Raw genomic sequence first — 72089 nt, 5'->3', positions numbered from 1 at the left:
CAGATACGACATTATATGCCATGGGGACAAAATATCACACAAAGCATGTCTGTGCAAAAAGCTTAAATCTTTTGGCTGAGAGGTTATCAGTTATATGGGTAGTTATATTCATGCAATGTTGAAACGTCGTATATGCATTTTCTGTCTCATCTGATGTACATATGCTGTCTTATCATGAGGAACTATCGCTCATGGAACATAAACGTGTATTACTGTGCGCTAAAATCAGATTGTGTACACCCACATACAATAACACCGTTGCAATGTAACGTTATGGCTTGTCTTGATGACGTATAGTATTCCTGAAAATTCGATTATCACTAGAAACATTAAGCTTACTGCCATTAACACGTGTGGATATGCTGATGATAAGGGACAAATTTACATTTCTTGCCTGACGTAAAATCTACAGTATATCTACACATGCATATGCAGTGAACAACAAGAGTATATTGATATATTATAGGATAGCGGCCTGTCTCTGTTTACTGAAATAAGCCTGCATGTACTTGTAAGACATGCGGTCCTGGTGCACCGTATTCACGGTACACATCACCACCCAAACATAACCTCCAACTGTTAAGTCATGAGAGCCGGACGCACCGTATTCATGGTACACATCACCACCCAAATAAAACCTCCAACTGCTAAGCCATGAGAACCGAGCGCACCGTATTCATGGTACACACATCACCACCCAAATAAAACCTCCAATTGCTAAGCCATGAGAACCGAGCACACCGTATTCACGGTACACATCACCACCCAAATATAACCTCCAACTGTTAAGTCATGAGAACCGAGCGCACCGTATTCATGGTACACATCACCACCCAAATATAACCGCCAACTGTTAAGTCATGAGAACCGAGCGCACCGTATTCATGGTACACATCATCTACAGACAGCCGCCTATATTCATGATTTATTCACCAAAACAGACATTCCTATGTCAGCCGTCAACCATAATGGACGTTCCGGGTGAATAATAGCAAGAGTAATTTCCAAAGCAGAATTCGAAACAAACCATCAAAGGGTTGCAAAAGTATACAAAGTAAGAAGTTTAGAAGGATTCATGACAAGGGAAGCAGTCAACATTTTTCAGTGATGACGGAGAGGAAAAAGGAATATTCTAGGCAAATGAATTAATATCTAATCTACATAAATCTACATACAGCCAAAGTAGTTTTACATATCACGCATACTGTGCCTCATCAGGTAACCATCTCAACAACGTTGTGGTGCGATTGTGTGTACAGTTTGTATCTCAGCACATTACAGTGTGATCAACGTGTAGGAGTTTCATGTATTGTATTATATGCCTGACACAGACGCTCTCGGGAAGAGTTGTGTTCATATATAGATCCCGATATACATGCTCCCATATCCCATATTAGCAGCCCAAAATAGAACATCCTCAAAAACGAGATAAGCCCAATGTATTTTATATCGATGAATGTTATTTGTGGAAAAAAGAGGTTTCTATTCAGGTATGATATACGGAATGCCAAGACAATGCCAAGCTGTTCACAGAACACCTGCCACACTGAGAGGTCAAAGACACTATCTGATCAAAAACCAATCACCATAAATGTGGAGCATTTTACCTGTAGTAACTGACCATTTAATGATCGATTTTGATCCAGAAACTATTTATATTCCATTGTTTTCTGTCACGGATTGACATTGTCTGAAGGGCGCAAAATGTCTTATCTCTATTACTGTTGATTAGTCGAAAATACCCTGGATGTCTATACCGTGTTTATACAGAAACGTGCCCACTTGTGATATGGCCCCATGAATCATTCATTGTTATTCGTATAATGCATGCATAGAAGCGACATTGGCGCGAGTCAGGCATGCATGTTGGCGCCAGGATTCCCCTGTCAAGGCTCAAACAAGTTAACGGTTTGTGCAATCCAACTTGTCACATAACTGCAATATCCTTTCATCGCCTGGTGATATATCTATGTTGGTGACATGATGGCCCATCTAAACAACTAGCCCGTTACCAACGGGGAAAGCAGGAAATGGTGTGATGGCATTCAGCGTATCCTAGTGCCGTGTAGGTAAGGCTTCGGTATTCGAGGTGTCGCCATCCCATGCTTTCTCGTCATTGACAGGAGCAATGTTCGAGTGTGTTGATAGATCGACTGCAGACACAAAAAAGTAATTAACAATGCCAGGTTCATAGGCATTACCGTTGGCTTGACCTTTGACTTCTCTCACTGGTGACGTCACAGTGGGGAGGACAAATTTGGCAGACGATTGGCTGTTGGCTGGGATATGGTCCATCAATTTCCCATATATCAGCAATTTGTCAGCCATGCGTATACACGGAATCACTCAACACGTCCATCGTTCAGCTCTGAGCCACTTTAATCAGCTAAAGCCTGAGGGACGTGCCTACCGCAGGGTCTGCAGTTTACATGTCCATCTAACATGTAGTCCGGAACACACGTGCCTACAAAGATGGCAACTGTCTGCATGTCTATCCCATGAATGTACCGGATATCTTACCGTAAACTGCTAAAGATGCCGAGAGTTGTGAACAGGAGCAATTTGTCTACCTGAGCCAGGTGTGTGAGATCAGGAATTGGTCCGAGGATTGATAGGTGTAGTTTTGCCGACCCCGGCTTATAGTTTTGGACCTACTGATCACAACGTACTGACCAGATGGTTGTGAGGCATCGGATGCTCGGTGGAGCGAGTGCTTTCATGATCCAACGTAAGCTCGGGATCGTCTAACTCCTGTCAAGTCTAGTCCTCTAGCCCTGCAATCTTGCTACGCCTGGGCGTGCCTTGTACACGCAGCTGCTTACAATCAGAACATAACTAGGTAAGTTCCAGTACTAATACATTTTAAATGAGCAGAGGCACTTAGTTTTATAGTTTATGTCTTTCATTATGGAAATCTGTTCCACTAGTGCTACTGATGGTCTATAGTTCGTACATGCAGGTTGGCATCTGGCGCATGGAAGTTCACCTGTATTATACAGTATTTGGTAATCTGAAATGTACCTGTTAAGACAGGCCAGGATGCCTAAGTAATAATTAGACAATTTACTGCCTAACAGCCTGCTTGGAATTTCACGAAAGTTGTCGATGGGGAAAGAACACTGCATGGTTATGAGTTACACGACCAAAGTCATTCTCTGTTTGTACTTATGAGGTCTGTAAAACTTCTAGAAGGCTCTACAAACATGCTGTGATGGACCCTGGCCATTAGGTACCACATTATAATGACTTCGGTGATACAATTTAGTACTTTTCATAACATTTTGCTTGTGAAATCTCATTTGCTCCCGGCAAACAGTGCATACTAGTATTCAGGAAACCGCTCATATTGCAATTCAGATTCCGAAAACATATGCAATGCAAAAAAACGAAGAATAATGAAAAAAAGGTTTACTTTAGATAAGATTTTTATGTTCTGTTATGCCACCTCAGGATTCAACTCAATGTATATTAGAAGTAATCTCAGTTTAAACAATATTCTCAGATTGAAAATAAATGACGAACAAATGAAATTTGTCTACATAAAAGTTAGTTTTATGTAAAAATCGTGGTCTCGTGAGAATACAAGAACATGGTATAAACCCATGTGTTACATGCCAATGGGATGATTACTGTACATGGGTGACTCTGTGCTTCCGCTCTTCGATGGTCTTTTTCGCCTTAAGTGGGATTAAGCAAAATGATTTCTCCGTCTACGTCTTGCCATTCAGACAAGTAGTAATTTAAGGTTTGAGGATGACCGACAATGGTAATTAAGGCGTTTTTGAAAAATGACTACAATGTCGTACGTGCTTTTCAGGTTATTACATTATACAAAGTCAATTGTTGAATTAAAACCCGAATCTACTTCGGCGTACCAAATTATCCCCGTATTCGCTGACCATCTATAGCTCTGTCAAGATTAATGTCTTCGTGAATGGTTCTTGTCTTCTAATCCACATAGAGAAGAAATGGTATGGTATATGTTTGGCAACTGTTTACAAGAGATTAGATCTCAATCTCTCTTAAACCAAGAGGTCGCAAAGTAACCGCTAAAGCATTTGTAGATAAAGAAATGACTGCTACACAGACATATAGGCGTCTTATTTCCCTCAACACCCAAACTGTTAGGACTACAGCATGTTCTTGATGCCATCTGTTGTTTCTAAGTTAAACATAGATAGGCTAACATTTAGATAATGAAGAACGCCTGTAAAAGCCATTTCCCTGGCTCGAGATTAGTCATGGTGCACAGATAACCAATCCACATCCATCAATATACAGCCAGGTCGGTGCAGTCGTCTGTATAGGCCTATAAGCAGATGCGTACCTACACTCTCAATGCATAGAGAACACTTTTAATAAATTTTTGTAAATTGTACACTAATAGAGCAGTCAATATTCATCTTTGTCAAAGGTTTGTGCTGCATATTTTCTCACACCAAGTACTGATATAATGGATTTTATTTGGTTTTCCACTACTTATGTATATATCGACTCACCTCTCAAGGCTTTTAATTGGATTTATCGCGTTACAAAGGCCGTTTTCCTTTGGCAATGTAGGACAACTGTGTTTGGGTGAAGCACCTACATACACGACCCATTGACGTTATATGGCACTTGTGTATTTAAACTGGACACAATGGTCAAAAAGGCAACAAAGCAGTGAACGATATGGTGTCAGTCCAACCTGGTTAACGGCTCTACACAGTTCGTGACGTTTTGACCGATTTTAGTGTATACAGGCTGTTTTCACAACATATACACTCAATAAAGGTTAATTTGCAAAACGGGGAACGCGCCGAAAAGACAAGGAATAGTATCGGTATAGCACAATATAATGTAAATCAAAATTACGATGGATTCTAGCCCTTAAAATATGTTTGATGACGTTCCCTTTTTCAGTCGTGCTTTAGTGTAGAGTTAATGTCAAAGTCCGCCATTTGGCGTTATCCAATGTGCGCCCAAGCGACAAAGCCTTTGATGTACAACGTGTTGTGTCGTCTCTACATGCACATCTGTACAAGAGCAGCGCTTCGCCTCTGGCTCTCTGTCTGTATTCTATGTCTGGTAATCATGTAATCACGTGATAAACAATGGTCAGCCCACGCCTAGGTGAAATCTTGCATAATCATATAACATGTGGGAAATTTTCATTTCATTTAACTTATTCATTTATTTATTTGATTGTTGGTTAACTGCATAGTCAAGAATGTTTCACTTACACGATGGGTGGAGGAAACCATCAACCTTTTGGCGATATACTGAAGAACTCACCCACGCGGGAAATATGCCACATTGATGAAAGGCAAGTGGTCTTCAGTGACCTTCATGTAAACCTACACGAAAGAGCATCGCCCACTGTTTATTCCCACCAACACACTGAGTGCATCGGAAGCTGAGAAATGTTGAAAATGTCCCGTCCAAGAGTGATGTTGAATCCACTTCTTATGTGACCTCGAGCTATGTCCGAGCGAGTGGGAATCCAACAAACGTTGTCAGCAACCGTTCTGGGCAATGATGAGATTCCCAGCTCTCATGGATTGGTTAGAGTAATGAGCCCGTTTTATGACGACACCATAATCAAAGTTTACAAGAAGTTCTGTCATTGTGCCTTATTCATCATACTGTATAGCACCTTCTTATATTAATGACATGTGCATGGCTCTCGAGATTTAGTGCTTGAGCAATAATGCATGTGGGTTGTCGTATGAATGAATTAATAAATGATTGTATTACAGTATTCAACATATGATAAGTAACGAAATGTGGAGGAAACCATCGCGAGTTCCATCAAGAGCATGTTTTCCATGACACTTCGCCATTAAATATATATTTTAGATTACCATAACAAAGGAGGGATAATTACATCTTTCGTTGTTAGCTTTGGCAACCCAAAAGCCTATCATACATTTTCAAATTATTTACTGTTTTCCATTTAATTAATATAATCATCGGCTTTTAGAGGTTTTCATCCACTTTCAGCCTTTATGGTTTATCGATGTTTCCATCTACTCCCACACATTTGGATAGCTTTACCAAAAGATATAACATCTGCCCTCTGCTTTATACACTGCTATTTTCAGGCGGTATACAAAACTGTAGCTCTTTCATTATCCATGCATATAGCTAATAGCCACTCTAGATATTTACGATTTTAACCTTTACGTATAAGAAAGTGGCCTCAGTTTCCCGACTTCTTTATGAATACTTCTCATTATTTGCCTATATCATTAGATGTAAATATCAAGTTATGCTAAATATAGCGAATATCTTCAAATAACGGTCAACATGACTTGTAGGCTTACCTGGCAATACCACTATACCTATGGTCGATTTCGAGACCACCCCTTACCCCACACCCCACAAGCCAATAAACGATGAGTAAGGGGAATTGAAAACAACGAACTATTGCCGATATAGTGTTAAGGCAATGACACTTGAGAAGTTAGAACCCACCCAACAGGTGTGTTATGATTGACTAAGGCCAATCTCTCGTGATTTAATATATATTTTTTATTATTTATACGGCACCACTGATTTCTTGTTCCTTTGCTTAACAGAACATAGTTTTCTTGTTTTGCTATGGTTGTTCTGTAACATATATCCGTGAGTTCGTATACCACTCACATTAAAGAAGTTCATCTTTTGTAACCGTAGACCTATCTTAGACCTTAAAACGCCAGTGCGGAGCTGTGTCATGCAACAGTGACCCCTACAGCCTCTTACGATTTTAAAGCTATTACCCTATCACAGATAACGTAAAACTCTCGAGTACGGTCCTAACGCCATCGTCATTTGTAAATTGATACTGCTGGCATTCCGTTGCTGACATTTTCCTACACAGATCCTGGGGACTATAATAGCGCAGTATTAAATGTTGTTTACAGCAACAACGTCTAAATGCAATCATGATCTTTGTATATTCATATTTTTTCATTTATTTGGTAGGAGTTTTCCGCCGCACTCAAGAATATTTCACTTCTACATTGACGGAGTAATGCTTGGAGGAGACCGGACAGAGTCTTTTAAGAATGTGTTTTTCCCTATATCATTGATGTGTTGGCAACAGCACGCGTGCTTCGATGAAACTTAGAGAAATGTCACCGACTTGATTTATGACTGAACACAACCTATCTTCAATTTGGACAGCTACATGAGATGGACAAATCAGTCAAGACCTTTTGTGAATTAACCATTGCATCACTATGAGTTACAAGTTATTTCGTCCAAACTCATCTGGTACTCTAGCATCACAGTTCGGTGTCAGGCTTAATTCAGGGCACGCAGTCAAAACACTCGCACACTTCCCTCGATCATCGGAAAAACCACTATTCTATCATTCCAGATGTATATGCTGTATGCACCTCCATACCGACGCCAGTCGCACACAAGCAGTAATTGCCTCCATTGATGTATACTGGATGTTAGCATTCAGCAGCTGTCCATGTCGCTGTCATCGAAGTCAAATTGGCATTGGTTATCCCGAGAACCAGACATAACGGCATCTAGATAGGAATCCACATTTAGTGTGTTATGTAAAACTAGAGTGTGACGGCTTACGCACCCGCACAGACACAGACGTGCTTGGTAACTCATCCGACAATCTCAGGGTCTCACCGCGCCGTCGGCAGGTGACTTTGTTGGCCAATACGTATATAATCCAAGAGACCTTATCTGTACATATTAGTTTATCCGACCATCGGTATTTCTCACAACTGTGATCGTCTTTTTTACAAATACGTACGATTATACTCTAGAACATAATAAAAGACTTACAGCGGTGAGTAAACACAAGAGCGGTTACGACAGTATTACTGGTGAAATCCGGATAAGGATTTTATTCTAGCTGATCATATCTATGTTTAAAAAGTAGCAACGTACAGTCCTAGCACCATGAATTGAGCATAATAATTGACAAAATGTTGAGACAGTTTCTTACAGACGTTATGTGTAGGTGTTGGTTTATCGGGTGATTTCTGCATCCCACTACTCCGTCTGCAATTGTCCTTACAAATACGCATGTGCGTATCTTAGAAACAGTTGCTTACAAGATATATATATATATACATGTCGTTTCATTAGACATTCTCCATCTCCAACCACTTCATCGGTATAAGGCTTACCCTAGATCAATGGCAAGCCGACCTCACTGCATTTTTTTTGGTTTACCTAATTCAGCTTAAAGGGATACAGAAGCGACGCTGATTGGCTGGCAATGAATATAGTGTTTCCTGGGTTGAACACTGTAGTCACGGTTGAATAAATCTGCCATTACTAAAATTCAGCTTAAGCTGGACATTACCTGGATGAGCCTATCTCTCACATCAGCCAATCGGAATCGATTCTGTATCCTTGTTAGTTACGGTGCTACCAGGCCTGAAAGTTAATTGTTACTTTTTAAGCAATATAAGTGAAAAAAATGATAGATTTCACCGGGCATGTGGGCATTTGGCAACTATTACGCTTTCGTTGCTGCTTTAGTTTCTCTCTCTCACTGCAGTCTTTTGTTTTGTATGCACGTATATGTTTATGTCTTGTACATGTTATTTCGATATACTATCCACTGAAAACCAGTTAATATAGGTATATAGGCATTAACTCTCAGAGCACAGACCCAGGAGTAGGCAGTAAACTGTCAATAGTCAGTGATACAGGTATAGACAATGCTCTCCAGAGTATGCACTCAGTTGTAAGCGGCTGACCTTATTGTGTCAGGTTGTCCGCTGATAGTTTGTCATACGGATATGGCTCTCAGTGCACAGACAGACATAAGCAGTATACTCAATGCGTCACAGTGCCAACAGCATGTCTTACAGGTATAGACAATGACTCTCGGTGCACAGGCTCAGAGGTAAGCAGTAGAGTAGTTGCGTCTCACTGCCAATAACCTGTTATACAGGTATAGACAATGGCTCTCGGTGCACAGACTCGGACATACATGTAAGCTGTAGAACCATTGTGTCACAGTGCCAATAACCTGTCATACAGGTATGGACAATGGTTTTCAGTGCACAAAACTCAGACATAAGCAGTATAGTCATTGCGTCACAGTGCCAATAGCCTGTCATACAGGTATGGACAGTGGCTCTTAGTGCACAGACTCAGACGTAAGCAGTAGAGTCATTGTGTCACACTGCCAATAACCTGTCATACAGATATCGACAATGGCTCGCAGACATAAGCAGTTTTTGACGTTTTTGTGTCCGACAATGTAATCATAACCTATAACCCCTTTATGGAAAATGGTGCGCTGGACACAGACGTAATCATTGCATGTTGTTACATAAGACGGTCTGTCAGTACCGTGTTTTACAGACATGAACAATTACTCACGCGTATACCAGTAGACGTGGCCTTCTGTTGATGGTTTACTATACTGAACGCATATCGATTTCAGGGAATGAAACCATCTCAGATATTTTTATTATTTATGTTTTTTTTTTGCAATATATATCCTTCCATGGAGCCAGTGTTGGGGACTCCAAACGTATTATTTATTCAGAATTGATCTAATTAGATATGAAAACCTTTCAGTGATCTGGTAGTGCCATGGCTTCCGTCAGTCTATATTCCATGCTCTGTTTCACGGAAGATCAAATATCGTTGCCGGAGGCTGGATATGGCTGAATAAGAACACATTGTGATAGGCAATGTAAAGAAGGGGGCGTAATGTGACTGCATGGTGACAAAGAAATGGTACATGGACAAGTTACATGAATGGCGAATGTTTGGAGATGACATTTGACGGCACACGATATGACTAATGACAGACGCATGAGAACACTACCGTGACAAGAGTGGACGGATGAGGGTACGATATGACGGGCTGTGGGTGGATAACGACACAATATGACGAGATGTGGGCGGGTAAGGGCACAATTTGACGGGCTAGCTGTGGACGATTAAGGGCATAATATGGCGGGTTGTGGACAGGTAAGGGCACAATATAACGGGCTGTGGACGAGTAAGGATATAATATGACGGGATGTAGAGGGATAAGGGCACAAATATGACGGGATGTGGACAGGTAAGGACACAACGTGACGGGAGGTGGACGGATAAGGACACAATGTGACGGGTTGTGGTCAGATAAGGGCACAATATGACGGGCTCTGAACGAGTAAGGACACAACGTGACGGGCTGTAGCGGATAAGGGCGCAATGTGAAGGGTTGTAGTCGGATAAGGGCACAATGTGACGGGCTGTGGGCGAGAATTGACATAATGTGACGGGCTGTAGACGGATAAGGGCACAAAATGACGGGATGTCGACAGGTAAGGACACAACGTGACAGGATGTGAACAGGTAATGGCACAACGTGACGGCCTGTGGACGAATAATGGTACAACGTGACGGGATGTGGACAGGTAATGACACAATGTGACGGCCTGTGGACACAACGTGGTGACCTGTAGGCGGATAAGGGCACAACGTGACGTTATGTAGACAGGTAAGGACACAACGCGACGGGATGTGAACAGTTAATGGCACAACGTGACTGGTTGTGGACGGATAAGGGCACAACGTAACAGGATGTGAACAGGTAAGGACACAACGTGGCGTTATGTAGACAGGTAAGGACACAACGTGACGGGAAGTGGACGAGTATGGTCACAATATGACGGGCTGTGGACTGGTAAGAGCACAATGTGACGGGCTGTGGGCGGGAAAGGGTACAATGTGACGGGCTGTGAAGGATAATGATACGACATGACGGGCTGTGGACTGTCACAGCATCTTGAAAATAGCTGCAGCGAAAACGGCTCATGTGAAAACCTCTGACAAACGCGAAAGTACATACATGTTTGGCTGGTAGCCATTATTAGCTTTATTTTCAAACCGTCTTCATATTATGTTTTTGGCAAGTCGTTGAACTTGTTTTTACCCTAAGCTCTGGAAAACCTTGGATGAAATCTCTTGATCAACTGTCAGGTGGAGAACCTATTTCTGAGAGTGAAACCATTTAAGATATATTTTTTGGCAATACGTATTCTTTCATATGGCCAGGTAGGAAACCAATGTGACATCGTGACCTTCACCTCACTGCTTGTTCATGTATATCAATTCACTAGATGATTCGTAAATAACAACACAGAGGTGATTTCTTCAGCACATCAATACACAATGCAGGGAAATAAACATACCGATGTCCACACAGTATTATGGTAATGGAAAACACAGGTAAACATAATAAACACAGGTAAACATAATAAACACAGGTATATAAATGTACGGTCAATACGGCGGTCATGAACTTCGGCTAAGATTCATGCGTTACCTGCCTAAAACCTATAACTTATAGGTGATTTATTGATATGATAGCCAGTATGACGCTTTACGGTGATTAATATTGCAGAAGTAAACATTGTAGGGCGGCATGATGTCATGCAGGTGACAAATGCACTCTTGCTACAGGCAAAACCTAAGCAGACACCAACTTCCTAAAGGACCTTCATACGCCATTACATATTCATCCTGGACATATCGCTGAGAATCCGCGAAACGTGTTACATGCACACCATCCTGACACATAACCACATCCAGCTACATGCAAAGCATCCTGACACATAACCACATCCAGCTACATGCACACCATCCTGACACATAACCACATCCAGTTACATGCACAGCATTCTGACACATAACCACATCCAGCTACATGCACACCATCCTGACACATAACCACATCCAGTTACATGCACAGCATTCTGACACATAACCACATCCAGCTACATGCACACCATCCTGACACATAACCACATCCAGTTACATGTACACCATCCTGACACATAACCACATCCAGCTACATGCACGTCATTCTGACAATAACCACAGCCAGCTACATGCACACCATCCTGACACATAACCACATCCAGCTACATCCACAGCATCCTGACACATAACCAAATCCAGCTACATGTACACCATCCTGACACAACCACATCCAGTTACATGTACACCATCCTGACACATAACCACATCCAGCTACATCCACAGCATCCTGACACATAACCACATCCAGCTACATCCACACCATCCTGACACATAACCACATCCAGCTATATGGTTACATCAAGCTACATTGTGCCGTTTAGCTAAACTTAATCAGATCCAGCTTAATGACCACTTTCATCTATACATGATCACATTCGGCTACATGATCACATCCAGCTAGATCACTAGTTTCAGCTATTTATGATCACATTCAGCTACATGACAACATCCAGCTACATGACAACATCCAGCTACGTGACAACATCCAGCTACATGAGCACATCCAACCACATCACAACATCCAGCCACATGACAACATCCAGCTGCATGAGCACATATAGCCACATGACAACATCCAGCTACATGATCACATCCAGCTAAATGGCAATGAGATCACGAGTTCGAACTGAATTGGAGTACGGCGTAAAGCACCAACCAAATAAAATCGAACTGAATTGTGGTGACATTGTGTTCTCTTACTGTATGTGATGGTAACTTCGTAGGAAACGGTTTGATTGTCATTGAATTCTTGGAGAAAAGGTCTTATTCACTTGGTGACTTAAGCAAGTTACTAAGAGAATGGAACATATACAGACTTCAAGACGTGTATATAACGATAGTTTATCATGTTCTCAAACTTTAAAGAGATCGTATGTATTTTCCCTGAAACTTTAGCATTACTTTAAAATACTGATTTGCAAATATGGACGGAGCGCTCAGGATCTCGTGCGATCTGATTAAGAGTTTTCATTAACAGCTACAATAGTGGTATAAATGAAATATCTGTATTTGTATTCGACATGGAAATTTTTCACGGATGTGAAATTGAAATTTGAATTGGATGTCACGCCGGGAATATCAGCTGTCTTCCCTGCATCATACAAAACTGTTGCCATCTTGTCTCTTACGTGTTACTTGCTTTATTTACTATTAATGTATTATTTTTTACACATTACTTTGGGAACAGATATACGAGGAACATTCAGGAGATACTTTCTGAGCGCTAAGGCATATCAAACATTGTTTTGTCAAAAAGTCAAATTAGGTATCGCTTTCATTATTAAAGAACAGTAGAAAGAAAATCTGACGGCAATTTAAAAGTCTGACGGCAATTTGATTCAATAATTTACAGAGCAGGATGTATACCAGCATGGCAGAAATATACACCCACTCTTAAACAATAACAACAAAATCTCCCACCACCGAATGTTAATCTTTGAGTGAGTGCTTGGGATTTAACGTCGTACTTCTATTCTGTATTTTCTAGAGTTGAGTGGGAACACGGGAAGAAGCCTACATGTGAGATGAAGGCAGTGAGATGGGAGAGTGCTATGATAGGTGTGTCTATACATGGCAGAAACAAATGGTTTTTACTAACGAAATTTCCAAACTCCACATAAATTTGTCAAACGCGAGATTCAGTGGCTTGATATTGTATTAACGATGTCCTACAATGGACACTTAGTCTTTATCGTCCCAGCATTGGTCGTAATTTAATGCAAATTTATTACCAATCCGTCAGTCTATTACTTGAATTATCCGGAAATATTACAGGCTATGGCCATAAATACAGCATAGCCCGTGGCTGGTCGTTCTCATTTGATTGCCGGTTACGACACTCCCGTTACTCCAACGGGTGCGATTGCACATTCTTGCAGGGAGCTGGTTAGTGTTTACCATGTGTTACAATCGCCTACCTAACCAGCCTTTGATAACTAGCAGGTCTGCCCCTGATGTTGCCCACTGGTCGCAGGTCGTGTTGACCGTCAGTCACGTGGGACCTCTCGTTTGCCGTGAGGAATAGAGTAACTTAGAATAGTGCTATCTCAAATCATTGCACACATACGCTACATGAAGGTTTGTTTTGTGCAACTTTTATGTAGCAGGAGGCGCTGGGTTTGAGGCAGGTTTGCTCCATCCTTCAGCGAATGGTTTATACTCCTAGAAAGCAGAGGAGGTGAGTAAAAAAGTATACTTATTGATAATTAGCAAACACGGTATTCCTGTAGTCCTACATCAGTTCAGCATCCACCTGTATCCAACGCCGAAATTTCATGTGTATAACGGAGCATGAGCACTGGTGTGGTACAGTGTGGTGGATGACAGGAGTTATTATTGGTTATCGTGAAGAATTGCCGGACACTCCGGTTTCCCGAACTCATAAACTTGATCGCCGTCATGTAGGCCTAACTGAAAACTGTTTGAGCAAGGGAAAATTAAAATAAATCCTGCAGAATTTAACCATAAGATACAAATCATCCTCAAGGTCAGGCAGCAACCTGCGGATGGTCGTGTGTTTCCCCCGGGCTCTGCCCGGTTTACTTCCACGATAATGCTGGCCGGCGTCGTACAAGTGAAATATTCTTGAGTACGGCGTATGTAACACCAGTGAAATAAATAAATAAATAAATAAATAAATTTATCATCAAAATCATCCTCTAAATGACTTCAAAAGTATCTCTGACAAACTAAAATTACATATGCCGTACTGAAATCAACAATATTGCAGTCTAACATTTACACAGCAGGGCTTGGTGGAGGTGGTCTCTATGTAGTTTATGACACAAAAATAAACTCTGTGTACATGAACATGTCTTAATTCTGTCCTGTTTGACCATCGGTGGGTGCCCATTATATTTTTATTCGTTGTATTCCTTGCGAATGTACCAACCTGCCCAGTGTCTTTATTACTGGCCTCTCTAATTTATGATACTTATGATTTAATGATATTTATTTAATTTAGCTGTTCTTTTAAAACTGAAATGTTATGTAAAACTTTTATAATGTTACATTCAACATTTCTTCAGTGGTGAAGGCCGCTAATGGTTAAAGCGTCCGCCTCGAAGTCGGGAGGCCCGGGATCAAACCCAGGTCAGGTCGGGTGATCTAAAAACTTTAAAAATGGTAATTGTTGCTGCCTCTCTTGGCGCTCAGCACTGAGAGGCTAGAGCAAGGAAACAGAACTGGTTGGCCCTGTATCAGTATAATGTGACTAGGTGAGGTGTCATGTATGGTGTCTTCGTCATGATACTTCAGTGGCAGGATTAGGGGCTTGGACTCGCCCTTCCACAAGAAGACACCATATATGTACACGCACCTAATGACTGCTCGTCGTCATATGACTGAAAAATTGTAAAGTACGACGTTAAACCCCTAACATTCGTTTATTCATTCCTCAGAGGTAAAGGAGGGATAGCAATTATATTGCTAGGTTAACATTTTTCTAAATTCAAAGAAATATTACACATTACAAAATAATTAGAAAATGCTGTAATTTAAGAGTACCTCATGTCAAATTAACACTTCCATGTTCTGTGGCCTGCTTTATGAATGTTTAAAATGGCGTAAAACCTCGTTTAGTAGTATACCTGTAAACAATCATTACATGGCGTAACACTATAATTCACTCATCTTTTACGGCATTCCACATAATGTATCACTTTAATAAAGTAGATCGAAAGTATAAATCGAAATATTGGCTAGCCGATGGTGGGTGCTTGTAATATGAAAGGCTTGCGGAAAAACGATAAAGGCGTACACATTGTTTTTTTTTTAAGTTTGATATGTAATAGATCTGTATTTCTTCTTTCAAAAATTTACTTTTATCACGGAAAGCTAAAACAAAAATAACGTACATCTCAAGAAATTCACTAAATATGTCATTACTAGCATGTATGCAATACATTCATGAATACGTTAGTCAATGAAATGTGGGGGCAAAATATCCATAAAACGAAATACATTATTTTTGTTCATGACTATACTGTCTGTATCTTGTCATACTGCGATTCGTTATAAGCTTAGGTGTGAATTGTGCTAATATGTCTGCAGCCTTCAGCGGTTTGGACTAATGCATGAAAGGCCAGTTTGCTTTACACGTTCATTGTTGCTTCACCCGATCGGGTGAGTCTGGGCAGGCCGATCCCAGCCTGTCCTGCGTAGGCCCTTAGCAATGTCTGTATGTTAACCTATACCACAATTATCAAATATTATTTCACGCCTTGCCTGTTAATCAATGAGTTCCAAACTTGCGAATCCCCGTCCCCGATGTATGCAAGTCGGGGCACTATATTCCCACTGCCTGATGGTATTGTGATTAGCTCTGACAGCCGCCTCTAGCAGCCCTCTCCCCCCCCCCCCCCACCCCCCGCGCCGACACACACTGCCCAAATAAACCTCATGGTTAGAATAATTAGTAAATTGCTACCTGGCCGCCAGGGGGACAGCCATGTGACCAAAGTTGCTCTTCTTGCACTAGTTTACACTTGCCGGTATGACTCAATACCGCTCATCTGTCACTTAACACCTAATTTATAGCACAATTGACATTTCTGTTTATATTCAGTAGACTTAGCTCTGAGGCTCAATTTAGGAACCGTGTAGCAACGATGATCTTTAATTAGAAAAAGTACATCCCCATGTCTGCGCTGCTTGTGTGTAAACGCTCACTCCTGCTACAGCACAGTTATATTAGCTGCCACTGGGCAATCCCCGACAGAGAGCCGCTCTCTGTACCGGTAGCCCCGGAACTGCCCACAACAGATCGCACGTGTTGGCGCCCGGTAGGTATGATTGTTTACATGTGTAGATTGTGGCACTGGCGGAAGAGCAGTAGTTGTCCGTCATGGCGATTTAGCCAGGGGATCAAGTGCGGGATTCTTCTGACGTAATCACTTGCTCAGATTGTCACTCAGAACCCTTAAATTGTTGACTTCTAATCTGAAGTCAGCTCGTATTGTATACAATAGTACAGGCCTATGTCATTGTCTCAGCCTTACTTCTGGTTTCTATTCATGCACGGGCGCAATCCCTTTGATGAACAGCCATTAAGTATTAAGTGGAAAGAAACGGCCATGATTAGGCCCAAGTGTAGAGCCAAGTTGCTTACAATACATCAAGTAAGAACAAAGTGTTGGATGAACTAAAACATATTTGCAATAGTAAGTATTTTGCCATATTGCCAATCCCTTCCCTGTCTTGTCTTCAACGTGAATCACGCAAACATGTGTTTTATTCATCAACAATGTAACACATAAATATAGGATTCCGTACATTGCAGATTTTTTGCGTGGAAATCTGTTAGACACATTTTTCTTCGGTTGTCTGTATATATCACGATGCATTATTTCCCACCGTTCTCTCACCAATTGTTAGCACAATGAGAGATTAAGTTTCCTCACTAATTGTAATTTCAGCTGAAGACAATGTTGGGTTACGTACGTTGAGACACACAATTTATTAATGAAGATGACATGATACACACATTATATGGTATTGCGCCTCGATTCCAGTGATCATTCCACGGAGCTTGACTTGAGTTTAAATTTTGCTTTCTAAATACTCATTCTAAACTCGAGGCGCTGTTGTATTCGGTACCCCATGACCGCAATCCAAAGGTGTAATTTTGCACTGGTATTTATCTGATTGTTGATTAAGGTCGTACCCAAGAATGTTTTACTTATGCCACGGCAGTCGGTTTTATGAGTGGAGAAAACCGAACTGACCAGAGTAACAACTTCACGCTATGCATGTACCAGATAAACCTACTGACTCAAAACCGTAGCCGAACCCGACGAGAGGCAGATTCCAGCTTACGATCATATAGGCCTTTGGCCAATCGACTGAGGCAAGAGAACCGCTGTATTCTAATGAAGCAACATGAACCCTTTCGTCTATAGGTGTGATGACACCTTTCAGCATGAGGGTTATATTATCGCTATATACCGTAATATGGGCATGGCATATTCCTCCTCTACAGTGTATGTGCGCAGTAGCTCTCTTCCGAGAGCTGCACATACGGGGTAAGTGATCTGTTTTAATCAGCCAGGTGTTGTCGGCTAATTCACTTGTGAGCTGATATTTGCAACACTGATTCTGTTTTGTCTTCTCATTTGGTACATTTTACAACAATAATTTTTGCATTACAGCACAGATTAACATGATGTTGACGATTTATGAATTTCTCTGGTGGTCTTTCCTGGTTGTGGTAACAGTCACGGCTAAGCGATCAGGTAGGATGTCCATTTAGCCAGTCAATTACTAAAGCAGTTAACCAGCATACATACAAGCAAGTAATTAATTATCAATTTAGGTGAACTCTTTTCGATGTTGACAAGAAAATATTGCAATATTAATAAGGCCTAATGCTCCAAGCATTTCAAAATATCCTTCCCAAATGTGTAGCACTTTTAGATGCAGGTTTTGGTGTACATCCTTTAATTATTTGTAGGGACTACTATAAATCGATGCGTTCTAACTGACTCAATGTCCTGACGCTTTTCCATGTGTAATCGTGCAAGGTCATATGAAATGCACTGGAATATAGCCGCTCCTACTTTTAAGCTGTGGTGTGTTCATACTCAATGATTTCTCGGTATATGTTTTTAGTATATCATGCTGATTTGTCGTTATGTTTCTCAGTTTCTCACGTTGCTCTGTAGTTATGTTATTCACTGTCTCACGTTAACGTGTCGCTGTGTTACGCTGTCTCATCTTGATGTGTCGCTATGTTTCGCTATGTCTCATGTTGATTAATCTGTTTTGTTTCGCATTGTCTCACGTTAATTTCTTACCAGGTTCTATAATTAATGGCACGTTGACGTCGGATGAAAAGAAGTTGATCAAAATCTTGCTGAAGGAATATGAAGACCGTGGGATATACGGCAGACCAGTTCTGAATTTCCACGATATTATCAAGGTTCATTTTGGACTTAATCTTATACAAATAATGGAACTGGATGCCAAAAACCAAGTGTTAATTCTGAACGTATGGGATAGATTGGTGAGTAGAAATGCATGGAAGCCAGCACACTGAGATATGCTCAACTAACGCAACAGAAGTTGGGACAATAGCACCAGAAATTTACACTAAATGACAATGACACGAATACAAGATAATTCAATAAAAATAATAATTTAATAATTTAATCCGAACTCCGGATAAGCTGAATATTTGATCAGATCAGTCAATGGGGTAGAGTTTGCAATGTATATAATTTAAGCTAGAGATAGTGAACAGCAGGCAGGATAAATCAGTCTTCAACGGGGTCTTTAAGGATTGTATGTAATATACACTATATGCTTCAAATTCCTTGCTTTCAATATTGTATGACTTCAATGTGCAGGTTGAAAAGAGATGCAAGGGAACAGTGCAAGGGAATAAAAAATGTATTTGATGGTGGTTGACGTTAAATGTGGGTTGTTCTTTTGTTATCCAATGTGCCCAGTGCTATACATATGTAAGCAAATAGCCTATATCTCTATATTCGACGCCGCTTGTTTTATTTTTTGCTAAATACAAATTAGTTTGGTTCCGTTACATCATGCTGGTAAAGTTGTCCAGCCTACTTGTGAATTTTACGTTCCGTGAATTTGTTTAGGAATGGAATGACACGTTTCTGCGGTGGAACCCCGCCGACTTTGGAGACGTGACAGAAGTCCGTGTTCCGGCAGAGAAAATCTGGACTCCAGACATAAAACTGTACAACTAGTGAGTACACAGCACGGAATAGCTGCTATTGTCCCATAGGCCGATTTGCTATGAAATGGATTTTTATGAACGATGGAAGATTTGAAATAAAACAGTATATGGCCGTCGTTGCAGCAGATTTTATTGGAGACATTGATGTGAACTCCATGTCTGACTGAAGTCAAACTTCTTATACAGTCAGCACATGATTGTTCCACCATGAACACTTCAGCATCCACAAATATCCTGGAAATTAGGCCATGTATTATGACAAGGGCTAAGTTCATTTAGCCTATAGTCTCACCTTTACTTTCATATCGTTCTCATTTACAACAAAGAAGCCATTTTTTGGGCAAAAATCGAATCTGATCTAATTTTTGCCATCATTTTAGATTAACTCGAATAACTACCTTTCACAAAATATCAGCCTCGTCTGTACATGTTTTACCATTTTAAAATCGTTAATAAAATTAGTAAAATTTATAAAGCTGATCGCATTATAACTTTTCGAGCTGTAGCCAGATGAAATACCGTTGAAATTCGGATAATCCCGGAAGGTTGAAAGAATTTTGTATTCTGATATCTCCAACAGAGTAAAAGGCTTCCAAAAGTTTTGCAATGATGTGTATAGTGACCCATTAATTATTGTTTTGCTTGATATAGTTTGTTCCGAGGTCCATTGAATGAAAGGGTTCATAAGTATAGCTTTATATGTAACTGCATTTGCATTCTGACTGCAGAATTAAGTCTAGCAAGTTGTGTGCATTAGGTGGCAGAAACATGTCGTCCGTCACTGATTACAATAGGATCAGAAAAGTTCACTGTAGAATTCGAAGGTTCACATGCATTTTACAACCTTGCGAAAATTCTAAAAACAAATCTAGAATTATTTTCCTTGACAGAGTTTAATAGATTTTTATAAAACATATATATTTCATAGAAGCATGGTGTTTTCGTTGTCTTCAACGAACTTTTAAGGAATGATTTATGTTCTTTGTGTCACAGTGCTGACCAGAGGATTGATGAACATCGGCAGGCTTTGGCCGTGGTTTACAGTTCCGGACAGGTGCTCTGGATGCCCCAGGCGGTCTACAAAAGCTCCTGTGCTATAGACATCAAATATTTCCCGTTTGACGAACAAGAGTGCAGATTAAAATTCGGATCGTGGACGTACAACGGCCTTAAGATGGATATGGAATTTGCCAAGGGAATGTTGGCTTACGACATGAGTGATTATATCGTGAACAAGGAGTGGGAAATTATTGAAAATAGAGGAATTAAAAATGTGATAAAGTATACCTGTTGCCCGGAGATTTACCCCGATTTGACATTCATCCTCCGGATGCGGAGAAGTGCCGTGTTTTACAACTACATCCTCATCCTGCCATGTGTCCTCTTGTCTACACTTACCCTTGTTCTGTTCTGGATACCACCCGAGTCGCCGGCTAAGATGCAGCTGGGTATGTAAATGTAGTGAAGTGATTGGTGTGTCAATTCGAGTGTGGTTTAGCGTACGCCGCACTGGATTATGTCTCTATCTGTGACTGTCACTGTTCTCAGCGGACCAGTTTTGAAATCTGTGCGTAGTTTCGGGGCAGGTCGAGGTATCACCTTGCATGTGCAGTTTTCCCGGCCACCTTATTGAGAATTTCCACACTTTTTTGAATTGATGGTAGGAACTAATTATAAGCCCGCATATACAGGTAGATTCATTTTGATTTGTACGGGAACAACTTCAGACAAAAAATTGTCTGAGCTTGTCTGACTCTTCATTTAAAGCCCTTCTGTATGGGGACGTAAGATTAGACACACGCAAAAATTTAAATCTCCGTCTTGTAGCCGTCTTAAACCCCCACCCTGTGTACAGCAAGTCAGTGGAAAATTTACACAAAATTCAGATAAATATCACTTTTGATGTCGTACATACAGTTGCTGTGTATTACACTTTTTATATGATGAATTTTTTTATTCAAAATTTTGTATAATCATGGCTGTGTGACTAATAATATTGTTGAAAAGGAATTTCTATATAAACTAGATAAAGACATGCATGCAAATGCTTCCTGTTCAACTGCATTTGGTCTCTTTTCCTAAGCTCACGTTTTAAAATATCTTGTAGTGATTTTCGCACAGTTAAGTTGTTTGACATAAAACTTTTAAACATAAAGATATTCGATTAAAACCCGACACCGGAAACAACAGAAAAGCTTGTTAATCTGCTAGAGCTTTAATGTCGCGAACTACATGTACCTGAATCATGCGAAGCTTTAGAGCAAAAAACTATTGTATGAAATCTTTTTTATTTATTTGTCAGATAATCAAGCTAGGATGTAAATTATGGTTTGTAATAATAATAACCTTTTGTACTCCCAGGCTAATACTAGCTGGAAGGGCCTTTTGTACTCCCAGGTTCAAACTAGCTGGGAGGGTCTTTTGTACTCCCGGGTTAAAACTAGCTGGAAGGCCCTTTAGTACTCCCAGGTTCAAACTAGCTGGGAGGGCCTTTTGTACTCCCGGGTTAAAACTAGCTGGAAGGCCCTTTAGTACTCCCAGGTTCAAACTAGCTGGGAGGGCCTTTTGTACTCCCAGGTTCAAACTAGCTGGAAAGGCCTTTAGAACTCCCAGGTTCAAACTAGCTGGGAGGGCCTTTTGTACTCCCAGGTTAAAACTAGCTGGAAGGGCCTTTTGTGCTCCCAGGTTAAAACTAGCTGGAAGGGATATGCTTGACAGCTGTACGGCCAGAATCCCCTCTAAGCAGATTACGGCGATAAAATATTTTAATCGGAAGGCATTCGTATATCCCACATTTGTGTATTCCACATTTTTAGTCTGATTCTGATCTCAGTTTCTGTTTTTCCCCTGATTTGATACTTACCTCAAAGTGCTGACTATATGCTATTGATTTTTGTTAAACGGGGATAGTTTCAAATGTAAAACCGAAAATAGCTACTCTGGACTAATGCAACTCATTGTTTTCCAGGTATGAACATATTTGTGGCGTTCTTCGTCTTACTGTTGTTGTTAGAGGAATCTATTCCACCGGCGGCATCGACCATCCCACTCATCGGTAAGATCACGTGACTGGTGCATTCCTCTCTTATCCTCTTCACTCGATGTTCAGAAATATATATTAGAAAATACATATCGAAACTCATCAATGTTGAATTGGAAGAACAGGAAAGAAAATTTAATATATAAGTGGTAATAAACGCAATCAAAAAATTTTCACTTTTACGACGGCGGTCATGTTTATGGGTTGATTAAGTTTTGGGGGATTCAATATAAACCACCGCCCTTTACCGTAAAAGGAAGAACCACCTGACCGATGACCAAGCGAAAGCTCAACTCGAACCCACGATCTCTTTCTTAATAATAGTCGATATATATACTTTGAGCTGCATGAGAGCACATGTTTAACCAAAGAAACCAGCGGCCACCAGCACGCTTCCCCAAGGATTGATGTGTTAAAAAAATTACTGAACAACGGCTGGGCTCTTCATCTAACACTGTTTGGGTGAAATGACAGATGGTTTAACTATCACGTATTAGGGGTTCAGTAGTTTCTTGATATCTGTGAGGATTAAAGGATTAAACAAAACTGTTTACAATGTAATAATTTAAGGATATTTGTTCACAGCCCTATAGTATGATGCGAACGAACACAGGCATGTTGGATCTCATTAATTAATGTTCACGTAATCTCAAAGCTAATTCCAGAGAATACCTGGTAGATGGTGCATTTATTCTATTATCTGGTTTTGATTCATCCAGATCTATTTGAAATCGAAGTACCATGTGGTACTAAAACTGATAGCCTTTCACTCTAGATGTAAGTGATGAAAACTATTTTTATCTTTTAATCTCATAATAGCTAGTTGTGACTGAAGATCTGAAGGGTGACGCAATGTGATATAAAGCTTCGTGCCTTTCGGTAGAGAACTCATATTGCCACTCAAACTGGCTACAAAATAAGGCGATCTTTTCATTAAATATCGACAATGCATGACTGCTCACAGAATAATTAAATAGCGTTGTCCCATGTGCTTTAGTGTTTTTATGGCTCAAATGGACACTGATCAGACAGACATGATCGTGTTAATAACCAGCGGACAGAGTAGAGAGCAATCACTGGCAAACAAAACACAACTTCTCCATTTTGACGTTGGCTTCATATTGTCGTGCAAAGCGCTGGTTAGGGTGTCATGGCGTCGAGATAAAAGGCAATGGGCCACGAGCTGTAATTGAAATGTATTGTCATAAAGCCAGACTGGGTTTGTGCGCCTTGTTAATTTGTGCATTGAAACTGTGTGCGGAACCAGTTATGTAAACTCCAGAATCTATGGTCGACATTATATCAGTCCGTATTCACGTCCTAGTAACAGCGTTTGTGGCGACCAATCCACCGTCTATCCAGCAAATAGTCGTTATGTCGACTTTGATTAGATTCTTGTCTAAGTGTGAACACTAAACTACCGACGACATACAGATAATCTACACATGGAAATTAATCGATTATATCTCAGGTGAACGAATTAGTGTCACGGTTTCCAGTATGTTATTTCACAAGCCCTGATAAATTAACGTCACGAAAGAGGGACATGCTCGTTATATCTGCTACAAAACCGAACTGCGTATCTCAATGGTCCGTGGTTTTGCTCTGTGAGCCTTTTTTCAAATATGATACAGCAAGAGAGTTGTTTTTACGATTATCATATATGCATTTGACTTTTACTAAAAATGTGTTGTTTATAGCTTAGCCATTTCGGGTTTGACAACCAACGAGATAAACTTGGAATTGCCCTTGGCTTTCAATTTGGTTGAAATGAAGTCTGTTTACCGAATGAATCAAAGAAAACAAGAAAATCACGAATTTATTTGTTTATTTTTCTAAATGGTGTTTTACGCCAAACTCAAGAATATTTCACGTTTTATTGCGAGAAAAACCGGACAGAGCCCTGGGAAAACCCACCGCCATCCGCTGTTTGGTGGCAGATCTTTCCGCGTATGGCCGGAGAGAAAGCCAGCGTAAGCTGTACTTGAACTCACGGCGAGCGCATTGTTGGGAAGCTCAATGCGCTGGTGTGCTAATCCCTTCGGCAACGGAGGCCCCTAAAAATCACGAAGTAACGTGGAGTTTATCAACGCCGCTGTTTATTACAACTGTATGTACATGTATAACTTGATATTCCTTGGTTCGCACTGCATAGAAATTCCCATAACTTTTCGAATCCCATCTGGATTAAACTATATACTCAAACCCCAGATTTTGACGTATTATAATTTGTGATCTGTAACGATGAAGTATCTTTGTAAGATATTTACTTCACGGTTCTTAATTCTCAGCCGTTATATTGGTTATTATATCTGTAACTATTGGTTTTGTTGCAGGTGTGTATTATTGCCTTAACATGATCCTCATCACGCTGTCCTCTTTCCTCAATGTCATCGTCGTCAACCTCTCGTTTTATGGAGCCAGAGGACCAATGCCTAAAATACTGAAAAAGGTGAGTACAGGCAACTGAAAACGGGTGTGTTTAAACGACGTCATAGTTATTAATATGATGTTATGTAAAACGTGGAATGTATTATCCGTGTTTGTGATATTGAGGTAAAGTTTTAATTTTCTAACATATCTACAGAGTATAAAAACATTTGACATACCACAAATGCTAGAATAAATGTATGTTCTCTATGCTTTGCCACCAGCTACTTAGAAAAACGCCTCAATTAATTGTTAACTCAGCTAACTTTGTTATACGAGTTCTCACATGCTAATCATTTTTTGTGATGCGTGGGAGCTATCGATATTCAGATAGTAAGCAATCAGGCCGTCTTGTTTTTATTCTGGGATGATTCCACACGTTACAATTTCCAATTAAATTTCTTTTCATGCTAAAATCTAAAAAAAATATCAAGCTACTGCATTGATGGCCCACGCAAGTTTTAACTGTTTTAGCATGTACCCGTGACCGTTGGCGTTTGCTCATGGGAACATGGTTTCATGACCGAGCCGTGATAGTGTGTGTGGGAGAAATAGCTCAGTAGATTTCTCCATGTCTGCAACGTTACACTCACGCTATTAATGTGCCTTTTTGGCATTATGCGCTTTGGTGTATTACATAGACGCAGGGAGGCCATGTGTGTCATGCACAGCGTATATACACAAACATTCCTAGAGTAGAGGGAATTGATGGACATACCGCTAACTTTGACATTGTGACATTCAGCATGTGTTTGTGGGACATTTCCAGTCAGGAATGTTAATGTGAAAACAGTATGCGTCCAAAGGATAATGATGAAACAGTATGTGTAAATGTTGGCTCTACATCGCCTGGGACAAAAGTTTGTGTTTTGATCTCACCAAACATATAGAGAACATCTTACCTTTAAATGCCCATGTGAGAAAACGCTAAGCTTCTATTAATATCTTCAGTCGATGACTGTATGTCCGTATTGGTGAGATCGTAACTTTTGAAAAGTGATCCAAGCTGGTTAGAGGTACAGCAGACTGTCCACCATTAGCAATTGTCATAAGAATCAGACCATAACCTTTCAAATCCCAGGTTGGAACATGAACCAACTGCAATATTTTCAAACCAGTAATATACAAATTTTCAAAAATGTAAACAGTGATAAAATTATTTACGCTGAGACTATTGGGGGGGAAAAAAATGATTGTGATATTGCACACATAACAAAATAACCATTTGCAGCGCTCTCCTAAGTGTTTTCTCTTATGGATTGTATTTAACAGGTATTCATCGATGTCTTGGGAAAAATCCTGTGCATGGATTGTTTCCAGGAAAAGAAGGCGTCGGATAAAGATGAGAAGATTTTACCTCGTAACAGACGCTACCTAACAGGACAGCGATTCGAGTGTTCCAACGGCTACAATAAATGGTCCGAGAACTGGAAAAGTTCCGCTGAACACTTGTTTCAAGGAAAACGCGATTCCGAATCATTACAGTCTAACAACTCGACGCCTTTGCGATCGTATGAGGCGTCGTACTTAGAAAAGCAAGTGAGCGATATCAGAACTAGAATAAACGAGTGGGCAGCTAGAACTGCCGAGAAGGAGCGCAGAGACAAAATGGCCAAGGAGTGGAAACAACTCGCGCTCGTGCTGGACAGAATTTTTTTCCTTATCTACCTAACGACTGTCATCGTGTCACTGGCAACAATATTCACACAGCCGAATCGCATGTAGTCTGTGTCGTCATATTAAGAATACGGTGCTTCTTCTTACACTTGCCACTTGTGTCCAATTTTTTAAGGCCGGAACACAAGAAAAGACCCTAGTAGTACAACATTATCGGAATCCAACGCAACGCAAACTCCACGACAAGACCCAAACATGAGAACAAAATCTAGCACCACGAGAAGACCAGGCACAAGAATCCCACGACCCGAGCACCATGAGAAGACCCAAACACCACGAGATGACCTAAAGACCAGGACACAAACCGATCACCACAGACAGCTTTTGTAAGGCCGAAAAAGATTTGTTAACGCAGAAGTGTCAGTCCAGAAGTATCGACCCAGAAGTGTCAACCCAGAGGTATCAACATAGAAGTGTTTACCCAGAATTATCTACACAGAAGTAAACCCAGAAGGATCAACCCATTACACTTTGATCGTTTATACATATAGTCGGCATCCGTTGTACATGATAGTGAACCGACCAATGGGAATAAACGCGTTGTGTACATGTATGCTTGTGCTTTTACGCCGTCCTGAAAGCGTTGTGCACTAAAGACAAATGCTTTCACGTTTACTGAAAACAAGCAGGATTTAAGGTGTTTTGGAAAGAAAATACAAACAAAGCTTAACTCAGCACGAAGTAAACAGTGCAGCTAAAGTGAGACAGGCGTAAGGTATTGTAAATAGGTCTACTTATGATAATTTCAGACCAGTGAATATGTCCCTTGCTGTGTCGAACAGGACAACACGGACTTCGTGGCGTGACAGTCTTTGCCATTTTATGGCAGTTTGCCAAACTTCCTATGGACCAACCGTTACTGAATAATATTTTTTTATACAACACATTCAGTGATTCACCCGGTTTAGTGTATACGTCAGTGCTGGCAATTGTGATGGTGCAAACTGTAATACATACTCCATGGTTGGGAGATATGACCAGGAGACCGACTTCGATGTTACAACATTTTCCCACATATGATTTGGGACATGTCAGGCCAAAACCAGTGAACATTTATATCGTATCTGTATATCTGGGATGTGATTAGACCATTGTATAGGCCTTGCACCTGACTATGTCTTATTTCTTGACGTTTTTGACTTACCAGAAATCTGAACTCTTTCTGAAATATGCGATTTGTGAAGGCAACTGTACGGATACTTCTATTCTAGTGTTGGTCCCTCTTGCTCGAGTATTAAACTCATCTGGTAGAAATTTAAATACTAGACAAAGCTTCAGATTAGGTGTCATAACATACATGTACTCTGGCGATTTCCTTGAGAAGGGATTCCTTGCTAAAACCGTACTTACAAAAACTATGATTGCAAAACGATCGTGGTCACAGTGGACACTGTGGGAAAGTGGAGGACAGACTACCGACATGAGCACAGTTTACAAATAAACACTGCTTGTCCTAACGTATTTACTCACATTACCAATACTGGTCATATATTAAGCACCGCTCATTTAATCCAAGATGGCGCCATCAGATCTGTGGATCAGTCTGTGACATGCGTACAGGCTACATTGTTGTGATTAACAATTTACAAAAATGGGGGTTTCCTGAATTCAAATGAGGAGACGCAATTTGCGGATAATGGCAAATAGCATATCCGACGATTCAAGTTTAAATTAAATTCAACTTCCGGTGAGAATCCAGTATCTGATGTGAAGTGAGTGAAAGCCCCATCACGTGTCTGTTGAAATGCTCAGGTGATTTACAGCATTTGCCTGCTCATATTAAGTTCTATGCAATTTGTATATTATATTTTATTTTGTATTAAAATTTGACTTCAGTCAGTGTACGGAGGTGATATCAATTGTATTCCATCGTTTACTGTATTGTGCAGTGTCACTCAACAACACCTGAGAAAAGACCCTTTAAACGATCCATATCATTAAAACAAAATAATCACGTAACACACAACATAGCAATTGGTGGAAAACATCATTACCAGTATTTTCCGTGTAGATTTTTCTAGACTGTTACACAATATGTTTCTTTGAAAGAAAATGTCCAGTTTGTGTTTTTGCAGGTGCCCATGGCCTATAGCCTATTCGATCGTGTATGTTAATATCTATTTCTATATTTTTGTATTTCCTGCTCATATAGACAAAATGTGTTTTTTTTCCCCTCATATTTCCTGTTATAATCCATAGTGTTTTTTTTTTTTTAAAAAAATGTGTATCTGATACAGTTCGTAAATGATTCAGATGTATTGCCTTCCATTACTCTTTATCCTGTTATATTTCCTATTTTGTCACTTCATTTTAGTAAATTGAAACATGTTTTACTACGCGCATATTATAAATGCTGCCTGTTATCTTCACCTCAGATTGCACTTCCCTCCATGTATGCAATAAATGCAGAAGTCTATAAAACAGTCATTGTCTTGATCTTAATACTTTCCCCATGCCAAAGTTTGATGGTTTAGCTAGATCAAGTCGGTTTCGGCCTTCCAAAAAAGTGAATTATCTCCATAATATAATTAAAGAGTTCAGGCGAGAATACAGCTATAAAAACCAACCAAAAATAAAAAAATAATTAATTCACTCCATTAAAACAGATCTGACCTGATGATAAATCCTATTCATCTCTTTGTGGATAAAAACAGCGAATAGCCAACGCGCTTTATTGATGATATGTATGAATTAAGCATGCTCGCTGGCTTGGTTTAAATACATATACAAGTGGTGTATAAAAAGTGCCCGGATTGACCTCTTTTGTCGGTAAATGACATATGGCTGTGCATTATACATATACAGGAACCCGTCATCGAGGCGCAGTTCAATGATGCAATACGGGTATACATAATCATGTGGTACATGTATACATGTTATTATTAGGTCGACCATTGGTTACGTGGTTTTATTTAGATGTACTCAAGATTACTGCTTCAGTGGTTGCTTTACAGACGACAATGTTACATGAAACAAGTACGCATATACAACTTGATCACTCTGTTGGATGATTGGTCAACTGATTTTCTTTCTCAAAACTTAATCTAATACACGCATATAGAGTAATAAGGAAGGCACATTTACCCCAGCTTGTTCAGCATAATTCAGCTTTTATACAAGATAGACAAAGCACTGTTAGGGCTGTCATTTCACTGGACTATGTAGGGAGTCTTGCCTGATGCGTGTAGGATCGAATTCCAGTGAGGGATCTATGTAATTATGTAAGCAAAAAGACGAGGTCTATACAAAAGAGACACCGTCGTGATATGCCCAAAAAATGTCAAAAGCTTAAGCCTTACTTACTTATGAGTATCGTTGCGATGGCGTTACTAGATAAGCAATGGTTATTTCCGATAGTCATTTCTTTCGTATTCTTTCTTTGTATCTTTTGCAATGGAAGCCGAATAAGGCCATCATCGTTCCATCGGCAATGGCACGAAGCGATGGCACGATGATGCCAAGCAATGGTACGATGCTAGCATCGTGTCATCATTTCGATTGTCTCTGGTGAATGGTTCTTGTATTCTTTATCCAATACCGATCAAAACCGAAACATATCAGACTAAACATGCAAGCTATAAAATATTGTTGATTGCCCATAAGTAGAACGGTGGGAACAGGGCAATCTCGAAAGTTCGAGGATTTAGGATTGAGCCAGTGCATTACATGCTCAAGATTAGCATCTTAACTCTTAGGCCACCACCTCTGTCAAGTCATGTTTAAAACCAAAGCAGACACTGACATGAAGTGTGGGCATACATACCAGATAACAGACCAGTAATCACTATCCTGGAAAAAAAGTCTGATTTCTTTTTTTTTCTTGAACTGAGTAATATGCATTTGACACAATGGATTTCACGGTGGCCTTTTCTGGTCTAAAGTCAGGTGAATTTTTCAGTCAGGTGAGCCACTTATAATACAGAGACTACATTCAAACAGATATATGCATATTGAAATATATTTACATTTGCCGAATGGATCTTACACGAACTATTACAAGCAAAAAGTTCATGTGGGTGTGATAGACACAAATAAAAAAATGGATGTTTGAAACGCATTTTCTTAATGCCCCAATCCCGACCCCCACACCCACAGCCGTGATTCAAACGATTTTCAAGGACAGTATTCAATCGTCTTATGTCTGTAATCAGTGTTTCCTTTGCCTTTAGTATATAATCGCCAGAATCTTCATGTGTGGCGTGTGACATGTAAGCTTTGGACAGAAGCATTTTTTCTTGATTTTCGATTTGATCACATACATGATCCTACTTCTGTATCAAAGTACATGTATGCACAAGCATGTAGACAACGTCGTCTTTGATAATGACAGACAACTCGAAAAACCTCTTTACGCCGTTTGCAAATCCGTGAAAGAAGGCTATCCAATTTTTTGTTCCTGTCCATGAAAGTAATAATCCTAAGTTTTTACATAGGTAAGATTAAGTTTTCAAACAGAACAAAACCATCTCAGAGAATATGAGATACTACATCAATATAATGGATAAAGAGGAAAAAATGTTTGGTTGTTTTTTTGCTACTTAATTTATTACACTCTGCTGTCAACTAATCAGTATATACAGACACCGGTGGATTTAGGAGCAAAGGCAACTCGACAAAATAATTTCCCGAATATACGTAACTGTCTAACTAAAGGCTATATACAGTTGCCCGAGACATACATGTAGACTCCTTTGGCCAACATTGACATGAAAAAGTTCAGCGGCACAGGGTCGGATGTGTCAGGGGACAGTTAGCATGTAAATCAAGGAATCGGTCGATGTATTGTAACTGTTATGTATACCAGCACGAGCCGAAATCTTGTCGAGTGCACTGGTACATACAGCTGTATATATGTATACAAGATACCAGCTGTACGATTGCATGACCATTATAGCGGCCGTATACAGGGAATAGTTTCCATTAACCAAAGGTGTTTATATGGACAAATGTAACAACCCCTGAAAGGCTGAAGGGGAGAATTCAGGTTATTGGCCGTATGATACTCACTGCCATCAGCATTATAATTACGTGGTGAATAAGCACGAGCTGTGTGGTTGACACTGTATGCTTCTGTGTCGGAATTATCGAGCCAAGAAACTTAACCCGTATACATCTGCGGATAAAAACAGTGTTTGTTTTCACAGGTGAATAAATGTATCATCCATGGAAGCACAGTAATAAATAAACTCTCGCTGGACTTTTGAGTCTTTGCTCTCATGAAATGGGCGTCATATCTTCTAGACACACGCAAGTGAAAAATATAGTCAGTAAAGATGCGCAGATAGTAGCCTGTCGATTGTTTTCCTGCTTGGCAGACACGTTCCAGCACACATGTATACCTTTGTTTAGCAGTCGCCTTGTTAGAGGTTATACAAGCATGGCCATGAAGGAAGAAGGGATTGCAGATTGTGAGCTGAACCCACCCATCCCTCTCCTATTAATGCGATAAATTACCTAAAATTACAATGCCTCAAACTAATACGCGTAGAATTTGAAAACACAACATCATGGAGTCACATTATAAAGCTTTAGTATATAACCGAACAGCAGTAGTTCATAAACGCTTCATATTGGGCAGCAAGAATAAAGACAGTTCCACACGTTAGAACTGACTCTGACCGTTGAAAATAATTTGAAAACTATAATTAATAACAAACAATTAGAATAAACATCGCAAAACAGATCCAGTTATATATGCCAGTAATATAACCCCCTTCACAGTGACTAGGGGTCAAAATGTAATTGATTTGAAGATCGTTATCTCTTGAATATTCAAATTCAAATTCATTTACTGACATTAATACATAGATACTATGTTAGTTAATCTAAGCGTAAAGAACGAGTCTCTGTAAATATGTAAGTTCGTATACATTACATCTGTCCTTCTGGACAGCCCTTCCTCCGATTGACTTAACACTTTTGAGTATCGGTATTCAAAACATTGCGCATTGTGTATGAAAATTACACAATGATGACGTCATAAACGCACATTTTTCTGGTCGCTTTTATGAGGGAGGTCTTTTCTACATTAATCAAATAAATGAAAAGAGTTCAAAAACATATATTCTCTCCAATCCCAATCGTACGTCGGGAAGGTCTGCACGTGACCTGAGGTCGGTTGTGGGTTTCCTTTCACCATATAATGCTTCTTGTCGTCGTGGCATATTTCAGAGTACTCGGCGTAAAAATCTGTGCTATGCCAAGAAGGTGTCAATCTTGAATAACTATATAGAACAGTTACTTATAAAGAGGCTCTGTTGAACTTTGCTTTGGCAAGAATATCGACCAGAGAAATACAGTCGAATTTTTGCTGTTATTTTAGAATAGTCCAAATCATTACCTTTCCCAAAATATCAGCTTTGTCACGTGCACGTGTTACCGTTCAAAATCAGTAATACTGTTTTTAAAATTTATAATATCTCCATACTTTAGGACCATTGTAACATTATATGAATAATACAGGTATAAGAATCGTCATGACATAAAAGGACCCCTTGCAACTAAATGGGAAATCGTCTCCCTGTCGCTCTGTACTGCATGCCGTTAAATACATAGGACAATATCATTTTCCGTGTAAAATTGGTGATTGAAACAAGTTTTGTCTTACGAATTATATCATGAATATATGATATTATCTTTAATAGACATTATATGGCTTGAAAATTGCCAGTTTTTTCGCACTCATGTTTTCAGTAATTGTACTTCATGTTCAAGTAAAGTTCCTTGTTTCCTGCATGAAAATAACACTTCACTGCTGCACCGCAGTGGGACGATTTCCTATCGAGGGTCATTTCCTGAAATGTAATATTTTGAGCTATTATCGGTAATAAGGAAAATTTATTCGATCAACAAACATGGAATACACAAATCTTTTGTATAGTCTCTTTAATCGGCTTTCCAAATTACATTTACCAATAAGTCATCATGAGATGAGAAAGTGTTAATTAAGATTTGTATCCAACACAGGTACTAAAGCAACTGTGTGATTTAATAGAATAGAATATGTACGGCGTATTGCAGCGGTAATATCATGCGGGTTTGGATGGGGAATTCATACCTGGGCAGTTTTGTGAAAAATGATAATCGGACACTGTTGAACATATATTATTTTAATTCTGAAAAATTATACGAAGCATATATCAGGCCTGTGCGCATCTTGTAGCATTTAGGTGACCATCGCCATAAATATGTACATACCTGTAGACCTACCCATGCAATGTGAGTTTTGAGTTCTGTTTGTGGGGATAACATAACATATGTGTGTGAGTTCATTATAGTAAAACGTGCCCCTCCCCCCCCCCCCCATAAAATCTAAATAGATTTACACTTATACATAAATTACGATGGCTTATGGAATGGGCAGCACAGGGTGGGTAGGCCTAATGGATGGATTTGGCAATGCTTTGCGGGGCTTTTCAATACATAGGCCTAATCCCGGCAGATCTTTCTGCACCCGGCTAGGGCTCCACGGCAAGACAGACGGAAGGTCCAACTTTGGGTTTTTCTGTAAAAAGAACTAGGGAACATAAAATTTTTTAAATGCAGTTTACAGACTAACATAGCTTAAATATTTTGTCTACGGAACATTTAGTCGGAAATACAACACATATTACTGGCGAAATCCGACCTATTGTCAATTTATCTTAGTGTTTTATTGCCCTGTACGGCATCATTGCAGTAATAAATAAATTTAAAAAAATACAGCACCGTATATTAAACGCCACTGCTATATAATTACTCAAAATGCTGTGCAAAAAAAAATAAAGATTGTTTTTGTTCTGCAGTAGGCCTATTGGTACCGTACATTAAACGCCAGTCAAAGTGCGGTGCAAACACAACACAATACTATGCCTATGCCCTTTGGTTTAATGATTTATGAATTGTGAATGAAGTAAATTTGTAAGCAGCACTTACGCGTGATCCGTAGAAGCAGAAGATAATAAAGCTGAAATCCAGTCCGTTTTCGTTCTTAAGTTCACCTATTACAAATTTTAGATGAACCCAACATTCGGTCATGGAAAGTAGACAACTTCCGCTAATCGCTCTTTTTCCGGCCCATCTCAGTCTGTGCATGGGCGAAGTGTTTGGACCTTGTCCATAATCAGGCTCAATCGGGGCATAAACACATCAGTTAGACGCTAAAAATGGCTGAAATGATGGCATTACGGGGTACCCTCATGGGTCATTCTGGATGGGTTACCCAAATCGCCACTACACCACAATTTCCGAACATGATTTTGTCTGCCTCCCGAGGTACGCGGTATCACAACATGGTTGTCATTCATTTGTCACCAAATGTTTCTGTTCAGTTAACGTCGTGGCAGTGTTAATTTAAGAGAATTAAAGAAAAAAAGCTAAACAATATCACCCTGTGAGCGCTGATTACACACTCTTGAATGTGATATTTTACTTCCTCAGAAACGCATGCAGAAGCGGCTGCGTTGCAGACTTGTATGATGTTGTTGTTGTACACTTCTGTAAGCCCAAGATAGGACGTACCGATAACATTAGAATGTAGAATGGATGTTCCGGGCACGCTGTGTATAGAGCAATGCTTGTTGCCTTCGTTTATAACTTTGTAATGTTAAGGCAAGTCCGAAATTCTACGTCAAAATAGCCTCAACCTTGCTCCCCTCTTCCTTCTATCCCACTTGATTCACGTAGTCTATTTTGTAAACTGTAGTGGTTCATAACATTCTATGATTGTCAAAGTATTGTCAACGTCTGTTATATAATGAGATGTATACTGTACCTTAGTCAAGACGTCATATACTTGTCTGAATCTGAGACTATGGGCTGGTTGATAAATTAGGGGACTCCGTGGCTTAGGGGATTAGCACGCTAGCACGGTGCGATGGCCCAGGAGCCTCCCACCAATACGGTCACGTGAGTTCAAATCCAGCTCATGCTGATTTCCGCTATGGCTGTACGTGGGAAGGCCTGCCAACAACCTGTCTATTCCACCCTTCCTCCCACCATAATTCTGGCCGCTGTCGTAAAAGTGAAATATTCTTGAGTACGGTGTAAAACACTAATCAAATAAATAAATAAAATAAATCATAATGCTGGCGTAAAACACCAATCAAGTTAAATAAATCTTGGATAGATTCGATTTATCCATCAGGGTTTGTGATGGTGGGCCCTTCTGATGGTAATAAAGGGTTTTACTAGTGCATGTAGATAGACATGGATTATTGTGATATTCTGACCATCATGACAGGGAGTCCACCTCTCAAACCTTTTTTCACGTTTCAAACTCCCACCTACCCACTTCTCACAATCAAACTTGCTACCGTTTCTCTTGTTTGTGTCATTCTGTGGTTGAATCTTAAGAACTTGTAATCAGTTTCAATAAGTTGATGTTTGGAAATCTGCAGTGAGAGGTATCGTTGTGCTAGGATCTATCTCAGAACTCTAACTAGATGGATTTTTCCTGCATATTAAACAATGCATTTGTACAGCTACAGCTGGTAACATGTGTACTGGAGTAAAAATGCTTTCACTGAATCTGATAACAGTTTAAAGATTATTCCCTCATTCTCCTCATCTGTAGTTTAGCTGGCCTTGTTACTCTGTGATTATGAGTATTAGCTTTTGAACTTGAGTTATGAAAACCAAGTCCTCCAATTATGAGAGTAACTAGCCAGGCTTCTAATAGTTAAAAATTTCTTTCACGCTGTGAACAATATGCAATTTCTCAGTTGATAGTAATCGTGTGTCTTAATATTAGAACGTGTATTATTAAACCTGGTGATCATTGTGTTGCAGACAAGTCTCTAATCATGTGGCAGTTAACCAGGGATGAGACCAACTACGGTATACCGCAGCGCTCATTGAAAGGCCACTCACACTTCGTGTCCGACGTGGTGATGTCCTCAGATGGGCAGTTTGCTCTGTCTGGATCCTGGGACGGTACACTCAGACTCTGGGATCTCACAGGGTAGGGAAGTTGTGGTTCATTTGTCTTGCTCTTTGAGCTTCCTCTGTCCATGAAACTGAGTCGTATTTGGATGCTTAAGTTTAATGAATTGTTTAAACGCAATTAAACAAAGTATGCCAGTAAGTAATGGTAGGGAATTTTTGATTTTGCCCAAGGAAAAGAGTGATTTTACAGAAATTAACAGAGAAATAAAAATGCCCAAAAGAAATGATTTGACATGGACTTGTCTCTCATGGTTTTTTACATGCTTGCAACAAAGATGGCAACAAAAAGCTTTGCCATTCTATGGTAACATCTTGACTTTTATGTCTTGTCCATTAGAAGTCTTAGACTGAACCATTTACATTACTTACTGTATGGAAGGTGAGGAGTGTTAGTGAACAACATGTTTGCGGTCACTGACAGCTTGTTTTTTGTGTTCTTTTATGCTTACCCCATCATGCTTCATAATTGGCCATTTGTTCTGTTTACTAGTGGCATGAGCACAAAGCGATTTGTTGGACACACTAAGGATGTTCTGAGTGTAGCTTTCTCAGCAGACAACCGACAGATTGTGTCAGGCTCCAGAGACAAGACGATCAAGTTGTGGAACACGCTGGGTGTCTGTAAATATACCATACAGGTGAGTTAGACATGACCACTGTCTTTACCAGCGTAACACTTCGTTAATACATCTAGTAAGAAACCACTTTTTCGTCTGTGTGAAAACACCCCACGTTCCCACGAAGAGATAAGTTTGGACAACTGATCCTTTGACACTTTAGGCTAATGCATTGTTGCTAATTTTTGATTTCATTGTTAATAGACTGTAATTAACTACGATTTAACTCTAGTGTGTTGATTAACTAGTGTGATAGGAATGTGGGTATAGGGTGAATTTTGTCCTTTGTGTACAGGAGTAGATATCTGATGCTCTGTACAGATGTGATGTGTATTTTGTTATGTTTTTAGGAGGATGGTCACTCCGAGTGGGTCTCTTGTGTACGTTTCTCCCCAAACACCAGTAACCCCATCATTGTGTCTTGTGGCTGGGACAAACTTGTCAAGGTGAGGACATGGCCTTATATATCGCGCAACATTAGCATACTACTACAGCTATATGTGTTTTGTATTTTGGTGCTTGTTGGGAATAGGTTAAAAGGATAGAACCATTGCAGTTTGGCTGGTGTGAGAGATAGGCAAATTAACAGAATGCTCTGCCTCAGCTGAGTTAGAGGTGTAAAACATGTATTGAAGCCTGACCAGCGTTGTAGTATTTAACACAGAATATCTCCTCTGCTCTGTCAGTCAATCCTGCCGCCCATTAAAGACAAGGAGTGAAAAGTTTAGGACGCCCTTGCTTTGTAATCTAGGGAACTAAGGAACCAGTTGCGTTTGGTTAGGGGACATTACTCAAGCATTGAATTGTTTTCTGTGTTACAACACCGTCTTCACCAGAGGCTTTAAATATCAAAAATATAGGACAGGCAGATTGCTTAAATCAATGTTGATAGTGGAGGTCAAGATTTAAAGAATAAGGTTGGATAGAAAACATGCATTTTTTGTCATTTTCTTCAGGACAAGTTTGTCTTCAAGCTATACCCTATGATTAAGAAAAAGACATGTATTAGCTGTTGAACATCAGTTATGAAAACTATGTCCTGCAATTATGAGGGTATCTATGTCTATATTTCATCTTAACAAAATTACCCCATCACCACCGAGTTAGTTTTCCTGATTTCCTCCCACCATAATGTTGGCTGACATCATATGAGTGAAATATTCTTGAGTTCTGAGTAAAACACCAATCAAATAAATGAAGCAAGTCCGTTTTATACTACCCAAGGGTTAAATTAACGAAAGGCTGGAATTGATGTACATGTAATAGACATTCACTTCTTGTGAAGGTAGAGAACTCCATGTGAAGGGAATTTTCGAAATTGATACTTAATGGCATTTTCATCAAGGATGAGGCTCTAAGATGTACAGAAGTGTTCTGTTGTGTGATAGGATTTAGGTTATAGTTGTGATATTTGTTGTTGAAAACCATGAATTCTTAAATTTGATATGTTAAAATTTCTACAACACACAAAAACCTGACTGCTCTAAGTGCAAAAATCTTCAGAAAGGCTTCACTCAGATATAAAATCAGGTGGTTAAAATATTTGACATCATGTCAAGCATGTATAATAATGTCAGGTCAGTGATGTAGACGACAACTTATATGGAAACAGAAATCAATTAGTACAGCCCTTGAATTGAATTCTCAAAAGCAGCCAACATTCCTTAATGTGTTCTAATGGTTAGAGCATCCGTCTCGAAGTCAGGAGTCCAGCCCCGATAGTACAGTTTGTAGAGCATCCTTTTAGGAAGGCTGTATATCCAGGGTCAATCCTAAGTCGGTTCACATGTAAAACCTTAAAAGAAGAAGTTGGCGTTTAGCATGAAGGGGATAGTGCAACAACTGGTTGATCTGTATCAGTATAATGGCGCAGGTGGGTCAGCTTGCTTGCCTTCGATAAGTCGTCGGAGTGAAACAGCACTAGATAAAAGGGCGGCGGAAATCTGTCCTGCAACAACAAAGTCGGGAGGCCCGGGATCAAACCCGGATCGGGTCGTACCAAAGACTTTAAAAATGGTACTTTTTGCTGCCTCACTTGGTGCTCAGCACTGAGAGGTTAGAGCAAGGAAACAGGACTGATTGGCCTGCTCTCTGTATATTCTGACTGCGTGATGTGTCCTGTCTGGTGTATTCAACATATACTTGGGTGGTGGCAGCATTTTGATGGCATGGACTTTCCATGCCACAAGAGGACACAATGTATGTACACACACCTTCTGACTCCTCATGGTCATATGACTGAAAAATTGTTAAGCACGACATTAATCCCCTAGCATAGGTACACACACTGTACATACCCAATGAATTAAAGGAAAACATGTATTAACTGTTGAGCAAAGCAATGAAAATAAGTCCTGCATTTATGAGGGTGTCCTGGCTAAATACTTGTTCATTGATGGCTGAAAGGACTGAATGTTACCCAGATATGGTTGGTGTTAAGGTGTAGGAACACAGACGATTTTCTCTCCCTCTCTCAATTCCTTACAAAGCAGTAAGAGGCGAAAAGAGGCGTCAGCACTTGCTAAATAAATAATAGATGTTTTCAGGATATTCTCCGATGTAATGCAGTTTTAGTAACAAGAATGATATAACTTCGTGCAAATTCCTAGGATGTATTTGCTTAAGTTTTTCTGTGTTTTAATATGTGTTTTTTATTATATTAAACTCTGACAGGTTCTCTTCCTAAATGATATATTTGCCTAGGTCATTGTGTGTCTTTCTTATTTTCTTTTTTTTTTTTTTAAAACAACTTTGCTGCTTTTACTTACTAAAAAACGAAATGTTTATTATTAAAGGTAATAGTTGCTGCATATCTGGCAATCAAGAAATAGGTGAAACGTATCTATATTTTTACTAAAGTGTGTATTCATTGAAGATAGAATTTTGATATTTAACATAACCTGAAATATGTTGTAGGTAGTCTGTTCAATGAATTTTATTCAGCCTTCGCCTGTATCACCTTTGTTCCTTTTCCCCTCAGGATTTAACATTTCGTTTAACACAAATTTTATACCCTATGATTTCAAAAAAGACATGTATTAGCTGTTGAGCAGAAGCAGTGAAAACGAAGTCCTGCAATTATGAGGGTATCTCTATCATGGTTAAAATGCTTTTGTTCATTCATGCTTGTGGCATGGATGTGGAACGCATTTTGTTAGCAGGGGAGGTAAATATGTTATGTATGTGGACACAGACTATCTCCCCTTGCTTCAATTTCTTGCCGTGCAAAATAAGCTTTAGATGTAAAACTATCAAACCCTAGATGAGGTGAAGTTTTTTTCTTATGATTGATTTACATTCTGTCATTCTGTTTTAGGTTTGGAATTTGACCAACTGTAAGCTGAAGACGAACCATTTTGGGCATGCTGGCTTCTTGAACTGTGTAACGGTCTCTCCTGATGGTTCCCTGTGTGCATCTGGAGGAAAGGTGAGTTCAGCAGGTGGTCTCTATTCACTGCTCTTCCCAACAGAGGGGATGTCAAGAAACACCATCAGAGAGCGGGCCTTCACCTAGTGGGTAATGTACTTGCCATCTTATCACGTGTGCACAGCAGGTGTGATTCAAACCTGGCCTGGGCCTATGTGGCTCAGTTGGTTAGCGCACTAGCACAGTGTAATGACCCAGGAGTCTCTCACCAATGCGGTCGCTGTGAGTTCAATTCCAGCTTATGCTGGTTTCCTCTCCAGCCGTAAGTGGGAAGGTCTTTCAGCAACCTGCGAATGGTTGTGGGTTTCCCCCGGGCTCTGCCCCCTTTCCTCCCACCATGATGCTGGCCGCAGTCGTATAAGTGAAATATTCTTGAGTACGGCGTAAAACGCCAATCAAATAAATAGATAAATAAATCAAACCTGGCCTTGAACAGGGACTTGTAGGTTCCTGCGCTCTCACTGTATGTGGGACTTGGTGACAATAAGTTGTTAGTGATGGTTGTGTAGTTGTTTACGCAGTATGCTCATTGAAGATCACATATCTTGCATTAATATGGTGTGCATATCATCTGTATGTCACGTGTCATTAATTTGCAAAGAATTGTTGGTTTACCACACATTTTCCTCCGCCCATAAATCTGACCTGACTACCATCCAATTAGTGAAAGGTTCTTGAGCATTGTGTAAATAACAGTGAAATAGATGAGTAAATCAGAACCGAATGCTTCATGTTTTCAGTATTGGTAATTCTGTCCTAAGTGAAGAACAGTATTCTGGAGTACTGCATTCAACACTAATCAAATGCGTGTTAACAAAAATAAGGTGCAGAATTAATCTTTCCTGTGTTAATACAGTGAACTAGCGACTTGTTTTGTTTTAATGTTGAATGATTCTGTTCTTTATTCTTTTCTTCTTGGAGCCATGTGTACATATTTTTTGTCGAGCTTCTTACTGTACATGTGTGTGTTGTGTTTTAGGATGGTCGTGCCATGTTGTGGGACCTGAATGAAGGCAAGCACCTGTACACACTGGAGGGAGGAGAGATCATAAACTCCCTGTGCTTCAGCCCCAACAGGTACTGGCTGTGTGCTGCTACTGGACCAACAATCAAGATTTGGGTAAGTGATCATCAGGGCAGGCCAGATAGAGTTGTTGATTTCCTTTTAACTCAATCCCCTTGAAATGAGTGTTTGCTAAGGTTGTTGGATATGTACTCATTCTACATTCAAACTGTAGAAAATGTGTCTATTGCACCAAGCAGAGTGATTTCTGCTGATGTTTTAGGGTTATTTGAATTCATTTCTAGCTAAAATTAATGATGAATATATGTATAATGAAGCATCTAGTTGCGATAGAAATCTTTATTACGACTTCGTACCCAGTGATTTCAGAGAAGACATGTATTAGCTGGTGAGCAGAAGCAGTGAAAACAATGTCCTGCAATTATGAGGGTATGACCAAAATACTTACCTTAAAGGTTTTTAAAATTTTTCTTGCTGCTGCCTAGGTTGGCCTTCAGATCAGTGGCAGCAGTGCCTTATGACTCCACGTCATATGAGTAAAAAATTAAGCAGTGCGTTAAACCCCAAGCATACGTTCATACATACAAATGTGGTACGGATTATGCATGTTGATACTGGCAGTACAGGCGTGCGCTGTTTTTGTTGCAGGATCTGGAGGCAAAGCTGGTGGTGGACGAGCTGAGACTGGACGTGTTGACCACTGGTACAAAGCCCCCACAGTGCACTTGCCTGGCCTGGTCATCTGATGGTCAGACACTGTTTGCTGGCTACACTGACAATTTGATACGAGTGTGGCAGGTGTCCATGTCCACACAGAGATAAACACACCCTATAAGCCTGGCCCTGCCAGAGGTATCACTCCAGTGATACGACCATGTGATGATGAATAGTGGTGAAACATTAAATAAAGTGGAAAAAAATACAAACTGAAAGTGGACTTGGAGTGAATCAATTCATTTTGCTCATATTCATTTATACTGCTCATATAATATACATATATTATAAAAAATATCATGACACCTAACAGGAGATGCAATATGGGTCACCAGAACGTGCGTTTTTGAGACTGTTTTCATTTTAATCCTGTGTACAGACTACTCAAGCTATGACCTTGAAAACTGGTCAGTATATTAACAATATTATGCCATTTGAATGTGTAAAGTTTGAAAGGCTATGAACAAAGGATAATGGAGTAATGCAGCATCAAAGTACGGCCCATTTTCTTTTTTTTTTTTTTTTTTGCCCACGCGATATAATATATACCGCAGTTTGCCAGCAACCTGTGCATGGTCGTGGGTTACCCTCGGGTTCTGCCCCTTTTCGTCCCACCATGATGTCGGCCGTCGTCGTATAAGTGAAATGTTCTTAAGTTGTAAAATACCAATCAAGTGATATACATGCTTGCAGTGGTGTGTGCTTTACGTCATAGCCGTGAGATATTTATTAGTCTAAGGGTTAAATCCTTTCCAAAAAAGCAATTTTCTGAAAAAAATATAGGGCTATATTTGAACATAGGGCTAAAATAAGGGTAAGTTTAGGGAAGCTTGCACAACTTAATATAATACATCAGTACCTCCTCCCCTCCCCCCGTACATCCATGCCAATCACCACCCCCACTATACTTGGTAAAGATGCTTAACACTTCCCCCAATTTGTGGTATAAATGCATCCCCCAAAATCATTTTAATTCTATTAAATGTGGAACTCTGGTATAGAAACTTTATTTGCACAAAGAAGTTAAGATACAACAAAGAAAACGCGTAACTATTTGTCGATCCCAAACCCGTGTGATCCATATCTCTTCTGAAAATAGCATGATAATTTGCATGGTAATGACAACAATAGTCCGATTTTTTTTTTTTTTACAGATGTACATACGAATTACACTTCAACTGCCCGAGTACTGTTGGTCATCAGCTGCTTTCAGAAAAAGACATTCCTGGTTAGCTCTGAGTAATACATGGCCTATCCTGTCTTAACTGAATATCACCTTTATTAAAGTAGTAACAAGAAAAAAAAATTAAGATGGGTGATCTTCCAGCAGTCTTCGTTTTTTGGAATCAACTTCATTCCTCTTCTCGTTGCAGTTTAAAAGTTCCTGTCTTGCAGACTCCATTTTTCCCTTTACAACATCTAGCAAACCTTGAGCATTATTAGCCTCCGAGACGTCTTTCTTCTTCATGACCCCTTTGAGTCCCACCTTTGCCTCGCGAAACCGATTTTAGGCAGCATGCAACTTTGTTCCCTTTGTTCTGCTTCCAAAGCTTTCTCTTTTTCTTCTGATGACTTTTTGTCTTTATCCAGCCCTTCTTGCGCACTTGTCTTGCATTGTGCTTGCCGCTCTGCATAGAGTTTTACCTGGGCCTTTTTACATCTTGCACGCTCCTCTTCAGTCACTCGCTTAGACCATTCAGAATGAGCATGTTTTGCGGCTGCTCTCATTCCTGCAGTGATCAACACATTTACTGGATTATGTTGATGTGTCTGAACTACATCTTTGATGTGCCTCAGTCCATTTGTTGCATCCACTCCAAGGGATGCTCTATCTGAAGACACTGTTCTTTTGTTGGCAGAGATACTCCTTTCAACATCTGCATTTCCATGAGCTAAGCACAGTGTATCTTTCACAAGTCGTGGAAGAATACTTTTCTTTGTAGATTTTTGAGCTCTAACGCTGAACGCCAGTAGTGGTCTATTCTCTTGTACACCGATGTGTTAAATCATTTCCCTGTTCATCTTGGTTTTTTTTTGTTTACTCGGAAGCACACATCGGGGACGCTCTCACCCACATATATCTTCCACTCATCAGTGACCAGCGACCAAATCTTTAAGAAACTGAGTGTCTAGCGGGGAATGTGTCACAAGATACTTGATCACAACCTGGAAGAACTTTTTCATCCCAAAGAAGACCAGCTTCCGTTGGTCCCGGGGCACGCTTCCCTGGGCTGTTCGTGCTTACGACCCGATTTCTACCCTTTCATCTGAGAACAGATTCTCTGTGTTCCCAATATCAATGTTCATTAACTGTTTGCCACTCTTGTTGGGCATCGCATCTGGCTTGAACCTTTTCATGAAAGACTTGACATGCTCTGACATTTCGTCATGCTTAACGTGAATCAGGGGACTCTCTGTTTGAAAGAAAAGCAGAAATTTGTTGGAAAAAGGTCTAAACAAAAGGAAGGAACTGCAGCTGCACAAAGGTTCTTGGGTCTGTCAACTTTCTACAGATACGTTTGTATCTATCATTGGACTCTTAGAGCCTTTTCCGTGTGATCCTTCCGAGCCAACTTTGGCGCTTCCTCTAGAAAATAGTGCCGTATAGCTTCCAACTTCTTGGAAATCTTTTCAAGAGCCTTCAACAGCGTGAAGCGGACATGTCTGATGAATATCTCCTCATCTAACCCCAAGTCGGAAAGGGTGTCAGAGAAGTATTGTCGGAGACAGGCAGAAAGCTTGAACCAGTAGAATATATCTAGATTCAACTCTTCCACCTCTTCTCCTTACTCTGTCAAACCTTTTCCGATGGCATTGTGTGCAACATGAATGATGTATGGAATGAAGTTTGAAGACCTGGAAAGCCAGCTTCTTTCACTTGCTCATTGATATTATTCCAAACTGATTTGGCAACCTGGATCCTGTAACGTATCCTGAATTCCTTTTGACAAATCTGCAGATTTTGATTGGCCAAACATCAGAGCTTTCAAGAAACGCCCCACCACTTCGTTCTTCGTCTCTGACCAGAATGGCATCAGGATGTCACGCTGTTCTTTGAGTCTGAGTGGTCTGCAAACATTTTCTTAAATGAGTATTCTTGAGTATTCATACTCACACCATAAACACATCAATCACTGTATTGCATTATTATGGCTCTTCAAGTGATCACGTGAATGATACTAGCGGGAAAATAAGTCCATTGTGGTTGTGATCAATTACACGAGCACACTCTCTGTAAGTTTCCTTGTTGAAAGACAAGCACAGTTGTCACTTTGTGAGGTGGCAGTTAGCTATACAAACTTGGATTGGAGTGATACGGTAAGACGACAACTGTTTCAACTATAGTCATCTTGCTACCAGTTTCTCAGACACACTCTTGTATAGTTGTTCTTTGCAAATTCACTTTAAAAACATAAGTATGGATATAAATGTATGCTCACATAGCAAGCCGAGGCGTTGGAAAAGAACATGGCATCAAAATCATAAGACATATATATTCGTGCGGAGCAGGCATCTGTGGTTTAAATGCTTTTATTATGTTTTGTTTATGTTGTGGGTCACCATTGTTCTGGGCTGAAAAAAATAGAGATATAAGTTGTACCATGGTTATGTAATATGTATTACAAATCAAAGTCAATAGTTTACAATCTTAGCTAATCTAACTGATCCGCAGAAATACTTGTTTCAATCAAACACAACCCTAATCATAACAGAAGCAAAACAGGTCTGAATCAGTGTCATAAATGCATGGACTATGACAAACTGGCGTCTCAGATAGTTACTTGTTTGCATCCATTGCCATACACCATAGTTTTACACCAATCACTTCGTCATTGGGACAGACTGCAGACACTGCAAGGCTTATGCATAACTGTAAATGGTACAAACATATGTTAGTTTGTTACTGTATATGACGAATAGAATGTTTGTATACCTAAACTCTGAGTATTTGTGCAGCATATTGGTTATAATTTGTACTGATTAACACATCATTATATGATGGTTTTCAGAAATGTGCGACCCAGTCTTGCAAAAATATAGGAATTAGAGGGCGAAATCGAGCAAATTTGTAAAAATATAGGGAAAAGCAGGGAAAGACTTAAAATATAGGGAAAATAGGAAAAATAGGGCCACTGGAAGCCCTGTAGTGGGCTACATAAAATGTCTAAATTGCAAAAAAGCACATGGTTTTCTGGTGTAGTGTTGCATAGATTGTTTACTGCGTAAGGGCTGAAAAATGTAATTCTGTACAAGAAAGAACAGAAATGGTGCGTAGGAAAGGACCAAAGGTGCTTTGGACTTGTATTAAGGGTGGATGGAGTTGTACCAGTTTTAGATTAGAACTCTCTTATCGTTGAAGGTAAAAAAGAAAGTCTTACTATATTATGTGACCTGTCAAAAATGTTAGGCGTTTATTGCTGATCACATTTACTGTAACATTTTGAACGTGGGTGTCTGAAAAGAGTTTCACAGAAGTCATCTAGAGTAAACAAACGATGCAGATAAGGAACTGAACGTTTGTGAGCGTCATTTGTGCCATTTGTGCCATGTGTAAGTGAGACATGTCATCGATAAATTAATCTCAACAAAGGTTGCCTAACATTTATCACGATAACATTATCACACGATACAGTGGGACTCTTTTCACCTTGAAGGACAAAAGCGTTCGAACTCGAAACTCCCCATTGATTTTAAAGGTAGAACTGTATGCGGACTTTTGTCACCCACTTAAGCATTCATGGAAACTATTATTTCTCCCTCTTTGACACAGACTACTATGTATAGTTTTCACAGAAACCGTTTGTGAACAGCACTGGGACGCCGAACTGAGGAAGTGTGAAGGTGCTCTCTTGACTTAAGTTCAGTTTTGCAACCAAGTACAAGAGCAAGCCCCGCCCGCCCATATAGTAAAAAACAAGAACGTTACTAGATATATGTCCAAAGATATTTGCCCGCTCGCGATAGAATTCCACGCGTTATCGAACCGACACGATATATGGGCGATTATCCAGTAGATTAAGTTGTGTTGTAATGGACAGTCTTGAAAATACTGAAAATGACTCCAATCGGATTCTTCAGTACCGTTAACAAATGTTCATTTCACCACACGTTCACGGATGGCACGATAATTAGGCGTGCTTACATCGTTGATGACGGAAAAACCGGTTCACAGACCCTACTCCCTATATTCAGAAAAAATAAGTGTTAGTAAAATTTAAACGTTTAAATACTTTTTCTTTAAAGTCAGTGTCTCTAATGGCTAACTCAGTGCCGTCAGCACAGCTGTCAAACCAAGTGGTCACGTCGAAGCAGTGTGCTAATTTGGTTATTAGCCACATTAACATAGCACGTCCACAAAAGGCGGGACAAAATTAGCATTTACAGTTCAGAAAATGTCGTCTCCAGCCAGGGATCAATTTATAACGCTAGGCCATTGTTGTGTCAATCGGGCGAGTCAAGCTCTTACAGATGTTGCGCTTGCAGGCGATCGAGGTAACTTTCCTGCAGAACTATTTCTTGTATCCCAGTCTAATGGGTGACTAGTACATGTACTTTATTAGGGGTGACTGAACATTCGCTAGTTATCTTTGTCCAGTATGCCTCCTTGATGTACCCAGAAGAGTTATCTATGGAGACACAATGAGGGTAGCCTCTTGATAAACAAACTTTTTAACATTGAAGATGGGTTCGGCTTTAAGACAAAAGGGAGGCAACTCTTTCACGACTATGTTAGACAAAATCGTCACGAGGTAAAAAGCCAACACATTCCACAAGACCACGTGTTAATGCGTACTGTGGTATTCATCTTCGGCAAAAAAAAAAACCTCAGATTTAACTTTGAGTTTTTTGTGTGCACCTGGTGAATATATGGATTTAAATATCAGTGGGATGATGTCTCAATGTGAATTCAACAAGTCTTCATGCAAGTTTATAAAATTTAAACTGTCAAACTTCCCTCGATCAAGAATTGTAACTTAACAACAGGATGTGGACCAAAGGTTGTCGAGTGAGATAAAACGGACACAATTTGTCCACGATAGATCTTGATTTATTTTTAAATGTTCACTACCGCGTAATAATTTAACACTAGGCCGCAAGCTAGTTAATAATTTTCAGGAGCTTTTTAAGCCAAATAAGAAGGCCATCTGGAATTTTAATTTAGATTAAAGTGTCCTCTGGGTTACTTACGTCACACATTATAAGAGGATTCTGACAAAATGTCCGTCGAAACTGTTGATTACAATTAAGTTGGAGAAATTCATGTCGTGTGTGATGAGGATATTTTACAGCTTTAAAAAACCTTGGCCAAAAATGTGTTATAAAGGTTTGGAATAGGAAAGAAGCTACTGTTGTACATGGATTCGTGTTGTCCACATTTGTACCATTTCTATATCGTAGACGGATATATACAAAGAAAAACGTAATTGAGTACCCTTTTGAAATTCTGCAGTGACAAACGATACGATTGGTGTTAAAGTCAAATTTATTAAAAATTAAAGTTTAATTATGGAATTTTCGTTTTAACAGTATTTTTACATCGCATGCAGTTTTGCGTCAGGAGTAATGAAAGTTGTTGCACAACTCAAAACTCCACCACATGCAGTGACATGTACAGATTGCCGAACTACAAACCAAAGGACAGTACTCTTATTTGTTTTGTTTGTTAATCCATTAAGAATCCTGCAGAAAATCCGGATCATAATCATTTAATGGATTGCTGCTTTGTCGTATGCCAGGCTGTCCACGAAATTTTATGTGATAAAAAAATCTGTGAATAACTGTTTCCGTTAAGTTTTCTGACTGACAGACAGACATGAACAGACAAATAAATCAAAAACATTTTGTCATAGGGGGTAAAACCAATGTAGCGACAACAGCGTGCACAATCATGACTGTAGACAAATGGTCACACGTACACAGGTGACACCCGGTCCCTTGTTAGTTTACCTTAGGTAGTAAGGGCTTATTCTAACGGTTCATGTAAATAGCAATTTAGACCAAAGTAGAACTAAGGAAAAACAAACACTGTTAAATTGATCACAGTTTAATGGATGGGACTGTTCTAGAATTACTCAAAATGCTGCGTTATCAACACCTTTAATAAATAGTTGCATGGAAACAATGTGATAATACCAAACCAAGGAGACTTATGTGCAAAACACAGACCCGGTCTGGGCAGATGTAATTAACAGTTAATATGTTTTAAGATTTTGGAAAGATAGGGTAGGACTACTGTGCTTAGTTTCATAGGTAACTTTTACTTATCTATCCCATCTCTTGGCCTGAAGTGGATTTATATTACAAGCTTGAAAGACCCTTATAATGTGCTGTAAAAGTTTGGGGATGGAAAGGGACGACTGCTTTAGTTAGATTCTAGACACTTGTACAGTCTAAATTGTACTAAGCCGATAAACATGTAAACACGTTTATTATAGTAAACATATAACATGTTTACATGGTGAACATGTGACATTTACTAAGTAAACATGTTACATGTTTACATATAATATAAAGACAGTCATGTTTACTGAATTATTTGTGTTTATTGAAAATATCCATCACCTCACTATGTGAGCATTTCACGAATTTACTATGATAAACGCTGTGAGTTCAAGTCCAGCTCATGCTGGCTTCCTCTCCGGTCGTACGTGGGAAGGTCTGCCGGCAGCCTGTGGATGGTCGTGGGTTTCCCCTGGGCTCTACTCGGTTTCCACCCACCATAATGCTGGCCGCCGTGGTATAAGTGAAATATTCTTGAGTACGGCGTAAAACACCAATCAAATAAATAAATAAATACTATGATAAACACTTACTATGATAAAAGTCTTTTTATGATTAAACACGACTACGCGTTTTTGAACTGTAACAGAAATTTGTTTAAAAAACGAACTTATTTTTAGTGTGTAGGCCTATCATCTCGTAAACATTCATTGACCAAGGTCGATACATTATAAACCCAAACGTTAATATGTGATTCAGGTTCTACTTGACAGTAGAAAATTTCTTTTTTTTTATTTTATGATTTATGTAGACTTTGGACCAGCGGTAAATTTGTAAATGAATGCTTGATCTATGTTTCACGCCGCATTAGGGATATACGTACTTACATACGTAGGAGTTGATGGATACTACTTGTGTGTCGCTGTGAGTTCAAGTCCAACTCATGCTGGCTTCTTCTCCGGCCGCAAGTGGGAAGATCTTGTAGCAACCTGCGGATGGTCGTGCGTTTCTCCCGGGCTCTACTCGGTTTCTCTACTCGCTTTCTACTTATTCGACGGCAGCTGGCTGCCGTGAAATAAATAAGTGAAATAATAAGTGAAATAAATAGTGAGCACGGCGTAAAACACCAATCAAATAAATAAATAAATAAATACTACCATAATCTGTAAGTATGTATGTCTATTGAGCAGCTGTTATCGCGTAGGTTGCTTACCAAAATCTTTTTTCCTACCCGGATCTTCAGTATCACACACCTTTCAAGGTTGCATGGCATATACCCAAGCACTTTAGTAATTTAAACGGCCCCAGGGCAGATTGGTTAGCCTTTACACAATCTAGTAATTACTCTACCGATCGTCTGCGGTATGGCAATCCGATTACATGGGGGTTAAGAATTGCTGATGCAGAAAGTATGGCCAAGGATACGAAAGCCCACAAATGTCCTGACACGGTAAATAACCTGTACCACAGGAATTCTTGGGACTTCATTTCATGCCCGCGGGACAGATACTAGTAAAGGTGTAATAAATTGTGACGAGAGGTTTACCAATGGTGGTAATTACAATGACAAGGCATGTACAAGCTAGGTTTCGTATAATTATGGCTGCTACTAGCGTCAACTTTCAAAAAGGTGTGGCGTACTCGTGCAGGTGTTAAAGGTTTCTTAAATTACTCAGTTTCAACGGGGCGGATTGTCTCCCATGATGCAGAATAAGTGCTTTTGTAGCGACGTTCATACTATCCATGCCAAGTGACAATCCCTCACTCTGTTGTATGTTATGAGAAAGAATCTTGGAAAGGTGTGTTGCTTCCTGTGCATGCATAACATTTAGAAATGGCCAACAGAAGTCTCAACTCCCTAAATCACCCACTGCATGTCTGATTCCGAATTATGTCGTCTAATCCCTAATTTTGCAATGTCTCATTTCTCAGTTTGTATCATCTGATCCCTTATGTTTATATTGTCTGATCTCTATTTGTGTGTAGTCTGATCCCCCAATGAACTGATTACATATGCAGTAGTTTTGTTCCAGAGTAATTCAAGTACATATATTCTGGGTCCATTTGTTGCCAGCACAATATATCAAGATCATTTACTCCACTCCGCCTAATTGCCTCCACTCTTTGTAAAACCTGTAATGTATGGTGTGTACATTTTTTGCCAGCACAATATGTCAAGGTCATTTACTGTACTCTAACTAATTTCCTCCACTCTTTGTAAAATCTGTAATGTAGTGTGTGTCCATTTGTAGCCAGCACAAATGTGTCAAGGTCATTTACTGTACTCTAACTAATTTCCTCCACTCTTTGTAAAACCTGTACATGTAGTGTGTGTCTATTTGCAGCAAAGCAATATGTCAAGGTCACTTACTCTACTCGGCCTAATTCCCTCCACCCTGTATGTAGTATTTGTACATTTATAGCTAGCACAATATGTGAAGATCATTTACTGTACTTTGCAATCTTTCTTCCGCCCATAAATCTCACTGTTGATATACAAGTAAAAAAACCTATTGAGTACGGCGTTAACCACGAATCAGGTTAAAAAAAAAACAAACAAATTTAGTCAGCATAGAATCACGAGTGACATTGCAAAGTATGGAATATAGGCCTACTATTCAAGGCAATAGCATCAAAAACTTTCCGGTAGTTTAAAGAATCCTGTAGTTTCTGAGGAGATTGTTTTATATTCTGACGCCCGTGACCGATAGAAAGTGTCCAAGCGTGATCTCTTGGCTTCTTTGGTGGGAGATTACTATTGCGCATGACAGGAACACTCGTGGAAAGGACGAAGTGTCTGTGGCTTAGTTGTCCAGTCGCTGTTGAATAGCGGCCATTGACAAGCCAATAATTTGTGCGCCAAAACCTAATGATGACATGGACAAACACACTTACGCCAACACAGATAAGCTCTTCTTCATTGGTATTCCATTGAAATTGCTGTTTGATCTAACGACCCCCTTTCCTGCCGATTTATTTGATCTGCCTGGGATGGATACAGCGGCCTTGTGCATTGGCGTGTAAATAGAAAGATTGCTCTTACGGACACATTCTTTTGTGTTGAGGTTATTCTCAATGGACGGCTGGTGACAAATAGATCGCGTGCCACTCTCAACTTAACTATCACCTTCAGCGGCACACAAATTCCGATGTGAAGTAATTTGTTTTCAAAAGGTGTAGTCAACAGAAAAGGTGTTGTTTCTGTACATTTTTTTCATTGGCGTTCCCTTTGTTTCAAAGATAATCAACTTGAATTACGTCTTCAATTTTCATTTGAGGATAAAAACTATACCTGCTTACTTTCTATTTTTTGTTCTAATGATGTTTTACCAGATAAAATCCCTGCTACTGACGCTGATCACATTGCTAAAAAATATTTAAAGTTACTGTATTGTTTGATGTTAAAAATGACGGATTGTAGATCGTCAAAGTGTCCTATATAATATTTGGTTGTGTCTGGGTACACCGGCGCCCCCATTCATCAACACACCTTCATGTAAGAGTAAAGGTGTTGAGCATGGTGTTAAACACCATTGAATTAATCAATCAGTCAATATTTTGTTCAAAAGTAAATGGCAAAGGGGATTTGTAATTTGACTGTTTTGTTATTTATTTATGCACAGGCTTTACAAATTACTACTGATCAAAAAGTGTGTTTTATAAGCAGAGTCTTGAAGGGTAGTGCTGCTCCTGATGTATGTAAAATGTTACTGAAAATCTCTACAATAAGATCGGATGCTCCCCATGTTAAGATAAAATTATTTGCATATATTGAAAGTTTCCGGTTTGGACAACAGATTTGCATAAGGCTACACAAAGGCATTGGTTTCCTTTATTTATCAAGTTGGAAATTTGTCGGCTTCAACTCAGATATATATGTCACCAGACATTCCTGTCATACCATATGCCAGACCATAACGTGTGGCTTGCACTTATCTTTACAACATATAAAAACCCAGTTTCACCCACATTTTATCGCGCCATTGCAGAGTAAGTGAAGACAATGTGCCGATGTGGAAATGTTTTGGTGTAGGTATCCGGTTAGATTTTGTTTCTTTGACCTAAGGTTGGCTTTGTACACTGTACAGATATGCTAATGTGTGTGATGCATGAATTGCAGTTTGTGAGTTTAAAGGTCAGAGATATTTCTTGAGCGCTGGGTCACACGTTTTTATACATCAACTCCTAAACTGACGATTAGGTGTTTACAACTTATATACGTGTATGGGTTCACTGGTACTTCACCATTTTCTGCCTTCAGAAATGAGTTTGCACTTTTTTTATACGTTAATCTGAAACTGGCTGATAAGCATTTTTGTCAGCGCCGGCATATATGTGAGGGATTTAACCAGCAGGTTTTTATCTGAGAGTCTGTCCGTCTGGGAGTTCTTACGTCAGACACAACTCCTTCTCGAATCTCGAGAGGTTTTGTGAATGTACTGTTTGATTCTGTTCGATTGTTTCCCAAGTTACCTGTTTCCAACAGATTTTCTGGGTTTTTTTTTACAGATATACTAATTAATTTATTAATTTATGAATTAATTTATTCCTATTTGAAAAATAAATCTGAACTTTAAAAAAGCTAGGGCTTATGAATCTCTTGTGCAACTTTTAACATGTTGCATAAAAAAAGCTTGTGAGTTTTACAGTGACTGAAGATTTGCTCTAGTGTATCAGCTGCTTTAAACGAGCAAAAGGTTCACAACTCATTTGCAACCGTGCTCAACCCGAGGATATGTCATCTTTGACTGATGCTTGTGTCTATTTAGCAGAATCTATCATTTTCTGAGAACTATAACCTGCGAAATACTCCGGGCGTCTCATAATCCTTGGTTTAAAATATTGCCGCTGAAGTAAGGTAAAAGCATTTATTACCAGTGTAATTCCCGAGGGTGAGAAGCGCAGTAACAGAGGCCAAACAAATTGAAATGAAAGTACAGATATTGATGGTGCATGTGTGATGTCTTTGTGTCATTTGTTACCAGTGCAATCCCCTAGGGTGAGAAGTGGGGAGCGTAGTAACAGAGGCCAAACAAATTGAAATGAAAGTACAGATATTGATGGTGCATGTGTGATGTTTTTGTGTCATTTGTTACCAGTGCAATCCCCTAGGGTGAGAAGTGGGGAGCGTAGTAACAGAGGCCAAACAAATTGAAATGAAAGTACAGATATTGATGGTGCATGTGTGATGTCTTTGTGTCATTTGTTACCAGTGCAATCCCCTAGGGTGAGAAGTGGGGAGCGTAGTAACAGAGGCCAAACAAATTGAAATGAAAGTACAGATATTGATGGTGCATGTGTGATGTCTTTGTGTCATTTGTTACCAGTGCAATCCCCTAGGGTGAGAAGTGGGGAGCGTAGTAACAGAGGCCAAACAAATTGAAATGAAAGTACAGATATTGATGGTGCATGTGTGATGTCTTTGTGTCATTTGTTACCAGTGCAATCCCCTAGGGTGAGAAGTGGGGAGCGTAGTAACAGAGGCCAAACAAATTGAAATGAAAGTACAGATATTGATGGTGCATGTGTGATGTCTTTGTGTCATTTGTTACCAGTGCAATCCCCTAGGGTGAGAAGTGAGAAGCGCAGTAACAGAGGCCAAACAAATTGAAATGAAAGTACAGATATTGATGGTGCATGTGTGATGTCTTTGTGTCATTTGTTACCAGTGCAATCCCCTAGGGTGAGAAGTGGGGAGCGTAGTAACAGAGGCCAAACAAATTGAAATGAAAGTACAGATATTGATGGTGCATGTGTGATGTCTTTGTGTCATTTGTTACCAGTGCAATCCCCTAGGGTGAGAAGTGGGGAGCGTAGTAACAGAGGCCAAACAAATTGAAATGAAAGTACAGATATTGATGGTGCATGTGTGATGTCTTTGTGTCATTTGTTACCAGTGCAATCCCCTAGGGTGAGAAGTGGGGAGCGTAGTAACAGAGGCCAAACAAATTGAAATGAAAGTACAGATATTGATGGTGCATGTGTGATGTCTTTGTGTCATTTGTTACCAGTGCAATCCCCTAGGGTGAGAAGTGGGGAGCGTAGTAACAGAGGCCAAACAAATTGAAATGAAAGTACAGATATTGATGGTGCATGTGTGATGTCTTTGTGTCATTTATTACCAGTGCAATCCCCTAGGGTGAGAAGTGGGGAGCGTAGTAACAGGGGCCTAACAAATTGAAATGAAAGTGCAGATATTGATGGTGCATGTGTGAAGTCTTTGTGTCATTTATTACCAGTGTAATCCCCGAGAGTGAGAAGTGGGGAGCGTAGTAACAGAGGCCAAACAAATTGAAATGAAAGTACAGATATTGATGGTGCATGTGTGATGTCTTTGTGTCATTTATTACCAGTGTAATCCCCTAGGGTGAGAAGTGGGGAGCGTAGTAACAGAGGCCAAACAAATTGAAATGAAAGTACAGATATTGATGGTGCATGTGTGATGTCTTTGTGTCATTTGTTACCAGTGCAATCCCCTAGGGTGAGAAGTGGGGAGCGTAGTAACAGAGGCCAAACAAATTGAAATGAAAGTACAGATATTGATGGTGCATGTGTGATATCTTTGTGTCATTTGTTACCAGTGTAATCCCCGAGAGTGAGAAGTGGGAAGCGTAGTAACATAGGCCTAACAAACTGAAATGAAAGTACAGATACTGATGGTGCATGTGTGATGTCTTTGTGTCATTTGTTACCAGTGTAATCCCCGAGAGTGAGAAGTGGGAAGCGTAGTAACATAGGCCTAACAAACTGAAACGAAAGTACAGATATTGGTGGTGCATGTGTGATGTCTTTGTGTCATTTGTTACCAGTGTAATCCCCGAGGATGAGAAGTGGGGAGCGTAGTAACAGAGGCCAAACAAATTGAAATGAAAGTACAGATATTGATGGTGCATGTGTGATGTCTGTGCATTTGTTACCAGTAGATTCCCCTAGGGTGAGAAGTGGGGAGCGTAGTAGCAGAGGCCAAACAAATTGAAATGAAAGTACAGATATTGATGGTGCATGTGTGATGTCTTTGTGTCAGCGTACTTCAAGTCTGATGACAAAATTGCTTCAAATGTTCATGTATAACCAGTTGAAACATTTGTTGAGCCGATGCCAACTTTGAGACAGAATTGTCATATTGTACAAGTCGGATTGCCATTACGTTAAGACAGAATGACTCCCACATTGCAACAGGATGGTAGCCATGGTATGAAAGACGTTACGACAGAATGGTCAACATGCCTTGAATGACTTGTCATGATGCTATAGTAGTGATCTCGTGGGGTAGCAAAACAGCATTCCTTGTGTGATCTGTTTTGGTTTTTTGAGTAAAGGATTCCTTGCTATGACAGGGTAATCCTCATGCTGAAGTACGGTAATCCAGTGGTGTGGTATGGCAATCTCCAATGTTTGTGAAAGTAACCCCAATGTTGAGATTTGATGATTCCAGGGAAAAGTTGGACCATAATGGTACATGTAACTGTGTTCTTACTCCATCTTTCCAACTTCCACTTTTGTCAGCATCAAAGGTTTTGTTTAACCTAGATATTATTCATAAATGACTGATACTGTCGTCTTCAAGCTTTACAGCCTAGTTAAAAGTAGGTCTCCACGACGCATTACAAACGAAAAGCATTGGAAAGACTATATGCTGATGTGGAGATGCAACAGTACCTGTGATCTCATAAAATGACACACATTAAAGGATCTTATCTGTCTTACTGACTGATAAGCTTCGCAAACGTTTGGGAACTCACTAAAATCGAGATAAAATTTTTTAAAAAACTAGTTCGAATTAACAGGAGTAAAGGATAAATAGCTATTCTTTTTCTGGCAATAGTAGTGGATATGCATGCAACATTTAGGGACAATACGCTGTTTTATGGCATAATGATCAGGTTGAAGGTTGCTAGATGTTGGGAGGTTCTTCAGATTTAGTGTTAGGGCCTGCAACTGGCGGAATATGCCTCCTAACGCAGTGACTCCCCACCATTGCGCAGTTAGAACCGGGCCAATTTCGTCCAGAAAATGATATCGATGGTGCGTTTTGTCCGCAGAAACTGATCAAACTGACAGTGAGAAGCTCCTTATTGCATTGTAGATCTCCCTAAGTTCAGCTGGTTGACTTTTGAAGACGTTCATCACGATTTCAGATCAATAGTACAGTCACACTTTCTCCATCTCCTCGGCTTTGCTGTACAAAAACGGGATTAAACCCCAAGATAAGCACGTCTCATTAACACGGCCCGCTCAGTAGAGAAAAGACCGGAGGTTCTGGTCATACAACATTGGAAGCCCGGTCTGTAATGTTATTACACCCGCCTAACTTTGATTAGTGGACACCACTCCATGATTCTTACAGCTTTGCCGCCCCAATGAATAGTTCAAACTTACCCCAGAGAACAATGTTGCAAGTATAATAAATTCTAACTCAGAGAGGTTAATGTAAATCCATTACCAGGCCATGTTGAGTGTTCCTTTTCACGCTTGAATCCACCAGAGCGTGAATGCTTTAAGGTTCTAAGTCTGATAAGCTTAAATCCACCTCAATAATGAGCTGAAGATTTATCTGGAAACTTGGAAACACATATCAACCTTGGTATTCTGTAGTGTATGCTCGCTTTGGGATACACCCAGAAAAAGCGATTTTGACGCCACGAGGTGTCTGCATTGGGAGAACGCAAGGAAACAAGACTTATAAAAAAAGACAAGACGTTTTAAATTTCCCATGGAAATTTCCCACAGGAATAGTAATGGTGTTATCATTATTGAGGAAATCATATTTCGCTATTTTATCGGAGATGCTCAGGGATTAAAAAAAGCGCAAATCTCTCAAAGCTAATACTCTTGCGGCCCTACCTGTGGGGTTATTTATTTGCCTTTTGGGATAGCCAAGCGTGGGTACGTCTTGTGGAATACTGGGGTGATACACAGTGCTTGATCAACAACGCCTTTCTGCTATGAGAATGCTACAGGCAATATTCCGGCGATGTTACAGTTTTAAACGAAGAATAATGACGTATAATCCGGAAATGTATAAATAATGCAATAAGAAATATGTTTAAATATATTTAATGGGCTACATTCAAAGAATTAAATTATTCAAATATAAATCATATTACATTTCTCTCAGAATTCATTATTTCTGACTGCTTGGCTGCTTTATACAGATTCTCGTTTATTTATGTATTTATTAGTTTGATTATTGATTTACCCCGTCCACTCACTAACTCTCTTATGCTATGGCGATCGGTTTTATGGGTAGTGGAAATCCGAAGACCTGGAGCGAACCATCAGCCTTTGGCAAGTTAGAAGCAAACTTTCTCACCTGTAACGTAATACTTTAAGGGGGACCACGTGATTTTCAACGAACAGACTGGGCATATTTATGTATTTATTTATTTGATTGGTGTTTTACGCCATACTCAAGAATATTTCAGTTAATGCAGCCAGCATTACGGTGGGAGGAAACCGGGCAGTGCCCGGAGGAAACCACAGGCTGCTGGCAAACCTTCCCACTTACAGCCGAAGGGGAAGCCAGCATAAGCTGCACTTGAACTCACAGCGACCGCATTGGTGAGAGGAACATACAGTACATTTAGTTAGTTCCACGGGTTTAGTAGGCTTTCATCCCATATTTGTCAATGGTACCTTTGCTTAATAGAAAATACCATGCCAGAACATTTTGCGTACAGAATCGCCCCACTCAAAATTCTTGGAATGTGTCCTTCAATGCCCTTCAGTTGATATTCGAGTTCTATATCTATGAATAAATTATCCCTTTAACGTAAGTAATTTCAATCAGCATTAAGTCCGTTACGACTTCGTGAACTGCAATTCTCATTGCTTCCATTGATTGTGAAAGGATCGCTGTCGAGGTGGAATGTGGCAGGTCTGAAATCTTTAGGAAAGGAGGTTATGGTAGGGTAGGTTCCAAGCCACCTCACCAATCACCTGTTGTTTTACGTATCAAACCACTACAAAGACATGTTTCCTCGATGCGAGCACGCATTGTTAAAAAGCCAGAAACGGAAACCTGTTTTTCTTCATTTTTATTGGTGATAACAGCAGCGGCGTAACATGTAAGCATAGTTGTTGTATTTATAACAGCTCTAGATTATCACTTAAGGTTCAACTGATAAACAACTTATTAACAATAACAAATTCGTCCGCCATTTTTGCTTGAGTCCACTGCAAATATACAGTACAACAAAAGTAAGTTCCCCCCAAAACGTTGTTTGATATCTCCCGTGTTATGTACCAGATCGCAATGAAATTTTGCACACACCATCCCATTAATCCGGCGGACGTGGTATATAAAGTATTAACGTGCAGGTGCAGTTGTGCGCTAATGGGCATGCGCAAACTGAAAATCCGTCGATTTTGAAAATATTATAAAAGGAGTCAACCAGATTTTTCAACGGCAATTCTTTATTTTATCACAGAATTCGATCATTTTCACTCGATGACCAGTAATTATAAATATCGTGTGTAACCGCCACGAGATTGTATCACATTTCGGCAACGCGCTCGCATTGTGTTGATTAGGCGTTCGATCCGACGTTGCAGGATGGTTAACCACTCTCCCTGAAGGTGGCGTCTCAGACCTGATGCAGGTCATGTTTAACCGCATGAATTTCTTGTGGTGTGTGTCATGTCCTTAATGCCCACCCGCGCGAATATTTCAGGACTGGTAACACGAATTCCCTGATGAAATCAAAATATGTGAAATTTTCAAAATCGACCGATTTTCAGTTTGCGCATGCCCATTAGCGCACAACTACACCTGCACGTTAATCCTTGATAAACCACGTCCGCCGGATTACTGGGATGGTGTGTGCAAAATTTCATTGCGATCTGGTACATATCAAGGGAGATATCAAACAACGTTTTGGGGGAAACTTACTTTTGTTGCACTGTTTACATATACATCTCACCGAAAGGGCCACACACGGCCTTCTGTGGTCAATGCAATATACAGAATTTAGCGGAGATGGAGTCCTATCAAGGAAAATCCTCCCAGATTATTATAGTAACGAACACAGTTTTCGATCATAGCGATATAGGCTGAGAACTCTATTCCATTATGACGACACTAATGCAATTCCGGGACAGTAATCAACAGGAAAGGCCTTCTCCGCGACGCTTACACCCTCTCTGTCCACTATAAAGATGATTTAGTTCCACGATAGTGGTCATCGATCCGACCAAAGTGCGCAACTCGTCGACCTTGGAGTTTCTCATGGGAAAACCATATATCAGAAGGAAAGGTGCTGGATGTTCCAGCTCTGAGCGTGAATAGACAGTCAGAGATGACTGAACCTTTCTAACTTCCTTATAGCGACGTCCGAGCCAGGCTTACCGAGTCATCGGAAGGTTACCGCTTTTCAGACACATTTTGGTTATCACTTGATAACTGTCACGACAACGGCCGCAAGAACTATCTCAAATGTCCGCTCCATAGACAAGAATTATCTCAAGAGTCCACTCTGTAGACAAAAACTATCTCAAGTGTCCGCTCTAGACTTGTATCGCGTGAGAATCAAATCAAAGCAGGTTATGTGGCTAGGCTATTTCGCCACCCGAGAGGCCGTCCTAGGGGAAGGAGCTTGAGAACCATACATTTAGAGGATGAACAACTGGTTTGGCTATCATTGTGGACAATGCTTGTAGGCGTGATTGCGTGAAAGAGGGGTGGCAATAGAATTCAAATCGACCCTCTCGTGTTTTTCCAGTAATATGATTGATAAGTGAGTTAGTGCTCTACAGTATATCGACGGCTCTTTCTCATGCTCTGTGCCTGCGCAAACGGGCCCGGATGTACGCGGCGATCCGCTCCTTTCTCCAGACATCTTTGCAAGTAGACGTAATCCCGGTTTAGAGGCAATTCCCACCAGCCTGGGATGGCGTCAAACGTCTACAGATATTATTCATGCATAGGGATAAGTGAACGACTCGATTGGCTAAGTAGTTTACATTTTTTCGACGATGTACACACTTACGCTATAATCTTCACGAGCACAGTAGAATAATGCATAGACCTAAGCCGCTGACGTTCTGTTCGCTGTATGTGTATTCATATATACATCTGTACAATTTATGTTGAGTAAAACATCACGGTATCCCAGAAGTGATCCCGCTAACTTGTACCCACAACGTGTCCATAAGATGATCAATTCATCAGTGTCCACACTAGTGTCCACTTCAGTGTCCAGTGGTGTGTGTTAACAAAAAATGGACAATAATGTCAAAAAATACAAAACGCAGGCCATCATAACGTGAAGACATTTAGTGGAAGAAATGATTCCGAATCTGCTTTCTTTGTGATCAATGCTCGAGTTTTCCATCACTCTAAACAATATGAAGATCCATATATACAAATACCAGTTCACTAAAACAGACTGTGACGCTTATCCCACAAAGTGTTTTCTAAGCAGATATTGTATTGCTAGATAACACGTTATTTATGTATATCCAAGATATCTACTGTACAGGAATCAACTACAAATTATATACAAAACCCCGCATTTCGCTTGTTTGGACCACTGGTGGGTAGAGCCTATATAATAATATTTACAGCCTTTATCCCTGCACCAGGTCCCTTCTATGTTGTTGTTACTCTGTGGAACACATAAAAGGCTATCTATCGCTATTTACATTATTAGCTCACAGTTAATCGAACTATTGGCCATAGACGAAGACATGGCCACGGCCGTCATTGCTCCTCCGACTATGACAAATATGGCGTCTTTCTGTTTGCATAGTTTTTCTGTCCTGACTTGCAGTCACTCTGCAGATGTGGCTATATATATATATATCTCTTGTGTACAGGTGTTCCACAGAATTAACGATATAAGTCGCGTGTGAATTTATTTCTGGCCTGGTCTCACTACGAACCCGAGAAGAATATCAGCAGAATGGAAACCAGGTTACATATGACATAAATGATGAAGAACAGACGATCAGTTATACACGTGATCACGCGCCATTCCCGCAGGAAGCGTTCCTGTTCCTCGCGACGCCCGCGTTGATCACGCACGCGCTCCAGCATCTGTCTTATCGCCTTTAGCTCCTCCACGACAGCCGACTTATCCTCAGCGCTGGGGTTAAACCCACTACATCGGCTCGTGTCCAGAACCTCGTGTACCGTGGACATCTTCTCTCCAGCATCTTTACCATTCGGCGTATCAAGCAGACGAATTTTCGCCACTTTCACTTCGTGATTGTTAAATCTCTTTTTGCCGTCGTTGAGAACGCGCGAATTCCATTTTTTCGAGGTCTCGTCATCCACATCGATCAAATCCTTGCGAAGACGTAACACTTTGGCCACTCCGTGAATCATCATCTGAAAAATACTTTCTGTGAGTAAACTCATCCTACAGAAAACCATTGATTTTACCCGAGCAGCAATTTGGCCTTGCGACAGGGTAATGCAGTAAGGCTCTAGAATAAGGTGCTAAGATTATATAAATCATGGATAAATAGCTAGGAATGGCTGTCTGCGGCTAGAATCATATGTAGAATTTAGGGTTTCGGCCCTGAGTTTATGAGGAAAGGGGCAATGCTTGGAGACATTCGTGAACAAGCTCGGAACAACAGCTAACAGCTTTATGATCAACGGGTTGGTGAGAAGAAATTAAAAAAGAATGAAACTGTTTGGGAATAATAAATGTAGCCAGTTGAAATTTTATGTGAGCGTGGGTGGAATATGAGGATGACAGAGACGGAATAGCAAACATGACTAAAAATTACGGGATTTATTCTTGGGAACTTTTAGCAATATATTGGAAGTAAAAAGTCGGGAAAAGATGAATTATTCAGGAGGATGTGTAGCATCCTTATGCTTCCCAAAAGGGACAACCCAATATATTATGGCTAAGTCACATGAAAACAGTATATTTCATAACTGAAATGATATCTAGCCCATGATAACAACGACATGCTAAGAGATATTATGCCATACCTACGACACGTTAAGTGTAATTATATCATGTAAAGTGTAATTATGTTATACCTAATACAATTGAAATGTAATTACAAGTACGTGATAACTAAGAATGGTAACTGTAGGTGATTACTCACTATACGAAGCCATTTTGGTGCTCTGTTCCTACGGACACCTCTGAAGAACATGTTGGCACCCACACAGGCCAGAATGGTTGACACCGTTATCATTATCATATTCAGACAATAGTAGGCTCCTGTAATACAATATCAATGAAACATCCTTAGATCTTCATCTTAACAATAGAATTAAGGACGTACAGTATAGAGAGTAAAACTAGAGCACCAACGTTTATTGAAATGCTTAAATAGTAGCAAATTACACGCCCACTATTATCATGACTGAAGGAGAATTGAGTGAAACAAATGTAGGGATGTTAGTTGCAATTTTGTCGACGTCACTGGCTTAGGATCACTCAAAATGATGTGTTGTCATCACCTTTAACGTACAATAACATTAAACAGCTCAAACGGACCAAGCCTAGGGAGTGATTTGTCCAGCTGTAGAATCCCGGTGTATGCAGGAGTACAATATTTTAATTAAAGATGCACAGCACGGAGAGTAAAATCAGAAATTACTCCCTGTGTTGAATAATTTTTGCCAGAAAGTAATAGATCAAAATATTGTATGAGTGTGGAATGCCTGTTGGTGTCTCGGGTAACTACAGCTAAATGTGGCCTTTAGACATTCAACAATGCGCGGTATTGTGGACAAGACAAGATAGTCTCAAGCATTTAAGACCGAGCAATTATTTCAGGATGGGGAGAAGTTATTAATAGTATCTCTATAGACATTGCATTGAGGACTGAAGTATTACACACACATGCTGCCGGAGCGACCGGCAGAGGCTAATGGAAATTTTATTTATCTGGTTTAATCCCCTTTTAAACCCTATTAAAGAAGACGTTAGTCACAAAAAGCTGTATTATGACCGTGTATACCCAAAGACATCCTGTTCATTGACGCCAAGCCGTTTAGTTGATTTGGCTTTTGTTCCATATCGTCAAGCAGCACTTCACGGATTTTGGTTTTAAATAGGGAGATTTAAGGCTTGTAAGTTACATGACATACTTTATAACTTACTACGATGAAAGGACATTGTAAATTACATTGTGCTCCCCAAATTATTTATGGTCTAGCTCTTAGACTACAGGAATCACGCGGAAACAAGTCATTCCTGCTTAAATGGAAATATTGTAAAGAATTTTGAAACGTTCTTAACCTGAAATTCTCGGATGAGATCATTCCAGGGAAGTACGAGAACGGTACTCCCTCCTGACAGGGGATTTTGCCTGTTTCTGGATAACCGCCTTTTTGATACAATGAAGGAACCCATCAGAACCTTAATTGAACACCAACTCCAGATAACTGTATTAAAGGGAAAGTTGAAGAAAAGCTTTACGGCTTCTACCGGACAGATATGGGTCTCTCAGAGAAATCGCCATCCGGATGAAATCAATTCCAGAATAAAACACTACCAATTGAAGGATTATAACTCAAAGATCTAATGGGGCGATACGTCCAACAGCCCACTCTTGGCCATGGAAGCAATGTTAAAGGCGCTGGTAAAAGGTCTGTCTTGGATGAGACCCTGTCACTTGCCGGACTCGCTCGATCGATCCCCCTGGCGGCTGTTTTCTAACCTGACATCACGGGGAATCCCTACAATTCAGTCTGGCATTCAGCCCTCTGGCTATTGTTCCAATGGACGGCCAAATAGGCCTATGCATTCTCAACAAGTGGGGCTATTTTAGGCCATTCCTGGCCAGCATCTATAAGATTTTGACATGATACTGGCCAGTAAAACCCCGTGACAAAATGCTCCAAGACCTCAAACTTAAAATTAGTTAAACGGCTTTGTACCGACAAATCGATTGGCCATGTATTGTGGGACGATTCCGGTTCCGGTTGTATAACCGGGCCGAGATCCGCCTGTAGCAAGCCGCAGGCCTGCTCTTAAACGACGGCTTATTCAAGGTGCTCTGATCTAAAGTACTCGTCGTGGGGACTGACAATGGCCTGAGCACAATGACTAGTGGCGTGATAGCGCTCGTACATTTACTGGTTATTTCCAGTGGGTGATCACTGCCAAGGCCAAAGCAATTGCCGTTTAAGAGGTTTCATGGCGAAAACGCCTCTGATGAGGTGTTGTGGGAAGTCAAGGGTCGCAAAATAAATGATTATGTAACACCAAGACGAGAAAGGCCATGTGAACATCAGTACTGTCCGGAACCGTCTCCAGTGGAATTGCCTTCAATTAACATGAAGTGTTGGTTTCGATCAGAGATCTACTAAATATGGAAGCCCGTTAAGACCTGCCATCGTTTTGTGCCATCGTTTCTTACCATGGTGTCATCAGTTTGTGCCATTATGTTATCGATTCTTACCATCGTTGGACGATACGACAATTTAGCGATGGTAGAATAATGGCCTTTACCCTCGTCCGTACCTAAACGTTTATGCATCATTTCAACATTTGGTATTAATTCTAAACGTGTTTCATTTTGTAACAATGAAATATGAAACATGTATTTACCGGAATAAAACACTTGTAGTTTGCTAATTCCGTTGTTTTCTCAGGTAAAACAGGACAAGATTCTTTTATCTTGCAAAGTATAAACCATATAGACTGATGCTTTAAAATTAATCAGTGTGTCATTATATCGGGCGAATAAGTAATCAGGCAGTGATGCTCCTATATTTATCTACATGAATAATAGGTATACAAAATATTTAATCTTTAATACAACTTAATTCCGTTGCATATGTACTCTGGCTAATAAATGTTTGTTTTATGTAATCGACTTTCCTACATTATTTGTAGGTTTGTATAAAGGGCGCACCCTGAGGGAGCCATGTAGTCGTCTCTGCATGATCGGCAATGCTGTTTCCTTTATGGATTCAGGTCTTACTACAGGTCATCGCCATCTATGTTTCCCACCTTGGGGCTATCATGATGACCTCCCAGAAGTCGTCTCCTAGACATGTACAGCCAGGCTTGATCTACATGAAGCTGACAAAAGGTCAACCAACACGTGGGTTAACCAACTTTTCAATTATTAATCACACGATATCTCAATTTAGAACTCTGTCAATGCAGATGGGGTAACATCGACGACTGATCTTCGCTAATATTTATCCCTTGCCAGTGGTCATTTATTACGAGCGTTTCCGTACATGGAGGTAATCAACATCTTTCCCCGCCAAACGCAAATATTGTTTATATGTTTTTGCTCACGAAATGCCCAAGTTTATTTCACAGTTTGCCCACCATACATCTACATTATATTGGACTGGGTTGTCAGACATGTAACAAGTGGTTAACATCAATGTATTGCTGATATAACACGAAATCTATCGGGTAAATCTTCCCAAATGAAACAGCCTAAGCACTATCCCAGCAAACCAGTCGCACCTTGTGCACTGCACACGCTCTATTAATACGCAGTCACTATGATTTACCCGAAAACTATGTGGAAAAAAAACGTCAAGAAGGAAAAAAAGAAGAACTTCAGTTGAAGACAAGTCTGCTTTTCTCCAAGTCTGGCAATTATTCAGATAAATGGCGTGTATCAAGACTAATTATCACCTGACTATTTATTGAAAACGATAAAAATACAGGATTGATTTGGAGAATGAGGACAACAGCTGTCAGAAAACGCTCTTGGCACGTTTTTGCATCATAAGTTTTTAATTTTAGCTAAACCTAATCAATTACCGTTGAAACTTGGTCGTGTTTAAGAGCTGGTTGAAGACGGAGCTATCAAATGCGACCACCATGCAGCAGAAGTTGTAAGCGATCTTCTCGACTTTGTCACGAGCTATGCGTTAAACTTTAATACTTTCCCCTCTATCAGTTTCACTGCTTCCTAGTCGCACTATCTTCAGACCAGGACTTTATTTATTTAGCGAATTCTCTTAAGGCAGTTGAACTGTTAAGCTCATCCACGCGGCACCAAAGAAATATATGCCGGAGCAATATCACAGGAACCGCTGAAATTACGTTTGTCAGTTCTGAATTATGTAAGAATGCACTTCATCCCGCACTTATGAGAATATATTCGTACATAAATATGTACCAGTGATTATGTATTTACAAAGTTCATCTTAAAGATTGCCTTGGCTAGATCAGATCACTGGCCTATAAAGCTTAAAGGACAAAACCTTCAAAATAAATTCGCAGTGGGTTACAGGGACCAAGTCACAGGACACTGAGGTGACGAAAACGCGTAACACTGCCAATGGGCCGTTTGTGATATCTTACCCCAGGTGTCACAAGACGAGGAAAACGCGTAAGCCACTTAACATATAGATGTAGCTGCTTTTACTACCTTCATTTCATTTCATTTTTTATTCGCCGAAAACCTTAAATTAAATACATAGGTATACATGAGTGATAAATTTGGCGGAATAAAGCTCACAAGAACTTGTTCTATCTCTTTGTAGAATGTTATATAATAGAGTATATACGTGGATTAGTGGTAATGATATTACAGTGTGACATATATAAGCATACATGGTTCAAACAAATGTTCAAAATCAGGATTCATAAAAGATGTTGGAAACTTTAAGAACAGGAACTTTAGGGAACATTTTTGTTGTTGTTGTCATTAACCTACATAAGCAACCAAACTGCGTCTTAATAAAATTGCTCAATGAGATATAGTTTAAGCCTGGATTTAAAAACAGATGTGGAATTTATAATTCGAAGAATGATGGGTAGCTTATTCCATTCTGGAAGGCAAATAGCTCTCAACGAGAAGTACGATAAGTTCGTTCTCTACATAGGTCTATTATAATCCAATCGAGTAGCTCTAGTCACATAGTGATGGGTAGCAGATTGTTTTAACAGATAAGTTTCGAAGCTGGGAGTAAGTTCCCGATGATACAAAAAACTTGTGTGCTAAGAGTGATACAGTTATATATGATGACTGGGATGATATGATGTTTCCGTATGAAAGGTAAGGATATACAAGGTAAAAATACAGCATAAATAATGTTTTCTTGATCAAAGAGACAGAAATAACCGATACATCCGGATCGATAGCTGCTAAATATTATTAAATGCGTTGTCCAGTCAAATATATCAGTTTATTTATTTATTTAATTGGTATTTTACGCCGTACTCAAGAATATTTCACTTATATGACGGTGGCCAGCATTATGGTAGGAAGAAACCGGACAGAACCCGGGAGAAACCCACGACCATCCTCAAGTTTCAAATATGTCAAAGTTTATTTAATGATGGACAACAGAGACGAAACCACAATAACATACAAATCACACAATAGCTGAAATTTTGTATTTGCATAAATCCTTTGCGAACTTGAGCTGATATGTTTCCTCTTGGCATGATATAAAAGTGTAGAGATATAAGTAGTGCCTGGTTTGATTTAATAACAATGGACAGGCCAACAGGCAATAACAAAAATGTAACTGATACATGGTGCATGTTTCTGCGGGGGTCTGATTGATACAAAATGACAAGAGGCCGGGTTTCGCTAGATATCTGTGACCATTTACCAAGTATCACACTGTCGTAGTTGCTCTAGTTTTACTCTGCAAGCTGTATTCTTTTGTGTTGTATTGTAAACGAGGATTCCATTGATGGATAAGTCGTCGTTGTCCGTTCCCTTTGCATAGTTTTTATATAAATGAAGAAAAAGGTCGCTTCTGGACCATCAGACCACCATAAACATGCTATCCAACCAAGAGCGACTGGGCCGCTGGGTTCATGAAATAATCAAAATAGCTTACCAATAAGGGGAATAGAAGACGCCGCCCGGGGAGTGGACTCAGCAAGTAACAGTAACAGGACGAAGAATGCGACGAATATGTTCATACCTAGAAACGAAATTATCACTGATTATCATAAACTAGCTAGCCAACTTAGATATTTAGATAAGTTGGTGCATTTTCTTTTTAATTACATATAAGGGTGTTGTGTTAAAGATATTAACTTGAAGTATATCTCAGATAAAAGACCATTGAACACTGCCCTCAAAAAAGTTTACTTTTTTTAAAGAATTTTTCAACCTAGGCCCTAGTAAAATGCTTATGAAACTTTGTATTCTACAATGCCCTTTTCTGATCATACCTGGATCGGTGCCGTCACATCAGAGGCAAAATGTATGGTATATTATTTGCATAGTATTTGGTTTAAAGAATTTAAAAAGATTAAATCAAAGTATTTTCTTGTAGAGTTTTTATCGGCCATTTATCTGATTTTTACTTTATAATGTTTTCTTTGCCTTAAAAATAAATTACTATGAGGCAAATTAAATTTAGAAAAAATGTTTATTACATAAATAAGAAGAAACAATGTGTATTTTAATCCATATTACATCATACATAATCTGTTTATCGACAGCTAAATGCTCCATCGCCGAAACTGCCAGCAAGTTTTACCGTGAAAATACACCATTTACTAAAACTATGCATATTCAAATATGATCTTGAAGTTTGTGTCACACTCTGTCTATGTCAAACATTCATTTTGTGTGAATATATTTTATCCACATTATCTGGGTTAACTCGATCAATATTTCATTTCTTGCTAAAGGGTGTTGTGACAAGATCTGTCCAGGGATAAACGAGTGCAAGTGTCTTAGAAAAACAATTCCGGTCTTAGAAACTACGGCACTTTGGTACAAGTACAGCAGCGTGTTTTGTGGGTTTTCTCTGCACAGATCAGAACAGGGTTCTTCAATCACGACCTTTGTTGAAGAAATATTGCGCAAAATTCCAATAAAGCCCGACATTTGGCGCTAAAATTGCGAAACGTCGATACAGATTTACTACCAGAGCTGTATTATTCAGAAGATAAGGGGGGGAATTTTTGATGACGGAAATTCAATGTGGATGCCGCTCGACTTGTGAAGGGAATTCAATTCTGATCGACACAGACCCCGATTTAACACGCAGTAGCATCCTCTGCCACACACAGCGCCCATTTACAGCGAATTTCGAACACTGAACCAGCGTATTTCAACGACGCCAATATTCTGTATTTTTTCCTCTGATCATTCTGTGGGAGTCGTCAATGCGTTGCATTGTAGTCGGGTATAAATAAATGTTGCATTCATAAAACTTTTGGGATCAATCGAAATAGGAACTAGAAAATGCCTTTTCTTCTACCATTCATGATGTACACAAGTTCCTTCTGGATGCTCAAAACAAGTGACTTCGTCAGCATTGCTTGTAAAACTTGAATTCACAGGAACTCTCAGCAAATCATAAGTTAATACTTTAGTTAAAGTGAGCCTTTTCATGTTCGAGGAGAAAGTTAGAAAATTGATGACCGTGCTGTCGCAATAACTTGAACACTTACCTAACTGGAGTTTAGCTGGGGATTCGGGTGGAACCCAGAATATGACGAGGGTGAGAAGGGAAAGTAGAGCACAGGGAAGGACGAGGATAAAGCTGTAAAACGCCACCTTTCTCTTCATACGTAAGGTATACGTAAGGTCGAGAAAAAAATCCGGACAACAGTCATAGTCTACGCGATTGCGCACGGCGCTAGATTCCAGTATGTCCCACTCGTGGCTCGGCATATAATCTGCCATCTGAAACTCCTCGGTGTTCATAAACCGCAGATCTAACTTATTCCCGCTGTAAGTCCATGAGCCAAACTTTAGCGTACACTTTTGGTTGTCGAATGGAAAGTACGTAATATCAATAGAACATGTGCTCTTCAAAATGGCTTGAGGCATCCAGAGTGTAGTCCCGTTGTAGTCGACGACCACCAGGGCCTCCCTCTGTTCCTCCAGTCGTGTGTCCGCACTGAAAATGACAGTACAGTCTAAATCATTCTAAACAATGAACCGGCTTTCAGAGTAAGTTAGAAAATGTAATTATACATTGGATAAAATACAACTTGGTTTACAAGCTTTACCATATAAATTTAGATTTCCAGAATAAAAGTTGTGCTAGATGTTGTTTACTCTTTGATAAATTTCACTTTAACTAACGCTTTACTAACAACATAGTTTCAACATATACTCACCGGTTCATGACAACATGGCAACAAAGACAATGATTACGCAGCAAACAAATAACTAATATATCATAGCTCTAAAGGTTTTGGCAAAAGTAAACCCTCTTTGAAGTGTAATGCTGACGTGACTTAAACATATGTGAGGTAAAGTTCTACTGGGCGTGAATAGTTCAGCGTTGCGCGTTGTAAATTGCATTGCAAGTCGATATCTTTGAAGTTTTTACTTTTTTAAATGTACGTGAGAATGACTTTGAGGATCGTTTTGTTAAATACGTTTACACACGTCTTTATTCCTCCACATCAATATATGTCGTTTCTGATGTACTGATAATAAAATCCATCACAATGCTATACGAAGAGGAGGGCTTCTGATTTTGAATTTAGCTAGCCTTTAATTGGCTGGAACATCGACAAAACTCAGTAAGAAATATAATGGATCATCTTCTGTCAACAGTGAAAAGTCAGACTCCATCAAGAGCTTTTCTTACAATCGACAGTGTTTCCCCTAAATTAAGGTGGATTCAGAAAAGGGTGAGATACCTTCGCTCAATGTTC

At 39.8% G+C, this 72089-nt stretch overlaps 3 protein-coding genes across 3 annotated transcripts in view; 2 read left to right on the top strand and 1 right to left on the bottom strand.

Annotated features, from left to right (window-relative positions):
- The first annotated feature begins 17932 nt into the window (after positions 1-17932).
- On the top strand, positions 17933-27063 carry LOC135481776 (neuronal acetylcholine receptor subunit beta-3-like). Its single transcript, XM_064761516.1, has 7 exons — positions 17933-18005; positions 18570-18775; positions 19374-19483; positions 20468-20922; positions 22443-22529; positions 24851-24966; positions 26217-27063. The coding sequence occupies exons 1-7, from the start codon at positions 17933-17935 to the stop codon at positions 26667-26669; spliced, it is 1500 nt and encodes a 499-aa protein (XP_064617586.1). The 3' UTR covers positions 26670-27063.
- A 7601-nt stretch (positions 27064-34664) lies between these two features.
- On the top strand, positions 34665-42545 carry LOC135471100 (small ribosomal subunit protein RACK1). The gene is made up of 7 exons (XM_064750158.1): positions 34665-34874; positions 36390-36561; positions 37036-37183; positions 37513-37608; positions 40479-40589; positions 41569-41709; positions 42262-42545. Exons 1-7 carry the CDS (start codon positions 34766-34768, stop codon positions 42433-42435), a joined length of 951 nt encoding a protein of 316 aa, XP_064606228.1. The 5' UTR covers positions 34665-34765; the 3' UTR covers positions 42436-42545.
- Positions 42546-59574: 17029 nt separating this feature from the next.
- Positions 59575-72089, bottom strand: part of LOC135472942 (neuronal acetylcholine receptor subunit alpha-10-like) — a 20941-nt gene continuing 8426 nt past the window's right edge. Inside the window, exons 4-7 of the mRNA XM_064752684.1 lie at positions 70869-71320; positions 69296-69382; positions 63616-63734; positions 59575-62878 (exon numbers count right to left, since the gene is read on the bottom strand). Of these exons, the coding sequence (XP_064608754.1) occupies positions 62423-62878; positions 63616-63734; positions 69296-69382; positions 70869-71320 (1114 nt within the window). The 3' untranslated portion in view covers positions 59575-62422. The remainder of the gene's footprint in view (positions 62879-63615; positions 63735-69295; positions 69383-70868; positions 71321-72089) is intronic.

This window comes from Liolophura sinensis, chromosome 1, assembly GCF_032854445.1.
Source record: "Liolophura sinensis isolate JHLJ2023 chromosome 1, CUHK_Ljap_v2, whole genome shotgun sequence".
Lineage (NCBI taxonomy): Eukaryota > Metazoa > Mollusca > Polyplacophora > Chitonida > Chitonidae > Liolophura > Liolophura sinensis.
This window is presented reverse-complemented; position numbering and strand designations above follow the sequence as displayed.

Bases quoted from the DNA above. Each gene is read 5' to 3' on its own strand.
- LOC135481776 (XM_064761516.1), top strand. From the start codon at position 17,933: ATGATGTTGACGATTTATGAATTTCTCTGGTGGTCTTTCCTGGTTGTG. The intron at 18,006-18,569 runs GTAGGATGTCCA...ATTTCTTACCAG, and splicing joins AGTCACGGCTAAGCGATCAG to GTTCTATAATTAATGGCACG. The intron at 24,967-26,216 runs GTGAGTACAGGC...TGTATTTAACAG, and splicing joins TGCCTAAAATACTGAAAAAG to GTATTCATCGATGTCTTGGG.
- LOC135471100 (XM_064750158.1), top strand. From the start codon at position 34,766: ATGGCTGAAATGATGGCATTACGGGGTACCCTCATGGGTCATTCTGGA. The intron at 37,609-40,478 runs GTGAGGACATGG...ATTCTGTTTTAG, and splicing joins GCTGGGACAAACTTGTCAAG to GTTTGGAATTTGACCAACTG. The intron at 41,710-42,261 runs GTAAGTGATCAT...TTTTTGTTGCAG, and splicing joins GACCAACAATCAAGATTTGG to GATCTGGAGGCAAAGCTGGT.